Genomic DNA, 71,922 nt, shown 5'->3' on the forward strand with positions numbered 1-71,922 from the left:
TCTTATGAAACCTAATGGTGAGAGTGGTGATGCTTTTGTAAAAGAGGACTTTTCAAATTAGAAAAAGAATGAGTGATTACAAACACATGTTGGAAATCATGATAGTGCTCATAATCAAACTCGAAAAAAATGGGAAGCATTCGTGAAGCAAAAGTAACATATTGAAGTTGTTTTTCAAAAGCATGACCAAGCTAAAAGAGATTACCAAACTCACTTAACAGCAACAATTGAGTGCATTAGGTTCTTATTGCGACAAGGATTAACTTTTCGTGGTGATGATGAATTGCACAATTCAAACAATCAAGAAAAATTTTTGGAGCTTCTTGACTTTCTTGCTCAACATAATATAAAGATTGATTGTATTTTCAAAAATGCTCATGAGAATCTTAAACTAGTAGCACCTAAGATTCAAAAAGATATCATTAGAGCTGCTGCAAGTGAAACTACTAAAATTATTATTGATAATCTTGGAGATGATGTATTTGTTGTTTTAGTTGATGAAACTCGAGACATTTCTATTAAAGAGCAAGCGGTTGTTTATCAAGTGGTAGATAGACAACTTCAAGTTGAATTATTTCCGAGTTACTTCTTTGTATAGCTTGTTTGAATCCAAGTGACTCATTTTTTGCATTTGATAAGAAGAAGTTGATTCGTCTAATTGAATTTTATCCATATGAATTCTCTTCTACTCAACTTTTGGCACTTGATAGTCAACTTGAAAATTTTATACTGAATAGGCGTCTTGATAATGAATTCTCTAATATAAATGAAATCAGTGGACTATCTCAAAAATAAGTTGAGACAAAAAATTATATTATTTATCCATTGATATTTTTTCTGTTGAAATTAGCTTTGATTCTATCTGTGGCAACGATATCAGTTGAAAGAACATTTTCTGCTATGAATATCATAAAGAGTCGACTTCGTAATCGAATGAGAGATGAGTGGTTGAATGATTGTTTGGTTACATATATAAAAAGAGAGACATTCAATCAAGTTGATAATAAAATAATTATTTTAATATTTTCAAAATATAAAAACAAGAAGAAAAATACATTCAAGATTTGAAGAGAAGAAAGTTAGTGATTAATGTAATATTTAATTTTTTTTGTATTCGAATAATTAATGTGCACTTTTATTTATTTTTTTAAATTTGGATTAATATATCTTTTGATTGTAATGTGTATTATTTTTGCTTTTTAATATAAATTTTTTGGATCCATCATTGCACAAAACAGAAGAATTATTTTACGAGTTTACTAGATCGAAAATTTTTCATTTTTGGTGTTAAAAAAAATTATAGATCCAAATCCAATGTCACATTTAGTAAAGATTTATGATACATGTATAGGATGTACTCAATGTGTCCGAGCCTACCCCACCGACACCGTGGTTCGTAGCCATGTGCTCTAATCCTCTGAGCTACAGGCTCCATCCCGTCTTCACTGGATCTATTTTTCGGAGTACCCTAAAACTAAAAAAAGGGAACCTTCCCTCGGTTATTGATAGAGTGAATAGATCTGCCATTTCTTGAGATCTCTTTTCTGATTCAAAATTATGGTGTAACGTGTATCCCCATGTTCCTTCAGAAGTTATGATATAACTAGTTTTTAGATAAATAATTAAGAGTAGAAATGTACGTACAATTGTACAAATATGCGTAAGAGCTCTTAGATTATTCAGCTTTTATTGATTTGATATTTTAAAACAAAAAATAAATATAATGATACTTTCTCTTAATTATATTTTTTTATCTCTTGCCAATACAGAATATCCTAGTACATAAATAAATGTTTTAAATGACAATACTTTAATACACAATACTTTAAATAGTAGCAGAATCTTTTATTCTTAAATAATTAAATATAAAACATATAAATACAAAAATATGAGTATTCTTTATTCAATAAGATTAATTATTATGTAAAAAATTTTTATGATATTAAAAATCATATTAAAATAAAATTTTAAACTGTAACATAAAAATATAAAATAATTAAAATTTTATTTTATATTATTTGACAAATAATTAGATTATTATATTCAAAATTTATTAATTAATTAATTTTGTTAAAGATATTATTATATAAAATAATTTTTCGTCAAAATATTTCGAAAATATAATTTATTTAAAATATTATATATAATACATGAAAATATTAACTTTTTTTTCAAATTTTTTTTTAGAAAAACGAAATAAAAATAATATAATTCTAAATACATGCCTATCACATTATATATTTACTTATATTAGTAAGACCTAAACTAATCAAACTTACGTAATTAAAAATATAAAACATATAAATATAAAAAATAAATATTTTTTATTTATTAAAATTAACATTTAAAGTTTCATATATATAATATTTAAAATTATATATTTATTATTTCCAAGTATTTTTTTATTATTTTAGTTAAATTTTTTATTCTCTAACTCGACCAAATTTATATATATAGGTGAATTATATCCAACTCCCTCTAAAACAACATGTAAATTAGCCTCTATGACGTGACATATTTTAATTAGATGTTTAATTTTAATTTGAGTTAATTTAACTCAATAAGAGTTAACATCTTAACTAAAGTAGGACCATTTTATAATAAAATATTTTTTTAAATGGATAATTATATAATTTTTGTAAATATTAAAAAATAAATTTATATTCTTTTACCAAATCATTATTACTTAAATTCGTTCCATCCTTCTATTAAAAAATACTTTTTTTATTGAGTGAAGTATATTTCCTCCCTTCTACTGTTCCTTCATCACTCAAAACGCGTTGAAGGCACACTATAATTCAAATAAGGACGGAGAGTAAAGATGCAAGTATCCTTTGAATATCTAATGCAACAGATCTTGTGTACGATCCAATGATCCATAATCATTCCAAAGAACGGTTTTGATCTAATTGATATAGTCCAATTTAAATTCTAATAGATGGATGGATCAAATGCATATCTAATTCAAGCATCATTTTAATATATGCAATAATTATCATAACCCTAAATCATAGATTAATGCATCTTGATAATCAAGAATTATATGTCATACGAAATTACGTGAACTAAAGAGCAAAAAACAACTACAAAATAGCAGCACGACTAAATACACTATCTTCAACTAATCGCAGATCCACTACAAATTGAAATCAATATAAAAGAGCAATCAGAGAGAGAAATCACGAGGTTACAGAGAGAAAAAATTCTATTTTTAAGTATTTTATCAAATTATATATTTATTCTTTTAAATAATTTTTTAATTATAAAATAGTTTAATCATAGTTAACATAACCAATTAAAAAGTAACATGTCATAAAGAGTAATTTACATGTTAAAATATAAAGAATAGAGTATAATTTAGTGTACAAATGTCATAATATTTTCAAAATATTTTTATTTTTTTTGGTATTTATATGTTTTCTATTTTTAATTACGTAAGCTTAATTAGTTTAGGTCTTACTAATATAAGTAAATATATAATATTAGGCATGTTTTTATAATTATATTATTTATTTTTTTAAAAAAAAAATTAAAAAAATAAAAAGTTAATATTTTTATGTATTATATATAATATTTTAAATAAATTATATATTTAAAATATTTTGATGAAAAATTATATTATATAATAATATCTTTAATAAAATTAGTTAGTTAATAAATTTTAAATATAATAATCTAATTATTTGTCAATTAATATAAAATAAAATTCTAATTATTTTATATTTTTGTGTTACAGTTTAAAATTTTATTTTAATATAATTTTTTAATATCATAAAAAATTCTTACATAATAATTAATCTTATTAAATAAAGAATACTCATATTTTTGTATTTATATGTTCTATGTTTAATTATTTAGGAATAAAAAAATTTGTTAATATTTAAAATATTGTGTATTAAAGTATTGCCATTTAAAACATTTATTTATGTACTAAAATATTCTGTATTTATTAGAGTCCATCAATGCTCTTCTTTTATATTAGCCTTTGATTTTCATCTAATCAAATCTAATGGTTTATATAAATATAGCGCATCCAATAAACACATAATTGTTGTGTTCGTTTTAGACATACCCACAAAATTATACTCATCAATTTTTTATTTCCTTCTTTAAATATATGCAAAACAACAGCAACAATAATATTATTGTTATTGTTGTTATTGATTAAAAAAATTGAAAATCAACAAAAATCAAAAATATATTTTTCTAATCATTTTTTTATCATATACATAAATAAATAGTTGTTAATATTTAGTTTTCAAACATAAAAATAATAACTTCAAACTAATCATTCCAAAAAAATTTAGTTTGGGAGAAAATTATAATAAAATTCTACTTACATTACTAGCATGTGAATTTTGTTCAAGTTATTATTTTCCCGAACTTGTTTATTTTTGTTAGTTTTGGTTTGTAGTAATATTATATTGTTGTTACTTTCTATGATAGCTTTTATGGTTTTGTTTATTTTGTGGTCGGATCTGTAAACTATTTAATTTTGCTTAAAAAAAAAAAGAAAAAGAAAGACGCTGATTGCATTATACAAATGACATTATGTAAAGTGATTTTATTGTGAAGAAAAAAGGAAATATATAGTTTTGATTTTTGTTTGTTTTCAAATTTTTAATCATTTATTATTATTATTATTATTATTATTATTTTTTTTTTTTTTTTTTTTTTTTTAAAAATAAGAATTGGAGATGTTTTCAAAGGAAGAGATTATCATGAAGGGAGTAATATTATCGATATGAAAATGGTATTTTTCACTCCCTATATATATAATTGAATGGTAATTTTTTTCTTGAATTAAGAGGATGTAGGTTCAGAGTACATTTCTTTTTATGGACTCTTCTTGTTTAAGTGACTAATAAAATAAAATTTCTTTTGACTGATAAAATATTTTCTTAGAAATTGAGATTTTAAACATCTCACCCCTCAGGTAAGATTGAATCCATCCCTTCTTAGTAGGGGTGTCCGCAGATCGGATCGAATCGGATATGGTCAAAAATTCGATCCGATTCGCATTAAAATCATCGGATCGGATCGGATCTAATATTCGCAGCTTTTAAGGTTGGATCCGATCAGATCCGATTGGATATCGGATATATCCGCAAAACATAAAAATATTTTTAAAAGCTTATTTTTATTAAAAAAATGTCAATAAATTTTATTTTTTCTATTCTTTTAAATATGTTTATTCTTAAAATAATATTTAACATACTTTTTTAAAATAATAAATTAAAATAATATAACATATATGATAATTATTAATTGAAATAAAACATAAAAAGAATATTTACTTATTTATTTTTTTAATTTTGCGGATACGCGGATATGCGGATACCAACACAAAATCCGCAATCCGATCCGATTAGTGTGCGGATCCGACCGATCCGATCGGAAAACTTTGCGGATCAGATCCATATCCGCAATTTTCAGATTGAATTCAAATAAACACCGCGGATATGCGGATCGAATCCGATCCATGGACACCCTTACTTCCCATGGAAGAGTCTGAGATTGCTTATTATTATCTCAGTACATTTATTAACGGCACCTGCACCAGAAATAATTGAGGATCTTAATTTTGGGTGTTGAGGTAAACAATGCAACTACACACTAACACCCAAACTTTGCTAGAATGGAATCCAAACCATTACTGGGTCTAATATTTCTAACTTGACTAAATATACGCAAAAAATCAATCATATGCATAAAAGATTAATTACTAAATTAGTCACTTATATAAAATATAAATTAAAATATAAAATATATATTAAAAATAAATTAAATAATATATATTTATAAAAAACACACACTAATTTAATCGTTGATTTTTAGCATACACAAGTTTTGAATATTTTGAAATTATTATTGAATATCTTCTGGTAAGATTTAACTATTTAAGTGTTAAGTAACATATAACTAGCAATAACAAAACCCTCTAAGCTCCAGTCTTCCATTATTCTCTTACATATGCATATTGAACTCTGCATTCTCTTACATAGACTCTAGAATTTCAAACACTATAACACGAGAAATGCACATTGAACTCTGCAGTGTAATTTCCTTGATGTATATGTAAGCTCAAATCCATGCATTATATTGTCATGTCTCTGATACTATATTCCTTTTGTATTATACCAACGTAAATCATCTATTGTACCTTTGACCAAGTCTTTATTACATGTATTATTACAACTCATAATATATACAATCTTGTAAGCTACTAAAGCGAAAAGGACCTATTCATCAAGAGCATTGTCTACTACACGAACAGGAACAATTGGAATCGAGTCCCACCATTCCCTTAAGCGTCTGTTCCCTGTTCCAGGAGACGACGACGGTGACGGCAGCAACTTAACTCTCTTCAACGTTGTGGCAAAGGTTTGCAGAATGATTCCCATTAGGAAGTACTTAAATGGAATCACTGCCAGTAAGAATGCCAAACCACTCATTGCTACCATCACTACATTTGCATGCTGCCAATAAGAACCAACAAATGCGCCATACACAATTTATCTATAACCAAAAAGTTTTGGTACAAATATTAAAGAGCCAAAAAATATTAAAGTACGTACCTTATCTGCCTTGTAAATAAGTATTGACCATATCTTTAGCATTGCTATATTAGCTATCTGCATGATCTCATGAACAGTATACAATCCATGCTGGGCTGAGACAATGCTCTCCACCGTGGACTGATCCGAAGCCATACTTGTTCTACTTATTACTATCTCTTTGCGCTTCTCGCATATCCTGTTTTTTCTTGCCTCAAGCATCTTTACTATCACCCATATCAAGAAACACGCGATTGCCTTACCAACCCACTCCCTGCAAGGTCTACATCATGTTAAATCCTTTCTGTATGCGAAAAGAAAAAGGTGGCATCTTCACGTGAAGATGATAGTTAAGATGTGGACATGTTCTATGTTAAGTACTTTAGTCAAACATATCAAAGCATCGAATAATTCTCATATATAATTTTTACATGAATACATTTTTACGTAAGTAGGCACCAAAGAAAAAATGTTATGGGTACTTATTGCGTATGAGATACCCTGCGACTCATGTCTCATCTAATAATGAATGAAGTATAAATCGACACTGTCCTATATAGAGTATTTACACATGGTCAAGGAAAATATTTAAGTACCTAACATTTTGAAGGGTATACAAGCAAAGATGCATAAGAGTGAAGAACAAGGGTGAGAAAACTTACATATAAGTGATTATGAGAGATAGAACAAGAACAGCAACAGTATTTATTGGCCTTTCCCAAGCGAAGATTCCTTGAACCCATGGGACTACATGTTTGAGTGGTTTTAATAGTTCCTATAAAATAAAATTAAATCAGAGTAAACAATGCTTTCAACTCCAAAACATATATGTATAGTTGAGGATGCTTACTGTAAGAACCATAACACTGTCGATGACACCATCATCCTTTAATTCTTCAGTCGTAGCTTTCGCGATGAGAACTTCCTTTTCTTCCTCCCTTGATTGTTTGATAGCTGTCTTCAAGGAAGGACTATCTTCTAAAGCACTGGAGCTACTTTCAACTTCTTGACTTGGCTTATCTACTATTTCATCAGAAGGTATGGACCTATACATGTTCATAATTCTAAGGATTGAGCTTGCGCTACATGAGTGTCCGCTATTGACCTTCTCGAGGCTATCCGCGAATTCTTCGAGAACATAATCTCCCTTTGGCAGCTCGTGATATAAGGAGAATATTAGGAACTTCGTTGGGACAGGTGGTGATATTCTTAGCATTTCTCTGGCTGCATGAAGCCTTATGATTCCCAATATTGTCCTTGCATGAATCTCCCATGCTTGGATTGGACCATTGATATTGTACTTCGATAAAAACTGGTGGAGAAACATTATTTCCCTTATCAGTGCTAGCCAATGTTCGCGCCTCGTGGAACTTGTGAGTTCTGGAAACTCTAGTACAATCTCCTCTGATCTAGAAAATTCAGAAGAAATTTCTTCATATCAATGACATAAGTGAAGATTAGTTATGTGTACATATCAACTTCGACACACTATGCCGACTCGCAACCCATCCAAAGGTGGACAAGATGCCAGATGACAATGTCTCATGCATAATATGTAAGCATTTTCCTTTTCAACAAGAATATCTCCAAAGGATTATGTTGATGCACTTACAAATCAGATGATTCATAGATTATGGCCTTGTCAAAAAGTTGAGCTCCCCAGGGACCTGTGGCAGCTGGTTTTACACTCTGCTCGACATCCTTGGAGAGGTCCATTTTTATAGCATCTTCGTAATTTATTATTCCCGAGGCCTCGAAGTAAAGAGCATAGTTGGTCAGAGTTAGCCTACCTGTCAATTAAAATCAAAGCAACATGAACGGATTAATTTACTAAGATTTCCGTTTTAATATTGGAATGAATAGTCAGATAAACCAAACTGCAGACCAGGCCAACTTGTCGTCCCAATGTGGCGAACGACTCTCTGGGAGCTTGCTGTTCCTTCGACATGTAATATGTATTCGTCATCGGCCAGTTCCACACCATTTGGCTTTGTCTGATTCTGCAAATGCTGTATGCACCTGAGGAATCGGGAATCCCAGACAATAAGTATGTTTTCAAAACTCCAAATATCTTTACAAATCAATAGACTACAACTATCAAATCATTTATATGTCCACTAGAAACTTCTATGCCAAATGTTCATATACTATATATACCAAGGTAGTCACCTACTTGTCCATATTTTTTAAGAATATATCGTATGCCGGATGGTGTAGTCGGAGGCCTGTTGGTGCTGTTAGAGTTTCAAAAGTAAACCTTCCATTTGCAACATCTGCTACTAAAGGAAATTGTGATCCCATCCACACAAATGCATCTTCTCCAACATTGGCCTCATTAGTAACCTGGAAAAGAAAATGCATCAAGTACACTCAGAAACCTATAATCATAAATGTTCCTATGTACTAAACAAATCTGCTCCATGTTCTAAACAGAATATTCAACTGACTATTGCATCAAGAAGACGAGCTTCTCATGGCTGGAATTCAACCTCACAATTGAAACAACAAAGAAAGGAAGTAAAAAACATCTATGTTCTGTAGTACCATGAAAAATGAGAAGGAAACACTCTTACAAGTAGAGGCATGATGTCTGAATAAAAAAGAGGGATATCTTCCTGTTCTTGAGTGGCTTTTCGAGCTATCCTTTCTTCGTGCTCCTTTGCTACAGATTCCTGAAAACCTCAAAATGCTAACATTATCCTCTAAACTGATTAAATTACAGGGGATGGCAAAAAGCAAAACTATAGTTCACATCTCATATATATAATAGGGGACAAAGCTGAAATTGAGATCAAGCCAGACCATATCTTTGTTTAGACCATTTTTTTAATCACAAGATCATAGGCTAATGTTGCATGACATGATTTCAAACTATGCAGTTACTAAAAGCAAGCTTACTTTGATTACCATGCAAAATTTCATTTATCATATATTCATATTTCTCTGCATTACAAAATATTTAGGAACAAAACTAAATGCCAAAGGCTCATTAGAACTTCAATTTTAAATGTTTTAGAGAGACTCTTTGATCAACATTGAAGATGAAGCTATAACTTATCATCTCAAACCAGCACGAATGCTTTGCTGCCATAAGTTCAAAAAGGGGAAAATTTGATTTCCCCAGTAAAGTACTTCCTTTGAGATGCGAAGTAATGGAACTAATAGAAAATAACTTATATCTTCATGAATGTGATGAAAGAAAGATCAATGTCAAGTAAATTCCACCAATAGGCAAATTTTGTCAAGTTAGAGAAACTAAGATTGAATTTCAGCATTCGAAATTGTTTTTCATAAAGAAAACTAAGATGCAAGCTAATCTTCAAGAAATCATCACCAAATATTCAAATTGACATATTCACCAAAGTCCTAATTTGAATAAAATGCATTCATGTTTCAAAACTTAGTATAGTATAAATTAACCCCAATTCAAATAACTGTAAATTTAGAAATGTACGAGTAAGACAATAATTTGCATGTATACCGTGCCGTCTTCATCATAGTATCTAGGTCTCTCCCAAGCAAGCATCATATCATAGGTCAACCTGCTAAATGAGCCATCGTTGATCTTTTCCTGTATGCTATCCTGGCACATTTTTTGACATAGAGTCTTGCTACTGCAAAATTCCACTAATTTTTTGCAGTAGTCTCCCTCATCTGGGTTCCATCCTGATTCAAATTCTTCCACCAATCCCTCTACTGGAATTTCCAGTTTCCTAATTAAAAACAACAATAGCAGTAACTAAATATTATACAATGTCATCCAATTACAAATAGTGTATCAAAATTAGATTAACATTCATTAAATATAAGTAAAATCTGATTTTGATACCGTGTAAAACAGTTTTGCATTATGTTATTAACTACGAAAAACAGTTTTGCATTAAATATAAGTAAAATTTGATTTTAATATTATACATTCATTATGTTTTGATTTTAAATTAACTACGTAAATGATTATCCAAATTCATATAACTATACAATTGGATGATAGTGTTAGTGCATAACAATTAAAACTCCAATTATATTATTAAGCAAAAATTGGAATTTGGTCAAATAATCGAACATTTCAGTGATGTAATGTCACATCCATTTATCAATCTTCAATGGGCAAATATTAAATTGGATACAAATAGTATCATTTCCCCGAAGAAGAAATTGATAAAAATTCATATATAGATAAAGATGACAAACAAAGTAATATTCCACATGTGTGGCCGTGTCATTTCATCAACAAATTCTTGTAAACAATTCCTCGAATGCAAGTGTATGTGTAGCATTTTTCAATGATATGATATATGAAGTTGAATTTTGATAACAAATGTATTGGCAAGGAAGAATATATTACTGTGCACATCTCTTAAGAACATCCTTTGCAATGGAAGACAGATACTCTAGCTTTGTAGCCATAACATCTACGTATCTATATGACGCCGTTTCTTCTTCTTCTTCTCCTCCTCCTCCTTCTTGTTGTTGATGCGGTTCGTTCTTTTTTCTATATAACTCTTATCAGTAGCATGTTGTATGTATGGATTATGGAAGCACCGAAATTCACAATCAAGATTGATATCGGTTTTTTTAAAAAAAATATATTTAGAAGGGTTTGACACGTGTGACCACTATGAGGCGCCACGTCATAACTCCCATGCAATGTTAAGCATCATGCTAACTCCTCCGTCTACTACATTTTTTGATAGTATAATAATCTGATCCATTTCTCTCTCGTGCAAGGTTCTGAAAACCGAACCGGTCATCAAACCGTTCTCGTTACTGATTCATAGGTTCAACCGGTTCAACCGTGGTTGAACCGAAAAAACCGTTTTATAATAAAATAATAATTAAAATATAAATAAATACATTAAAACATAATTATAGTTTAATATAAACTTTAAAATATCATCCAAAATAAAACCAAAATATGATCTCATTCAAATACAAACTCAAGTCAAATAACAAAAACAACCAACTAAACATAAAATGCCAACATCCAAGTTTGTCATCAATCATATTTATTCATATTCACAATTTTATCACATTCATTTATATTCATAATCCCTTGCCTTATTAAACAGCACAAAAATTGAATTCAGTTAACCATTTATCCACTTGAAATGAAAATGGCAAATAAAACACCTGCTCTGAGAACATCAGCAACAGCATCCTCTGCTGATTTTGCATACTTCTGATATTCATGTGGCCACTACATGTTACTATTTAATATTAGGAAGGGTACTAGTTATGCCCAATAGAATTACTTAGTCTTTTAAGAATATAGATAAGAGACTTTTATCAATGTATTAAAGCTTAAAGGAATTAATGAATTGATATTGAACTTGGTTCAATTTGGAGTTTCTCTCCCTAATTCATAGAAGGAGTTCTAACATTGGTGCTCTCGCTGAGAGGTTTCTTCCATTTTTCATGGGAAAACAAATAACTCAACAATCTGAAAATACATTTCCAATATTCAATGGGAAAGATGGTTATGGATGGACACCTGAGGAGCAGAGATTCATAGAGGTGGAAAGAGGTTTGAAAGGGAAAGCTCTAAGATGGTTTCAGTTATGGAAGGCGCTCAATCCATTTGCCAGTTTGGAAACATTCGAAATTGCTGCTGGAAAATTGAGTGGGAAGAGATTAAAGCTAGACTAAGGCAACAACGGCAACCAAATCTCAGCTATCAACAGAACAAGACTCGCAGCAACATCAACAGAAATTCAAGAAAAAAGAGAGGCCAAAATCGATGCAAATTCAGATTCAACAAGCAATTTAGCTACAAATCCAACAACAGATCACAAATTCAACTTCACAAGATCAGTTCACAAATCAACAAATCCAGAATATGAAATTGACGAAGAAGAAGAATCAGATTTCAATTTGAATTTCAACCACAACAACAATAAGAAGAATTAAACAGAAATTGCAGATCAAGCACGAATTCAAAATTCAAATCCAGAAATTCAATAAAAAATAACTCTAAATCCAGAAATAGAGACAATTGCAAAGAAAGTAGCAGATCGCAACAATAGTGGGGAAATCAGAACAACAAACCCTAGCAGCGGCGGTCTCTCTCGCAGCTTCGGTCTCTCTCGCTTCCTTCCTCACGTGACAGCGACGACGATGGCTTTGCGCAGCTCCAACAAACCCTAGCAGCGGCGGTGATGGATTGGCAGCGATGGAGGCACGGCGGCGACGTATCAGAGGCTCCCTCCTCCCCTGCGGTGGCTGCGATTTTCGAAGGCTGACTTCGTGGCTGCGCGCGAATAGAGCTAGCTGACGTTAGCACAACGGAAGTTGTGACGGCGGCGGTGGCTCGACGGAAGTTGCGCCGGAAGCTCGAGGTGAGTCAGACTGGAGACGTGAGAGGTGAGAGTGGAGGCTGAGGCTCGAGAGGAGAGGAGTGGGTGACTAGGGTTCTCTTTTGGTTTTGGCCCTTTCAGCATGCAAAACGCAGCGTTTTGCCTAAATTTAAAAAACCGGCCGGATTCCGGTTCGGTTCGACCGACCGGTTTCCGGCCGGTTCGGCGGTTCAATTCCAGTTTTTAAAATTGGCGGTTTACTATCTGTTCGAATCGTATTTAACAGCGGTTTCCGGTTCGACCGGTTTGACCGGTCGATCGAACCGGTTTTCAGAACATTATTTGAAACAAAATAAAACTTACGGATATTTTTAAAACTTTTGTTAAACTTTAAAAACAAAAAGTATACTTTACCATAAATTTAATATTAATTTTTTAAGTTTTTTTATTAAATAATTTTTTATATATATAAATTAATTTATTTTAATTTTACATGGATCTAAATCTAGTTGCATATAATTTTATATCTTTTGTCGCCTAAATTTTTTTACTATATACCCGAAAGAAGTCCAAATTATTAAAGACTAAAATTTCTTACTATATTTTCTGAAATTGACATTTTCTTTGGATTTATTCTGACTTAACAGGCTATCTATATTAACCAACTGAGGTACTGTTAAGATTGATGTTTATTTTTCACTAATAATCGAATTTTTTTCGCCGCTTTCTTTTTTAAAATGTTAAATTTTAAAATTATAATACTTCAATTTTGGTTTTTAAATTACATATTATGACATAAATATTATAATGATGATATTAAAGAAGTTTTTAGCGTAAAATTGTGAGAAATGTATTAACATACTTAAAAAAATTTTTAACCAGTTGCGTGATATCCATGAGTTTCCTTCTCATTGTTTCCACCCAATAAAGGCGTTCTTGTATTTCCACCATATGAATAATTTATAGTATATCTTAGTGGCTATATTGAACGGAACAACAAAGTTCCGCTTCCCTACAAAAAATACTAAAACCGCTTCCTATTTTATAATATAGTGAATTCACCATGTGAATTGTTGATCTATCCTATAATAATTAACAATTAAGTATCACTGTAAATGAGCAATGCAGAATCCGAATACATATCGTTAACTAAGCTTAAATATCAATTTAATATTAAGTAGTACATTGTTTATTTTACTTTATCGTTGGGAAATAATTTCCCTTGCTGGTTAGGTGAAATTCGATTAAACAAAATTCTTATAGATCATATAATTCTTTGTCGAGAAAAAAAATGAATTAATAATTTTCTTGTTGTAAAATAAATAAGGAAGAAGTAATAAATAAAAGTATAAATAGAAAACAATATTATTAGTATTTACCAATACTATTATATTACTATAAAGATAATATATTAATATTATATTAATAGTATATGAAGAAAGAAAATAAAGAAATGCTTTATATAAGAAAGAGAGAGAGGAAGTATTTGCTTTTTCTTGCTAAGTGTATATTTCTTTTACCTCGTTCATGCTTTTATAGGCAAACAAATACAACTTTCTACATTTCATTAATCATAGTTGTCAAAATCGGACCGGACCGACCGGTTCGACCGAAAAATCGGTGAACCGAACCTCACATCGGTCTGGTCCAAATTTAGGATCGTTCAAGGCAAAGAATCGGTACGAACCGGTCAAATCCGAAATGAACCAGTGAGAATCGGTCAAATCCGGTGAAAACCAGACCGGACCGAACCGCGTGGGTGGCAGTTGAAGGGAAGTGCAGAGTAAGATCACTTCCGATCATCAAACCGCTCGAGCTACTGGTTCATCGGTTTAAAAGTTCAACTGGTTCAACCGTTGTTCAACTGAAATAACTGAATTATAATAAAATAACATCAAATTATAAATAAATATACAAAAATATAAATATATTCTGATATAAATCTTATATAAATATACAAAAATATAAATATATTCTGATATAAATCTTATATATATACAAATTAAAAGTATAATTCCAATTAAAATCTCATAATCACATTTAAATACAACACGAGTCAAATATAAAAAACCAAATATTAAAGGTCAAAACTTATATAAGTATAAAATTTATATTATATGAAATTTAAGATAGTCACAAGAAACAAAAAAAAAATTCATTGAATTAACCAAATCAATAATAAATATTTGATCATCTACTTATCTAGTTAATTGAGTTTATTCGGTTAATTCAATTCATCTATTTCTTCATTAAAAAAAAGATGACAAATTTATTTCTTCTCTAACAAAAGATTGATCATAATGAACAAATAGAAACTCTAATTTCAACAAAATTTTCAACATAATTTTCAGCTAATCACAATTTTAGCAAAATTTCAACACAATTTTAACAAAGATTAACAATCTTTTTCCAAAAATTAACTAAAAAAAAACCAGCAGTTAACTAATCATTCAATGATTCAATCAACACCAAAAATACAGAATATAGAGTACAGAATATAGAGTACAGAACAGTACTGGAGCATAGCTAATCATTCAATGATTCAAGTTATGGAAGGAAAAACTCTAAGATGGTTCAATCATCGCTAACAACCAGATAAGCTTTCAATCTTGCCAGAATCAAGCAATAATTCAGCAATCATCAACCACAATTTCAGATCTAAAACCAGTAACAGTAGAAATTATTGAAATGCACCATTCAATGCAACAAAAACCTATGCAGGATGCACTGTACAACAAAAGTATAGTTCAGGAGTTGTATATGGAAAAATAAGATAGTAAATCAAAAATAAAATTTTTTCACCATATCACCATATTTAAAAACTCATATATCTACCTTAAACTAAGACAAATAAATTAATCTCAGAATTAAGCCAGTCATAATGCAGCATAATTTGTAAAACTTAATGACACACAAAAGATAAATAAAAGATAAATAAAAATTCGGTGTTTATATTTATGAATTATGACTACTTGTCCTTGTCCCGATGCAATGCAATGCAGTACCATGACCCATCACCCACAAACCCAACCAAAAAAATATTAAAATGACATCACCGGAATCAAAGAATTTTTATTTCATGCATTGTACTGAGGTCCTTCATTTTATCTTAAATAGAGTATAATTTGAAGTCAAGTTTAATGTACATGTAGAATTTTTTTTCGAGACAAATACGGTTAATTAACAACAACGCCGTTAATTAACAACAACGCCGTGAGGTAGGAGCCAAAAGAATATTTGTACAATGTGCATAATAAAAGTTTAGGGAGTATTAGAGATATAACCATTAGTGTTACATTTTCCTATCAATTGAAGCTTTTGAGATGAATGGTATCATGACATGGTATTAGAACTCTAGATCCGAAAAGTTAAGAATTTGATTCTTAGTAAACCCCAAAATCAATTTAAGTTTTTGGGAAGATGTTTATTATTCCTAGTACTTGGATGGTCATTCTAGATAGTATAGGAGATGTTTATTTTGTAACTCAATAATCCATTATACACATTGTACAAATAGTTCATTGACTCCCTATCAGGACTCTTTCTAAATTTCACTACACCCCATCTGAAAAGGAGTCTTTTAACTCCGATAAAGAATTCAATTTTCTCACCTTAGTTCTTTGTGACTCTGTGACATCTGAATTTTACACTGAAACCCTGAGGCCAATGATCCCCAGTTAATTTAAGTAACTAAATACCTAACTCCTGCTCATTAAATAAAGTTATGAATTTAAACTTTTTAACTCTCAAATAGTAAATAGATAAAATAAAACATAAAACTCAATGCAAATTGTACCAAGTTAAAGACGTGCCTCGTGGTCCGTGTGGGTGTATTTCGGTATAGGTCCATATCATTTTAGTTTGAGCTGACCATCCTTGCGTATGAAAAACTATGAATCACAATCATAATGTAACACTGAGAAAATAAAAATGGGTAAGTAAATAGGTATATAGCCATTAGCCAATTTAACAATTCAAAACAACGTAGGAAGCCGGAACAATAGCAAGAAGAGACTATTCTAAAATATCATCATCATCAACACCATCATAGTCATCATCATCAACCTCCTCTTTACAAGGAAAACTTTTTTCTGCAGATTCAACCTAATCAAGTATCTGAAAAACTACCGACGAAATTAAAATTATATTGTTTTTTATTGGGGAGGGAAGGGTAGGGGGAGAAGAAAAAAATAGTAGAATGAGGATGGGTTTTCTTCCTTGTTATGGGTGAATTGATGGACGATGCTCTTTGCACTTGTCTTATCATTGTCTTGTGTGTGTATGAAAACAAAGTTTAGATCTTGAAGAGGAGGCCACCATGGGTGGCAAAGAAGGGAGCAAAGACAAGGGACTCAGCGGCCATAAGTTTGATGAGAATGTTGAGTGAGGGTCCAGATATGTGCTTCAGTGAGTCCCCAATAGTGTCTCCAATCACAGCTGCCTTGTGACAATCTGACCCCTTTGGCCCAAGGCTTCTCGCATGCTCAGATGCACCAGCCTATGACATCCAAATAATTCATTTACACATTAGACCATACTCATTAAACCTTTCACATCAATTTATATATATAGCCCAACTCCACAGTAAACTCCTTTACTTCTTGGCATGTGCCAGTCAGGGACTAGAGAAATGCCTCCAGTAAAAAGGAGAACCCAGAAGATTGTTGATAGAGCCAAAGTAAAACAATCGGTTACTTGAATATTGAGCATGCAATAAAATATGTACACTAAACTAAAATATTACTTGTACACCAGACACCAAAGATTACACCAAAAGGTGTTTCTACTCCAAAGAAGATACCGACAATGAGGGGTGTAAGCATGACAAGGGTGCCGGGCGGGATCATTTCTTTAATGGAAGCATTGGTGGAGATCTTAACGCATGTGGCGTAGTCAGGCTTGGCAGTTCCCTCCATCAGGCCAGGAATGGTATTGAATTGCCTGCGCACTTCCTCAACCATCTTTAGTGCATCACTTCCCACACTCTTCATGGTCATGGAAGAAAACCAATATGGAAGCATTGCACCAACAAGCAAACCAATGAAAACCTTTGGAGTCAACATATCAATAGTTGTGATAGCAGCACGGCTCACAAAGGCACCAAAGAGAGCCAGAGGCACAAGCGCAGCAGAACCAATTGCAAATCCCTGAAAAAGAATAACAAATTGTCACGCACCTATCTGGAAATGTGGTGTTTCCATAAAATCAAGATATCAGACTGTCAAAAAATCCAAACCTTTCCAATAGCAGCAGTTGTGTTCCAGCGGCTTCAAGGGCATCTGTTCTCTCCCTAATTCTGTGGCTCATGCCAGCCATCTCAGCAATACCTCCAGCATTGTCACTAATTGGACCTTAAGCATCAATGGCCAATCCAGTGGCTATGGTACTCAGCATCCCAAGTGCTGCAACAGCAATACCATACATGGCAGCAAAGCTGAAGCTAACAAAAATACTAGCGGCAATAGCAAAAATTGGGATAATGACAGACTTGTATCCCAAGGCAAGCCCAAAGATAACATCAGTGGTAGCACCAGTCCTGCAGGAATCTGCAATATCTTGCACAGGGCTGCAAAAGCAGGTAGGGAAAAAATAAGGTAACATCTAAAAATGAGAACATGTGAAAGTGCAAAATATATCCTAAAACTGCTTACCTATATGCATTGCTGGTATTGTACTCGGTTACAAATCCAATAATAATCCCTGCCCAAAGACCAACAGCAACACATAAAAATAGTTGCCTGCAAACAGAAAGCAATTTCATTAGTTCCAAATAGGCAATGTACCATTCATTATTTTGCTAATGGAGAATTGTAAAACATACCAGTTCTTGACATCTTTCTGGATTCCAAAATTGAAGATAGTGAAAGAAGATGGTAGTGCAATCCAACTAACAATTGCAATCCCAATGGTCATTAAAGCAGTGGAAATATTAAAGCAGTGGAAATAATGAGTTGTTTTTTCAATGCCGGCTCAATTTCCTTCACAGCCTTTATCTCAAAAGAGTCAGTTGCAAATAAGGTGGTAAGTAAACAGACTATGATACCCACAGAGCTGACAATGAGAGGGTACATCATAGCAATCAACTCATGGTTCACCCCAAAAGAGGAGATGGAAGCAACAACAAGGGAAGCACAGTATGACTCAGCATATGAACCGAAGAGATCAGATCCCATATCAGCAATATCCCCAACATTATCACCCACATTATCCGCAATCACCTGGTTACAACATGATTGACTCAGAGTCGGATATACAGGAAAATTATTGAAAATACCTTAAAAATAAAATCTAGCTCAGGGAGATCTCTCTTACAGTAGGATTTCTTGGGTCATCCTCGGGAATGTTCCTTTCAACCTTGCCAACAAGATCAGCACCAACATCAGCAGCCTTAGTGTAGATACCTCCACCAACTCTGCCTAAGAGAGCCATAGAAGACCCACGAAGACCATAACCAGTTATGGCCTCAAAAAGACCTTCCCAGTCATCGCCATAGTAGACCTTGAAAACGTTGATAGCAATGTAAAGAACCAATAGACCATTTGCAACAAGGAGAAATCCCATAATTGCACCAGATCTAAATGCAGTGATGAAAGCCTTTCCAACACCCTTCCTCACCTCCAAAGTGGTTCTCGCATTTGCATAAGTAGCGATTTTCATTCCAAGGAAACCGGAGACTAGCGACGTGATGCCACCGAGCAAGAATGAAATAGTGCTGAAAAGGGCAGTGGCTAGAGCTGGTTTACACATCTTGGTTTCATCATAGGTGCAAGGCTGGTGGCTTCTGTTGAATCCTTACATAGAGCCAAGGAAGAGGAATATCAAGATGGCAAAAGCCACCATGAAGATTCCCACATGCTTGTACTCAGTGAAAAGGAAAGAGGTTGCTCCTGTTGATGATCAACAATAAATATATTAACATAAGAAGAAATACACAACAATAGTTAGAAAAATATCCCGTAAATGTGAATTGAAGATTTAAAAAAAAAAAATATGCAGAGATGTATAAAACTCCAAGCAACAGCTGAAACTAGGATTAGGTCTAGTAGTATTAAACTGAAACAAACCGAAGGCTAAAAGGTTTTTGTGAAGATATAGCCAATGGAGAGAAAATTACATATAAACCATGTTCAAACGGCAATAAGGAATTAAGAGTACGAAAATGTTAAAACTGTTTCACGGATGACAGAGAAAATATGTACTCTAAGCTGATCAATAAACACATACTGCTCATATCGAGATCAAATCTAGTTTACATATATGGAATGTTAAAATGGACTATTTTGTGACAGTCATATTTTCTTTTCTTGAGCTATGGACTACCTCCGTTTGATTTTCCAGACCTGGTTAATGTCCTTTATCAATCTGTCAATCATTCTATATATATATCATCTGATTTAGGGTGTGACTGATCAAATGCTGTAAATTCATGCACTTCCTCTTCTACCTCAATCGAACTAGCTCCAGAAGGCTTTTGGCTTCCTGTGTTCTTCATTTGCCACTTTACACTAGCAACATTCACCCAATCCCCTGCTTGAGCATAAATGTTTGACAAAAGGTTGAAATTTCCAGGATCCAATGGTGCCAACTCAAACAAGTGTTCGCACACAGCGTTTGCAAGATCTACATCATTATGCATTCGACAAGCCCCCAAAAGAGTTCCCAAGACTATTTCATTTGGCTCCATAGGCATGTTGCGCACAAGCTGAAAAGCTTCCTCCAGGTGTCCCCCTCGACCAAGAAGATCAATCATACAACCATAGTGCTCAACTTGAGGAACAATCCCATGCACTTTCTCCATTCAATAGAAGTAATATGCCCTCATTGACAAGGCCTGCATGGGTGCAAGCACATAAAAGGCCAATGAACGTATATTTGTCCGGTTCAAAACCCTCATGTACCATCCTAGTGAAAAGCTCAAGTGCTTTCTCACCACATTCATGCATGTCTAACCCTTGAATTATGGAATTCCAAGGCACCAAATCTTTCTTTTCAATCCTACTAAAGACACCAAGGGCAACATCCACACAACCACACTTCGCATACATATCGATGAATGCGTTCAACACCTTAGTGCTACATCAAAACCTCCGCCTCTCAACAGAAGCATGAATTCTTTTCCCTAACACGGCCATTCCAGACTCGGCACATGCAGTCAAAATACTTATCAGAATCCCATCATCAACCCTCATCCCAACTCCCTCCATCTTATCATACAACTTTATTGCCTCATTAACAAGCCCCTTCTCAGCATCCCAGATATCATAGTGGTCCAAATCACCAAGTTCTTCCCAGGACACTTATCAAACAACATCCTTGATATATTCATATCCCCAACTCTACAGTAGCCCCAAACCATCGTCGCCCATGACACGACATTCCTCTCAGGTATTCCCTCAAACATCTCAAGCACCTTCCCCATCTCCTCAGCCTTAGCATACCCATCCAACATGATGTTCCAACTAACTACATCCCTCTCAGGCGTTTCATCAAACACCTTGCAGGCTTTCTCAAACTCACCACCTCTCACCAACCCACCAATCACAGAGTTCCAAGACACCACATCCCGTTCCTCCATCTCCAAAAACAACCAAATTGCGGCATAAATTCTAGCACCCCCACATTTACAATACAAATCTATCAACGAGTTCGGCACAAATATATCACTCCCAAAAAACCCAAACTTCACCACATGTGCGTGGATCATCTGCATCATCCAAAACTGTTATAACCATCAAAAGCTTTCAACAGACACGTGTATGTGAAGCTATCTGAAAAACATCGTTCCTTTATATCTGGAAGAAGGTTTCAAATGCGACGGAAGGGTGAGCCTTGTTTTGGGCCTGAGCTCTGAGAGAGTGTTGTAGAGGTGGGCGTTAATGAGCTTGCTTTTTTTCTCTAAATAATTCATGTTGAATTAAAAACTAAAAAAAAACTCAATTTTTGGAATGAAATATTACTTTTAGACCAAAAGTTTTGTCTTTTTAATAGATTATTAGGTTAAAATTTGACGTATTTAAATCGGAATGTGTCAATGGGGCAGGGCGAGAGGCGGTGATGTCTCCCTACTCCTCATCCCTGCTTTTAAATTTACTTCCTGTCCCCGTTTTCATTTTTCGTTGTGGAGGAATATCGCTCCCTATTCCAATTTTTCATAGGGCCTCATTCTCTGCGAAGACTCCATTCTCATCTTTTTTATAGTTTTGACTAATTATTAATTTCTATACGAATAGAGTTAAAAGTATTCATCCTATACAAAAATAACAAGATTTTATACAAAAAGTTTAAACGACAAGATGGTGACTTTCAAAATGACGCTATGAGTGACACCATGGCGAGCCAGAACACAGAGCAATAGACGAGATGGGGGACGCGACAGCAGATAGGAGAATGGATATGACGACAGAGTTGTGGAAATGAACGCCATGAATATAGAGAACAACGCGGTGAGGGTGATAGAATGGTGAGCGGTGACAATGCGGTGAGACGAGAGAGTGGCGAGGGAGTAGCTGCAGAAATGTTGGATGGAGTATGGACGACGCTAGGGATCTATAAATTAAAAAAAAATGTTATGCAAATGAGGATTAGAAATTTTGAGTTTCTCTCTCTATATATATATGTATATATGACATGTGAAATGACTAAAAAACATATATGAGAAATAAACTATTAAGGACAATTAACTAAATTTATGAATTTCGGAGATGGACGGGGATGGCACGGGGATCCCTGCTCGGGTCCCCGCGCCTGCCTCGGGAGAATTTTGTCCCCCGTTTCCATCCCCGCGGAAAAAGTCCCTACAGTCGGATCTCCATTTGGAGCAGTCCCAGTAGGGATCTCCGCGTCTCGGGGAGTTTTGTCATCCCTATATTTAAGGTAATAACAACCTAGGTTTTGAAAAATTGACTTTTCGAATTTTATAAGTTGAAAATTCGCAAAAATCGAGTGACACAGTTAGATTCTATTTGATGAGCAAGAATCGAATACATAGAAAAAAATAATAATATGTTATTATTTAGTATAAGATTAAATTACACAGTTGATTCATATATTTTTATTGAAATTGCAAATTAGACTCTACACTTTAAAAGTTTGTAATTGGGTCACTAAACAAAATTAAATTTTGTAATTTAGTCCCCACCGTTCAAATAACGTTTGATTTAACCGAATATTCGCTAGCATATTCGCTATTTTAAACATGTGAGTTGCACGTATTTGACAGTAGGGACCAATTTGCAATTTTAGTGAAAGTATAGGGACCAACTATGTAACTTAACCATTTAAAAATGACAAAAAACTTCCTGGGCTATCTAAACCCACCCAACCCTCCCCAACTCTCTCACTATCTGTTTCTCACTTTTCAAAACAGCACCCTATCCCCATCGCTCTTTGTTTTTCACCTCGATTCACTATCGCCGTGTCTCTAGCCTTCGTTGCCGCATTGGATCCACTGTGTCTGTGCTCATGAGTCGCGTCTCACCACCTTCCTCTATCTCGCCTCCCTCTCACCTCTGTTATTCGGATGGACTCGTGTCGTTGCTACCTCCTCTCTTCCCATCCTTCTGTTATTGCTTACTGGATTATAATATGTTGTTCTCTTGCTATTTTATATGATTATGGTAAATTGGATTGCTGTTTTTATGCTGATTTGTTACTGTTTTCTTCTTAGGCATTGGATTGTGATACTTTGAGCATGTTTGGAATTATAATTATTCTCTTGTTATCGATGTTCAGTATTGGAATTAGAAAAAAAGAAAAAATCACTGGATGAAAGGGATAATAGAAGAAGGGGATGCGGGCAGGTTAACGGTGATAATGGAGGAGGAGGAAGATAAGAAGAAGGATGGCCCGCGAAGGATAGGGGCTCGACGGCGATGGTGATAAGGGGCAGTTGATGGTGGTTCGACAATGATGTTCTAGAAAGAATAGCTGAAACGCGAAGAAGAGAGGAGGAAGAAAAGGGAGAAGAAGAAGACAAAGACATTATGGTAAATGTACTTTTTTTTTTTTACGGTAAACGTTATTGGAGACCTAATTACAAAATTATACTTTATACAGGGACCTAATTATAAATTTTTTAAAATGTAAAGACCAATTTACAATTTCACTAAAAATATAAGGACCAACTATATAATTTAACCTTAGTATAAGAATTGAATCCAAAATTCAACTGGTAAAAATTAATATCAATACTCTCTGATTAATTTAACTATATTAGAGTAATCTAAAAATATTTTACAATAGTTATAATCATAATATTAGTGTCATATATATTGGTAATTTTAATATTCGATCTGATAAAATAAAAATATGGGATTAAAAATGTATAATTTTGATAATTATTGCCAAAACTTACTTTGTAACTAAATTTCTTCTTTATTTATCCCTCAAAGCCACATCCGTCTCTTTCTCTCTCTCCCACCTCTTACTTTATTTTCTTCCCAAAATTAAGACAATTCTAGAGAAAAAAAGCAAGGAAATCTCCATGAAAGCAAGCTTTTAAGCTCGGTCATGGAAGGAAAAAAACCTCTAATCAAAATTTCAAACTGATAAAAGTCTTTTTCTTGCTTTTTTCTTCGTTTTCGTATAAATTCCTTTGAAATAAATTGAAGTAAAATTCTAATTTTCACTCTTCTAAGATTCGACCTTTTGATGTTCATGAAAAAACTTCATGTTTTTTTTTTATGTTTTTCTTTAGAAAACCCTAGAAGTCTCAAAGAGCAAGAACCATCATTCTCAAGATTGAAAGGTGAAAAAAATTTCCCATTTTCTCATTAAATAGGTTCAGCCATGCTGCACTAATAAAGGAGATAATCATGTTTGATTCTATTCTCTTTATAAATAATATTTTAGGTATCTCAAGAAGTTAAAAGTCACAAGCCTCAAGTTCAAAGGGTGAGTAACACGGCTTAGGATTCGGTGGTTCCAGAACCTTTGGACCATTTAATGGTCTCATTAGAAAACATGTTTTTAGAATTTTTTTAACAATTATTACATAGTTCTTGAACTAATTTTAATTACAAATTAACTCCATATATCTTATTTAATTATAAAAACTGTTTTTTATTTTATAAATTATTATTTTATCAATTATCTATTATATTTATTAATAATCAAATACAAAAACAACAACCAATTATATTCTCTATTAATCATAATAAAGCTTTTGGCCATTCCAATCGATTAAAATATTAAATTTGATCTCGTGACGTTCGTCCATGGCTTCCAAATCGTGTTTCCTTGAAATTCAATCGATTGGTTTATCAAAACAATCGATTGAATTGTAACTCAATCGATTGAATTATAGTGTATCACAAAACAATCGATTGAAAGTTGTAAGGTAGAATGGTTTTCACTTAAACCAATCGATTGTTTATACTTTTCAATCGAATGAATGCCCAAAAAACAATCGATTGTTTTTGTTACTCAATCGATTGGATTCACAAAAACAACATGAATTTGCCAAATACAATCGATTGGAAAGTGATGACATTGAAGTTTTAGCCAAATTCAATCATTGGTAATGTAATCCAATCGATTGGAAGGTGATGAAGTTGAATTTTTTGCCAACTTCAATCGATTGGTAATGCTACCCAATCGATTGAAATGTGTCCTGCGCCTATTTCAATCTTGTTATCTTTTTAGAAATTATCTTATTATTCATCTATCTTATCTTTAAAATTCTATCTTCAATTTTTGCTGTTTTATTTTGATGTAGATAAACTAATCTTATCTTTTCCTTAGTATTAACATTATAAATTGGTGAATAATCCATCACTAATTATTCAATCCCACCATTGAAATCGTGTATCATTTTCTTTGATTATAAAAAATTTAATTATTTTTCTTTGGAACATCCATCTACTCAATATCCATTTTTTTAATTTTTTATCCGTCTATTTAATATCCACTATTTCTTCATCGTTAATCACTGTTGCAGTAATCAGCAAAGGTCCAATCAAGTTTTTCATTGTAGTGTTCAAAAAATAAACTATTGTTTTTATTACAAAATCGAGGCCAGTGAATAGAATCTCTAATTTTGTAATTATTCGTTTTGATACTTTATTCGTGAAATTGATTGTGTAAGGAAAAAATATTTTTTTATCTTTTATTAATTCATAAAAATTGAGAAATACTAAAAAATAAATAGATATTATTATTTTTTATTATTAATTAATTAGCTAGTAATCAGGGATGGACCTAGAGGGGGGCAAGTAGTGGCCTGGACACCCCAAAATTTTAAGAAACTATACTTATCTATAACAATTTATATTAGGAATACAGAGGGTTTGGTGTCGAATATTTTTTTCCTATTTTACCCCTATGTTTATAATCTAAAACAACATACTCAATCACGTACTCACGTTCTGTAAATTTTACATTAACCCATGACAGAACGATGTAACTGCTCGTTAAGATATTCTTATTGGATGTAAATTATTGTTACAAATATTTTTATTACGATATGTTTTAAATGAATAAAAGTAGAATAGTTCAATAAGGATTAATTTAAAAAAAAATAAATTTACACTAATAAATTTTCTCTTCAAATTATTAACGTACTTTTCTAATATACTCTAAGTACCTACACAATATATAATATCAATTAGCGTTCAAATTTAAGTTCCAATATTGTTATTAACGAGAGAGGTTTATTAATTTTTAAAAAAATTTACACACAATAAGTTTTGTATCAATATATCATGATTCATTTTAAAAATAATATTTATTCATCTAAGTTATAGAGTGTCTTGAAAAATTATATTTAAATAATTTTTTTATTTTTTAACTATTTTATATTTTTAGATTGAAAACTTTGTATTTTTTTATTCAAGCTTTATTTTTATATTTTATTTTAATTGTCTTATTCAAAACTATTAATATGAATTTTTATTTTGTAAGATAAATAAAAAGATGAAATTTTTTTAATAAATTAAATTATTGAAAAACTTACTTGTTATAAAAGAAGTTAAGTATATTTCTTGATTATAAGAATACATATAATTCACTTTTGAATGTAATAAAATAAATATAAATTTTATTCAATTTTTTTAAAATTTACATTAATTATTAAAATTATAACATAATGAATGTACTCCTATACAAATTTATTCTTATTTTTGTGTTTTATTTTAATTTTGTTAAACAAAAAAGTTTAAATATTATTTACTTTTAATTGAGTAGCATTACCAATCGATTGAAGTTGGCAAAAAATTCAACTTCATCACCTTCCAATCGATTGGATTACATTACCAATCGATTGAATTTGGCTAAAACTTCAATGCCATCACTTTTCAATCGATTGTATTTGGCAAATTCATGTTGTTTTCGTGAATTCAATGATTGATTAACAAAAACAATCGATTGTTTTTGGGCATTCATTCGATTGGAAAGTATAAACAATCGATTGGTTTAAGTAAAAACCATTCTATCTTACAATTTTCAATCGATTGTTTTGTGATACACTGTAATTCAATCGATTGAATTTCAAGGAAACATGATTTGGAAGCTATGGACGAACGTCATGAGATCAAATTTAATATTTTAATCGATTGGAATGGTCAAAAGCTTTATTAGGATCAATAGAGGATATAATTGGTTGTTGTTTTTGTATTTGATTATTAATAAATATAATAGATAATTGATAAAATAATAATTTATAAAATAAAAAATAGTTTTTATAATTAAATAAAATATATGGGGTTAATTTGTAATTAAAATTAGTTCAAGGACTATGTAGCAATTGTTGAAAAAACTCTAAAAACATGTTCTCTAATGGGACCATTAAGTGGTCCAAAGATTCTGGAACCACCGAATTCTGAGCCAAGTAACACTCTCCCTTTTCCTCTTATAATAATTTGGTCTTAATAGGCTTCCATGTCTTAAAAGATTATTTCGATTAAAGTTTAGGAAGAAAGGAGTTAAATACCAAAGTGGTCCCTGAGATTCACAAAATGCACCGATTTAGTCCCTGAGTTCCCAATTGCACAAATTTAGTCCTCCAGATTAAAAAAAATGCATCAAGTTGGTCCCCTGCATATTTTTCGGCCAGATTCCTTACCGCCGGGAGTGACGTGGCGAATGAGTGCCATGCTGGAGTGTCCAACGGTTGGATGATGTGGCAAATAAAACTTGATGCACCAATGTTGTCCCTGATTCCTTTTTTAAACCCTAACTCCGAATTGGCACAGCACATCTTCGTCTTCTTCTTCTTCCTCTTCTTATTCTTCTTCTTCTTCTTCTTCTTCTTCCCTGTTCATTCTCGTACCCATTGCTTTGCTGGTTGGAGGATGGTTGGACGTGCAGATGAAGGAGAGGGAAGTTCTTTGCGATCATGCACAAGGAGGCCAAGTCAGAGTAGAGGCACGCGAGTACCAGAGCGGTGTGGGTGTGGGAAATGTCCTGTGCTGCGATGGTCTGGAACGGAAACCCACCCAAATAAGCCCTTCTTTGGATGCCCGAATTACAACGTGAGTGTTTCATGAAGATTTGTTGCTGACTAATTTGATGGTAACAATCAAATTTCATGTTCACAGAGTAGTGGAAGAAAATGGTGTGGCTTCTTTCGATGGACAGACATTGGAGAAGATGATAAAGGAAATTTGGAAGATACTGCTGCATACAACAATGAAGAAGTGAGCGTTAGTCTTGCTTTGAGGATTGGCAATTTGGAGGCTGAGTTAAGGACCCAGAAATATATGATACAAATGTTAGGATTGTTATTTTTTTCTATGTTAGTTGTTGTTTTAGGTGTGATGTTAAAAATGTAAGAACTTGTTTCACCTGTGATGAGAAAAGTGTAAGAACTGTGTTTGGAAGCATCTGTTAATGAATGTATGGGAAATGTTTAATTTATTGGTGTGTTATTTGTAGATAGATTTTACAAAAAAAGAAACCAAACTGAATGAACATAAGATGTAAATTGATAATAGTAGCTTTGTAGATTATAAACAAGACATTGTCAATGTAACATAGTTGTAGTTGTCCACATAAGGATAAACAGACTGAAACAGCTACCTTCAAGCATAAACTCTGTTAAATTATCTACTACCAGAAAATCAAAATAAACCATACAGTCTACATAAGAGCCATTCCCTAAGAGAGGTAACAAAAAATCCAAAATATCAACCAATGCCCAAATCCCATATATATTGTTAAAGCAGCTGCTACAACATCCCAATCAAGGGTTTTTCTTCCTTGGTGCCTTGAACTGAGGTGTTGGAACCATCTTCATGAACCTTTCCAACCTTGAAGCTGTGGCTGCAGTTGCTCCTTGCATGGGATCGACAGAAGAAGTTACTGGTTGTGGTGTGGTCTTCCGTTTAGTTGGTAACTTAGGTGGCCTTGTTGCTGGTGGTGGTGGTGCCTGCTTGAAGTGTAATAAGTTAAATGAGTTACTGTGAAAAGGGGAGTTAAATATAGGATTATGAACAACAAATCATTTGGGACATTTTATACCTCATCTTGTGTTCTACCATAGCTTGGTTGGGATAATTCAACCTCTTCAGCTTGCGGTCCAGACACTGGGGGTGGAATGTCAGCTGCCGATGTTGCCGGATTGATACTGTTGGTTGCTTCAGGTGCAGGTGTACTCCCAGTAGCAGTAGCTTTGTCCTTTGAAGTTGCCACAGCTGCTGCTGCTGCCGCAAGAGCAGCAGCAAGCTCATCAGCTCTCTTTTGTTTGCATCCCCTCTTGGTGTGGCCCTTTACACCACAATATGTGCATGTGAATGGCTTGAGCTGTCTCTTTAGGGTAACAGTCTACTTAGCTTTCTTGTTTACACTAGGACCCTCATCAGCGTCATTTCTTCTTTTGGTTGTGAGCTTTCCTGGTTTCCGTTTGATGTTAGGAGCCTGGGGCTTACTATATCAGATAAGTCTGCCACAATTGCATCATCATCTTGCATAATAGTGTCTTTATACAACTTTTCCTTTCCCTTGGCCATGGCTGAGGCCTTCTGAACCTTCTTGACCTCTTTCCTAATTGGTTGTTTAAGCAATTCATCATCACTACTAGAGCTGGCCTCCTGGATAGGGACATAAGACTCATCCTCTGAACTCCTTTCATCACTGCTGGATCTGTTTCCAGTTAAATCCACATGAAAAGTTTGCTTCCCTTTGTTAGCACTCCACTGTCCCCTTGCCTGAGATCTTGTGATTCTTTTAGGTGGGTTAAATTTGGGCTTGGTTTTGGAAGTAATATTGGGCTTGGGCTTTGGTTGAGTCTTCTTGGGCTTCTGGTTCTGTTTGGGTTTTGGATTCTGATTGACCGTTGGGGTTGTATTGGATTTTGTAGTGGGTTTTGGGTTGGATATATGATGGAGTTTGGGGTTCTCATGATCAGCCATGGACTTGGTGTCATCATGCATAGGTTTTCTGATGGGAGTGTTAGCAGGAACTGGGATTGCAGTTGGACTGTTTGGAATGGGGATTGGGGTAGGAGGTTCTGGGTCAGGATCAGCTTTATCATGTGGCATTTCATTTAAGGTTTCCTCAAGGGTGTTCTTCTTGTTTAACTCACCACCAGGCTCCTCTTGTTGAATATAATCCAGACACAGCACATCTTCTTTCCCCTCCAACAGTTCGGGTGTCGAAACTCCATGTTCGAAATAAACATCTACTAGGCCATCATTCATCTGTGCATGGAAGCACATCTCCCTTAATTCATCATCAGTGGTTAGAGCTCTCAATCCAACCTCCAAGCTCCTCTCCGGAACCAGCCACCAACACTCAATTACCTTGTCATATCCCAACTCCTTGAAATAGTTCCTGATGAAGAAGACATCAAGTCTATCCTCATCTAAATCACCTAAGCAAGCTTTATTGTCAGGTGAGTAAACCAACTTTCCATCAGCATTCTTCTTAAACGTTCCACCATGATGGAACATTATATCCAGCAACTTCTCCATCTGTATTGGAAAAAAAAATATACAACATTTTTACTAAAATATAGAATCCACAATCAACAACAGATCATATGCCAAAATCCCTAACTAACAACTACTTCAGTCACCATGCCATTATAGAAATTTCATATTTTTGGTTTGAAAATAGAGCATTCCGATTACCCCTACCCGCACCACCCAATGCAAAAACCCTATCCACTAACATAACATCCATGGTTTCCCATCAATCTACACCAAATTCCCAAGTAAAATCCATAATGTACGATACCTTACCACTACGTAGAACAGAAAAATACTATGTAATATTCTGCATGCCTACCTCTGTCACAGGAGATTTCAGGCAGAATCTTTGCTCCTTCCTTCACCGATCTTCAGCCAACGATGAAGAAGTTCCACTGAACTCCAGATTGTTTCACTTCGAAAAGTCACGCCAGGAGTCTAGAATGCCAGGGTTTGATGGTTTCAGTTCGCAGGAGATGAAGAAGACGAAGTGATCTTTGAATATTGGGGGAGGGGGTTTGAAAGTTTTGTAGATGCTGAGTTGAAACGGTGTCGTCTATTAGTGGGTTTAGCGCCAAAACCCAATACGACGTCGTTTTCGTTCATCCAGTGTGGCACTCATTCGCCATGTCACTCCCGGCGGTAAGGAATCTGGCCGGAAAATATGCGGGGGACCAACTTGATGTATTTTTTTCAATCTGGAGGACTAAATTTGTGCAATTGGGAACTCAGGGACTAAATCGGTGCATTTTGTGAATCTCAGGGACCACTTTGGTGTTTAACTCGGAAGAAAGCGGTACAAAAAGCTCCTAAAGAGAGCAGTTAACAAGCCTGGAGTTAAGGTAAGAGTTAGATTAATCTAAAAGATATTATATGTATTTTGATGTTTGATTGATGATCTTAGTTGATGATTGATAAAATTGAGCACTTAAAATGAATATTCGATGATGTTTAAATGTCATTGAAATGCTTGTATATGAATATAAGTTTGAAAATATTATGGCCAAAACTATATACTAAGATAAAGCCTTATACTTGAGATTGTTTAAAAGCCTTTCTAAAGATGAGAATGAAAGATTGAAGTATAGAAAAGAAAAACTTTGAAATAATGCAAAAAGAAAATTATAAGGAAAAACACCAAATGATTTAAAGTGGAGAAGAAAAGAAAAAGAATTTAAAAGAAGGAATTAAGGGGTTTGAAAAGAAAACCTTAGGAAGAAAAGGTTAAAAATGTTCAAGTGAAAAGCATCAAAGGGTAAAATGGAATGAAAAATACGAATAAAGAGGGTTTTAAGGGTAAGAAGATCATTTTTAAAAGATTTCGAACAAAAATATAATTAAAAAGAGGTGTGAGGGTAATATGGTCATTTAATAAAGATTATAGGATAAAATAGTAAATAGAGGCATAAAAAGCAAAATGGTCTTTTAATAAAATACTAAAGGTAAAACGATGTTTTGGGTTGGGCAAAATAGAAATTTTAAAAAAATTTAAAAATATAATGATCATTTTGAAAAGAGTTACGGATATGTAATTTTAGAAAAGGTCAAGTCTATAATGGTAATTATGTAAAAATTTAAAGGCAAAATGATAATTTGGACAATGAAGAATAAAATGGTTATTTCCTAAAAGATTGAAGTTAGAATGATAATTGAAAAGTTAAGGGACATGAATGTCATTTTAATAAAAGATGAAGGTAGGATAATAATTTTTTATTAAGGGATATCAAAGTCATTTACTAAAAGATGGTGAAAAGAATAATAATCTAAAAAAAAGGGACTTAAAGAAAAATATCTTAAAAAATAAGACCAAAAAAATTTCTAAGAAAAAAGACAGAATAAAACAGAATAAAACAGACTAAAAATAGAATGAGAAAGACTTAGACTAAATGAGACAAATTATAAGATTGAGTACTTATTAATAAACCTTTTTAAAAGCTTTATAACAAAATGATAATGAATAAATGTCTCAGGCTTGATGAATGATTAAATGTTTGCCTGGCAAGGTCGATAGTTCTGTCCCGCTTGTTTAGTGTAAGAATTGTATGAATGTGGAAGTTGTGGTTTTATCCTACCCACGGACTATTTAAATGTTAGGACGCCCGCCAATTGTTGATCACTATTTCTCATTGTGCATATATTATGATGTTAAGCTTTGCGACGACTGATGCGTGAGCATTTTCCCTATCTTTTCCTAGTGAATTTGCATTTAATTTGTTGAGTTTAATAAATAATTAATTATCTTTTAGCCAATATAGATGCTACTTTGAGTCTTTTGCAATTTTGTTTATTTTAGGTAGCATTTGGCTGGATTTGATGGAGTTTCTGCAGCACAAGAACAAAAGGAGATGGCAGCGAGGAGCGACGTGTACGCGTGACTGACGCGTGCGCGTGATTTGGAGCTTTCCATGGCGATGTGTGCGCGTGACTGATGCGTACGCGTGATTTGAAGATTTGCTCAGCGACGCGTATGCGTGACTGACGCGTGCGCGTGACTGACGCGTATGCGTGACATACGCCACGTGCAGAAAACGCAGAAAAAAATGCTGGGGGTGATTTCTGGGCTGTTTTGACTTAGTTTTCCGCCCAGAAAACACATGTTAGAAGCTGCAGAATGGACAAAACGAGTGGTCCCCACCCATCAACTGGAGACTTGTTAATTAATTCTAATTTAAATTCAAATATTATTTTTAGGAAAAGATATTATTTTTAGTTTTAGAAGATAGATTTTAAATATATTAGGATTAGATATAAAAGGATATGCAACATTGAACTTTTAAGAGAATTCAATCTCGGACAACTTACCTGAATCCTTATTTTTTTCTCTGAGTCATGAGCAACTAAACCTCCATTGTTAAGGTTAGGAGCTCTGTCTATTTGTATGGACTGATTTTATTGCTTTTTCTATTTTAATTCATGTATGGATTTATAATATAATAATTGTTTTTGCTCTTTATCTTATGAATTTGGGTGGAACGGAAGTATGATCCTCTTTCTATTTGAGTTCTTGTAAAACTTGGAAAAGCTCTTTACTTGAACAACAGCTTGAAAACATATTCTCCTAAATTTTAATTATCTGGATTTAACGGGATACGTGACATATCATCATTTTATTTTTAGGTAATTAGAGTTTTTGTGGCATATAAACTGGAATTTGATCATGCAGCTTTGAATTGGAATTAATTGACCAAGGAATTGGCAGTTAATGAATTTTAGAGGAGACTAGAAAGGTCTAAGGAATTAGGGTCTAGTCACATATAGTTTGCCATAAATTAAATCCTACATGATTAAAATAATTAGTAAGAAAAGTTAATCCGGAAGAATAGATAACTCTAAAACCTTAACTATTTTCTCCATCTTTTCTTCCCAATTTATTTACTTGCCTTCCTTCAATATTCTTTATATTGTTTAATGTCTTTTATATTGCCTAAACATTACTTTCTATTTGCCTGACTAAGTCTATCACTCAATTATTGTTGCTTGATCCATCAATTCTCGTGGGATCGACCCTCACTCACCTGAGGTATTACTTGGTACGACCCGGTACACTTGCCGGTTAGTTTGTGGGTTATAAATTACCGCACCAACGACTGCCGGTTGTCATGGACTGATGATATTCTTAACCATTCAACCATATACTTGGATTGACACAATTGGGAAGCCATAACTGAGACTTGTTCCCAGGTAATATCAGCTTGCGGGTAGTGAACCAACATATGAACTCATGATTTGCGTACGACAGACATGCATCATGATTGTATATAGCATATTCTTTGTAATTTTGTATCGTGCTTAGTTTTCTACTATTGTGCTCTGTGACTTGTGTGTATTTGTGATTTGTGACTTGTTTATGATTGTTTGCTATTACTAACTAACTGTTATGAGATTGACTATAATACTAAACATAAATGGAAACTATAAGAAATTATAAGAAACGGTAAGGAATAATGAAAAGGGGAATTAAGACTGAATTAGATTGAAAAAGACTAAAACGATCATAGTATAAATGAAAGCTAAGACCTATAACTTAGGGTTCGTTGAAATAATAACACATATGATTACTCCTACACTAAAGCCTTTCCCTAGGATCGATAAGCAAATCATTTTCCTCCGTTAGTACCATGCTGAGAATCGTAGGTTCTCACCTTCTTCCTTTCACTGTTTTTAAAAGTGGTGCCGACTATGACGCTCGTTGAAGAGATAATGTTGCCTTTCTATTGCAATCTAGACTTGGAGTACGCTTTGTATTTTGAGAACATCTATGTTATATGAAACCATGGAGTCTAAGCTGTTTTTTTCTTTTTATGTTAGTATTTTCTTGAGATGTAAGATTTTACTAGCCTGAGTGTTAGACTAGAGACTTTTTGAATAGGTTAGAACTCTAGGTGTCATATGTCTATAAGACTGTATTTATTTTTGAGAACAGAATAGAATAAGACACTGAAAACAAGACACAAGAGACAGAGATAGAAAATTTTATGTTATATTCTATTTGGTAATAAACTATAAGAAATTATAAAAATTCAATTTATTCTAATTTTTTTTTATTAAAAAAATTTGAGAAAAAATATAATTATAAAAAATTAACAAGAATCATAAAAAAAAAGTTATGTTTTTTATTAGTGTCTTTGTGTCTTTCTTCAAAATATACTAATTTAGTATTTTTAGACACAATATTTTTATCTATATCTCACCTATCAAATATAATTTTATATCTTTATATTCATATTTCAGTATTTTATCTTTATAAATAAACACAGCCTAGGAGTCTATACTATATACATATAATGTAATATAATAAAGGAATCTAAGTATGAGTTCCTACTTCTTACACTTGTATGACTGATGTTCTTTTAATTTACTCTTTTGATATATATATGAAACTCTTGCGGTATTATCTATTATGTGCTATATTGGTTTTTATACCTTGTTACGTATATTGAATACATTACTAGTCTTTATCTGTTGTACACGTTTACGAATTAGTGCGACAAGCTCAATAATATATAAATTAAATAAAAATTTAGTATTGGTTATAATGTGTTGAAAGTTGGTCATTATATTTAAATTAAATCGTTAAAATTTAGGTTAGTTTAGTAGTTAACTTATTAGTTCGCTTAAATAAAAGTTAAAAATTTAAAATTTTATTTTGTACATGTAATAATTTATTGGCCAGCAATAAATTTTTAAATGAAACTCTAATATGTGACAAAGATGTCCTCTATTGAATTGAGAGATACCATTGATAATTAAAAAAAAATAAATTGTTAAAAAAGTTGTTAAAAATATTTAGAAATGAGAAAATGAATTAGAAAAATTCAAATGGCCTAAATAACCAACTTATTTAGTTGTTTATTTCATAGTCATTTATTTCACAATTAACTAGATTGGACTAGTTAAATATCTCATTTTTACAAATGTATTTTAGAAAAAAATCCACTTATTTAAAATATTAATCCGGCGAATTCGACGTATTTGACCTATAGTCACTTGATAACAGGAGAGAAGTGGCAACTAGCAACATGCACCACACGCCAAATTTTACAAAAAAATGAGAACTAATGTAACTAATAGATAAAGAAGGGTATATGTGTAATTTTGACAACAAAATATAATATTTCAGATTAGGCATATAAATAAATAAATGCACAACATAGTTATATAGGTCTATATAGATAGTAAAGAATATGTGATTTTTAATATAGCTGCATAGACTCTTTGAATATGTGATTTTGTAAGTTTTATATATGCTATAAGCTTGAAGGTTGGATTTTAATTTTAGTCAAACAATCAGTGTTGAACATGACTTAAATTTCCATAAAAAGTGCATAAAATAATTTCACTTAATTAATAATTGAGATATTACGAATTTAGTTTTATGTATTAACCGAATGAAAAAAAAAAGTTACAATATAAGTAGATGCTTATATTATTTACGTTTCTTTTTTACTATTTGTTGTCTTTTGAACATTTGAATTGTCAGATTAAATACATAATGGACACCAAAGAATATATAATGATCTAATAACACATCGGTGAACATTTGTGTAAATTTATTTTATTAATAATTAACAATTAGGACAAAGCTTTAAAAAAAAAAACCTCAACACAATCAAACAGAGTAAAAATGAAGTAAAACAAAAACAAAGTAATATAATAAAAAAATAAATCTATAAATTATTTGTAAGAGCAAAAGTTTCGTAACAAGCAACCCTTAACTCCTATATTACCATAAACGCTATGGACTATAGAGAATCCTTTCTTTGTTACTCATCATTTCTAGCAAAAGATCTAGGTATCACCTTTTTTTTTTAATCTCTTTTCGAAACTTTAAAACATTATTTGGATATAAGATGGAAAATAAAAAATAAAAAAATAAAAAAACAAAATTTTTTTATTTGAATAAAAAAATTACAACTGAATAAAATTATATTAATATTTTTATTTATATTATATATAAATTATAATTTATTAATATATTTAAGTCATTTTTTTAAAGAGAAAAAGTTATTCAAATTAACTTTTCAAAATTTTAATATATTATTTTTATGAATAAAAAATAATTTTTTTTAAAATTATCATTCCCCATTATTTTTTAAATGCCATAAACAAAAAAATGTTCTCTATTTTTCAAATAAATACAAATAAATAATTTTATAAAAGAATAATAAAACTACTTATAGATTATATTATTAATTTCTTTAATTATATTTAAGGAACAAGTGTTAAAAGGTAAATATATAATTTATATTTACCTTTATATATATATATATATATATATATATATATTTACTTCATTCTCTATTAATTTAGTAAGTCCGACATTACTTTATTTTCTTTTTTATTTAATTTCTCTTCTCATTTAAATAAAAAATAATTAATTTTTTATTTATTTATTTTTCTATATTTTTTTCTTTTAAATTTCTTTGATCCAAACCGTCCGTAAAAAATAATCTCTTTCCTATTTAACCAAACATTTTAAATCACTACATAAAATTATTATGTTATCCACCTCTTACGAACTTCGTTATGCATCGGTGGTGGTACCTATCATTCAAAGTACTCTTTTATAATTCCTGACAAATAATTTTACATTGATTATATTTATAAATTGAATTCCAAAATTATCAATCAAAAAAGATTTTTTAACAATAGAGCCAAAGCTTATTTGTATATATTTTTTTAAAATTAGTTAACTAAATATACAAATACCTATAAAAAAAATGTTTATTAACAATAGAGGCAATTTCCTACTTCAGTAAACTTTTTTTCACATCAATTAACTATATATACAAAAAATATTTCTCATATGATGATAATAATAAATATAACAAAATATACATCCATGGCACGAACATCATCATCATGACCATGATGATGGTTATCATGATGGTAGGTAGACATAGTGCATGTGCATAAGAAGGGCACAAGATGGAAGAACTAGATTTGACTTCCATATTTTTTTTTGGAGAGAGAGAGAGAATAGAAGAAGAAAAGAGAAAGAGAAAGAGAGAGAGAAAGAAAGAATGAAGGGAGAAAATTCAATCCGATCGAATACAATCTTGACGTCCGCAATGACTCTCCCATTCTCTCTCTACACTTTCTCTCTCTAAAAAAAAAAACCCACACAGGCAAACAAAAAACAAGCAGCAAGCAACAACATCAAAACAAGAGCTACATCAAAACAGCACCAACAGGGTTTTCCCCTTTTTTTTTTTCTTTTTTTCTTCTTTTTAGTAAAAAAAGAAAGAAAAACACAGAGAGAAGAAAGCCCCCATCTTATGATGCAGCTTCTGTTGCTCACACCTTGATAACAAAAAAGAAGATAAAGAAACCCTAGAAGCCTTTAGCTTAACAGATGTTGCAGAGCGAATTCGGAACCCCGACTTCAAAGTTCGAAACTTTTTGCTCGTTGATCAGTTCCCAGTTGCTGTTTCGTCCTTGATTTTTTGGCTTTTTGGCTCTTCAATTAATTTTTTCAACTCACGGTGAGTCACGGCAAGTCTTAACAGCTTTGACGTTTGACCATTAGTTTTTTTTTCTTTCTTTTTTTTTCTTTTTACCTTTCAATTGTGACACTCATTTACCTCATTTGTGGCTCTGGATCGTTGATTTGTCTAGCTATGGCTCGATCGACTTCTCTCAGCTGCTATTTTTGTTGTCTACTGTGTTTTTACTTCGATAAAGTTGCTGTGTTATGCTTTCTCATCTTCACTCTCTCTCTCTCTCTCTCTCTCTTCTTTTCTTAATTGAGCTTAAACTTGTTAGTTTTTTTTTTTTTTTGGGTTTGAAGTGATATCTTGAATCGTTTGTTTTGGGGTTTTGTTGTTTTTGCCATGAGATGCTAGCTTTAATTTGATAGATTCTATTGTAAATTGAAATGTTGGTTGGTTTATTGGCTGTTATTTTGAGAACTGGTTGATGGGTTTGGATCTGAGAAGTCATGTGTTATACAGAGATTCATGCGAAAGCCGTTTGAAGATTGCTCATTTAAGGGAGGTAGCGCAATTGTAATGTTCAGAATCAAAGATTGTTTCTTGGTTTTGGTTTTGGTTTTCTTTGGTGTGTTTGGTAAAACTGAATACCACATGCTTCTGTTGGATCACGGTGAAGACTCTAAAGCTTTTGGCCTTGGACTTTGGGTTGAAATATTATCTGGGTTCAGGGTTATACCCAGTTTCTCACAAGCTGTTGTGTAATTAATAGTTTGTTAAGAAAAACTCATGTTTCATATGACTTAGTTGTTCTGCTTAGGTGATTGCTTTTGAAGACCATCATAGCGAACGATGGGACCTCCAGGACCACCCACTCAAATTGGTAGTGCTCAGTCTGTGACGCCTTCTCTTTTGAGATCGAATTCTGGAATGTTAGGGGCTCAAGGGGGCCCCATGCCTTCGCAGACTTCTTTCCCTTCTCTTGTGTCGCCACGCACTCAGTTCAACAACATGAACATTCTAGGAAACATGTCTAATGTAACTTCCATGCTGAATCAATCTTTCCCCAACGGAGTTCCAAATCCTGGGATCTCGGGTCCTGGAAGTAGCCAGCGAGGAGTTGTTGATACTGGAGCCGAAACAGATCCGCTGTCAAGTGTTGGCAATGGAATGAGCTTCAGTAATTCCGCATCCTCGTTCGTACAGTCAAATATGGTGAATGCTGCTTCTTCTGTTCAAGGTCAAGGTCAACAATTTTCAAATCCATCTAATAACCAGCTGTTGCCAGATCAGCAGCATTCACAACAGATGGAACCTCAGAATTTCCAACATGGTCAGCAGCCAATGCAGCAGTTCTCTGCTCCTCTGAATACGCAGCAGCAACAGCAGCAGCAGCATTTTCAATCAATGAGAGGAGGGGTAGGTGGTATGGGACCGGTAAAGTTGGAGCCGCAGGTAAGCAATGACCAACTTGGTCAGCAGCAACAGCAGCAAATACAATCGTTGAGGAATCTTGCTCCAGTGAAATTGGAACCACAGCAAATTCAATCAACTCGAACACTAGCCCAAGTGAAAATGGAGCCCCAGCATTCTGATCAACCATTATTTTTGCATCACCAGCAACAACAACAGCAGCAACAACAACAGCAACAACAACTACAACAGCAGCAGCTCCTCCACATGTCAAGACAATCCTCTCAGGCTGCTGCTGCTCAGATGAATCTTCTGCACCAGCAGAGGCTTTTGCAATTTCAACACCAGCAGCAGCAACAACTCTTGAAAGCAATGCCTCAACAACGGCCTCAACTGCCACAGCAGTTTCAACAGCAGAATATGCCCATAAGGTCCCCTGTGAAACCAGGATATGAACCCGGAATGTGTGCTAGGCGGCTTACACATTACATGTATCAGCAACAGCATAGACCTGAAGTAAGGATTAATCTATTTGTGGTTTTTATTCTATATGTCTTCTCTAGGAATGAAAAAATATTTTTTATGATGAAGAGGAAATGTTACAGAGAGAAAAGAGGATAAGAATTAAGGAAATAATGAAAGGAAAAAGAGAAATTCAATGTAACACATGCCATATCTGTTTGTCAAATTCCATAGAAAAATCCATGAGCTTTGATTTATATCTTTTGCCTTATTAAGACATATTTGTCTCTGATCTTTTGTAGGATAACAATATTGAGTTCTGGAGGAAGTTTGTTGCTGAGTATTTTGCTCCTAATGCCAAGAAGAAGTGGTGTCTTTCTATGTATGGAAGTGGCAGACAAACGACTGGAGTTTTCCCTCAGGTCTGTTGCTAGATAAAACCTTATTTATAACCCATTCTAGTTCCTGGATTCATATAAGTGGTAATGGACTTTTTAGTGGTGCATGTGAACCATAATAAGTTTTGGCATGTTGAATTTGTTGTGATTGCATATCCTTATATCTCTGCACTCAAGTAAGTGTTGCTTTAAATATTTTTCATGAAAATTTCTGGGATTCAAGGAGTCAGTTGTAGCATTTTAATGAATACTATGCATTCTTTATAGCTAAGTGATGGATTCTCCAAACGTTTTCAGGATGTCTGGCACTGTGAAATATGTAATCGCAAACCTGGTCGTGGGTTCGGTAAGATCTTTTATGTTATTTCTTCAATATTCCATGTACAGTCTATTTCTGTCTCACAACATTTGAATGTCAGCATCTTTAAGATTTTGTCAAATATGTGTCTGCACTAGTTTTTTTTTCTGAGTGGTTTAGTTTTTTTAATGTGTTTTCAGAAGCAACTGTTGAGGTTCTTCCTAGGCTTTTCAAAATAAAGTATGAAAGTGGCACTTTGGAAGAGCTGCTTTATGTTGACATGCCCCGTGAATATCATAATTCATCTGGGCAGATTGTTCTAGATTATGCAAAAGCAATACAGGAAAGTGTTTTTGAGCAACTTCGTGTTGTTCGTGATGGTCAACTTCGAATAGTTTTCTCCCCAGACCTGAAGGTATATGTAGAAGAATAACTTTCAGATCACAACTGAAAAATGCTTGCTTAGTGTTGTCTTTGTTGACATTATCCTTATATGAGGAAAAGTTTAATTTACATTCTTTTCTTTATTTTCTTTTTGCAGATATGCTCTTGGGAATTTTGTGCTAGGCGCCATGAAGAACTCATTCCTAGAAGATTGTTAATACCTCAGGTTGCTCATTAGTTACACAATGATAGACCTTTGTAATTATAAGGAGATACAGATTCTCTGTTTATGTAAAATTTTAAATGCACTAAGGGACTTGGCTGATTGACTCCTAATCTTTTCATGTGATTGTAGCAAGTTTCGACATTGTTATTTTATGTGTTGCTATTCATATTTTGCCCACATAGGAGTGCATTTTTGTAGTGCTAAACTTATCATTGTAAAGGTTTAAAGTGGGACATGCTGATGTATTTAAATGGCATGCATCGCGGTTATTTGTACTCATGTTTATTTTATTTTTATTATTATATATAGGTTAGTCAGCTTGGAGCGGTTGCTCAAAAGTACCAGGCCTTTACACAAAATGCTACACCAAATGTCTCGGCTCCAGAGTTGCAAAACAACTGCAATATGTGAGTCCATTTTACCATTTATTCTTGTCAATTTACGAGCCTTTTGTTAATTATAGGATTATGTATTTTATGATCAAACCTGTGAAATTCTTGCTGATACTACCGTTCTTTGAAACTTACATATTGTGCTTGGCCACAATTTTCTTTTGTCAAGCCCATGGAATCAGCCCTGGCTTATTTGTCTTCTGTGTATGGCTTTCATGTGAACATTTTGCCATGCTCATCTCCTATAGTAATGTGTTGAGTACAATTTGTTCTGTACTAATTTATGCCCCTCATTTTGGTAGTTGATCCCCTTGTACAGTTGTATATAATAAACAAGTTGTATTGGAAGCTGTGATCTACTCATTTCATTCTTATTGAAAAATAATTCTCCTGCATTATTCGTAAAGTGCTGGGATAAGGTGGCATTGTTAGGAATAATGGTGCATTTCGTGTTTTATACCCACCATTTCCTGTTTCCCGATTTCTCTTTCTCCTTTTTTGTTGTCTTGTGTGTGTGTGCATTTTTTTCTTATTCTTATTATTCTGTTTTATTTTATTTTATTGGGTCGGCTGTGCCATAGTTTAGCTTTAGCTAGTGAGTTCCATTGATCACCTTGTGGTTTAAATTAGATTTGCCATTTTACCTTAAGCTTCTGCTTATCTTTTTCTAAGTATGTTCACATGCTTCTTTTCCAGGTTTGTTGCATCCGCCCGTCAATTGGCTAAAGCCTTGGAAGTTCCATTAGTAAATGATTTAGGATATACAAAGAGATATGTGCGCTGCCTACAGGTATTTATCCATTTCCAATCATTACTCACCTTACTTTTCCAGTAAATAATGTTTTAAACAATGTTTCAGATGGTGCACTTTTGGTCCTTTTTCTGAATTAGTATCAATCTTTTACAACCTTATTTATGTTTGCAGATATCAGAAGTGGTAAATAGTATGAAGGACTTGATAGATTACAGCAGAGAAACAGGGACTGGACCCATGGGTAAGTTTATATGCATTTTACTAGTTCATTGCTCTCTTGTATGTGCTGATATTATCCGTATCAGTCAAGTTATACCATTGAGAATCTTAGTGCATTTACTTCATACTTCTCCTTTTAAATAAGTTTAAAGTTGTTTTAATGCTACAGATTGCAAAAAAGGTATGCACATTAAATGGAATCAATTATAGCATAGTTATTAAATTTGGATTGGACCGCATTGGCTGGTTCAACAAAAAAATCAACCAGTTCAGATTGATATTTGGACCGCTCTTACAATTGAACAATTTTATTTTGGCTCATCCATTGGAATTGAACTCGGGTTTCCTGGAAAATGATAAGCCGGTACACCACTAGGCCAACTTGTTCCTTGATATACATTCTTTTTTGTAAATATATTACATAGATAAAATTAAATTATACTTTTATATATTAATTAATTAATTTTGGTGTAAGGAGTTCAATCAGTGAACCACGACTTGAACCACTGGCGACCTTGTGCCTTGACTAGGTCACTAGGTCAATTGTCGGGTCGGTTTTTATAACTATGAATTATAGACACGATTACCTTTGATTTAAGAAAGATGGGACTTGAAGATAAATAAACTTAAAAGGCTAGTTGACAATCTGGTTAAAATTGTTGTTGGAGACTCGAGTTGGTGTGTAATGTAGCATCTGTCTTTAGGTCCTCTAGTTATAATGGAGGGATTTTATGGAGAATTACTTGAGTTGCAAACAAGTGAATGCTTTGTTAAGTTACGGGAGATGTAATTAAGTCTTGTTGAGCATGCAAGGGCAGATATGGACATATGGTGCATATGATCCATCCAACTAATTTATCCCTAGTTATAGTGATTGGAATCTGGTCTGTTATTGGGTGCTTCAGAGTTCAGACTGTTACAACAAGATATTGAAAGAAATCGATTGTAGGCAATTAGAGCTGATAATGCCTCCACTAAAGATGATTTATGTGCTAAAGCCAAACCATTAGGCTATTATAATTTGGAACTGTTGTTTGGGAGGAATGATGTGCAGCTTTTTGTCACCTTTTATCTTCCTTTATACCTCCTCTTTTTGTGGGGGGTCAAGGATGCTCGCAGGGAAAAAAAAACTAACATTGAAAGACGTGAAGTTGATCATTGTAATTGTAGGGTTTGAGGTCAAGAGTTGAGACTGATGGTTGTTAAATAAAATTCTTTAAGGGAGCAAAGATGTTCTATACTGTGACACTGTGTTATGTGTCCCAACACCCAAGTATCATACCGTTTTTATTGAACATGATATTTGTTATGTTGGCAACTTTGTTCTCTCCAACTGTTTTATTGAGATGGCTGCTATATGATAATGTAACGTTTCTTTTTCCTTTCGTCCCAGAGAGCTTAGCCAAATTCCCTCGGAGAACAAGTGGATCATCTGGAATTCATAATCAAGGACAACAACATGAAGATAGATTACAGCAGCAACCGGAACAGCAACAGCAAATGGTGGCCCATAACTCAAATGGTGATCAAAACTCGGTGCAAGCTGGTGCCATGCAAATCGCTTCCAGCAATGGTATGGTCAGTGTAAATAACACTGCCAACTCTGCATCTGCATCGACCACCACAAGCACCATTGTTGGACTTCTCCACCAGAACTCAATGAATTCTAGACAACAAAGTTCAATGAACAATTCAGGCAGTCCCTATGGAAGCAGTTCTGTTCAGATTCCATCCCCAGGTTCCTCGAGCACTGTTCCACCGGCCCAGCCTAACTCATCGCCTTTCCAATCACCTACACCATCTTCCTCCAATATTCCCCCACAAACATCTCACCCCACCACCTTAACGTCCGCCAATCACATAGGCGCAACAAACTCATCGGGTAACATGTCCTTACAACATCAGCAATCACCTCTCTCTGGTGAGGCAGACCCGAGTGATGCTCAGAGCTCCGTACAGAAAATAATACATGAGATGATGATGTCCTCCCAGATGAATGGCACAGGTGGAATGGTAGGTGTTGGTTCTCTTGGGAATGACGTGAAGAACGTAAATGGTATTCTGCCGGTGAATACCAATACGGGGCTCAATGGTGGCAATGGCATGGTAAGCAATGGTGCGATGAACAGTAATTCCGGCGTTGGGATTGGTAGTTACGGCACAATGGGTATCGGTCAATCCGGTATGCCTAATGGAATGAGAGCTGCTATGGGAAATAATTCTGTCATGAATGGAAGAGGAGGAATGGCCTCAATCGCGAGGGATCAAGCCATGAACCATCAGCAGGATTTGTCAAATCAACTACTTAGCGGTCTAGGAGCAGTAAATAGTTTTAATAATCTTCAATTTGATTGGAAACCATCTCCATAAAAGAGCCTCTTTGTAGATGGTGAGTGGGATGTTGTGGTTCTTTCTTCGAAGCTGCTTCCCAGTGCAAGCAATGGTAGATTGCCTTCGGCCGTCGAACGATAATACAGCAGAATTGCTATTGGGGTAGTGATAGCCTGATAGGGCGTAGGCCACTCTGCCAGTATATGATTTTATAATATAAGAAATGGAAATATTTGTTGGCTGGTTGTGTGGCTGATGGGGCTGGTTTTTCTTGTGAATTCAAGTGTAACCTTTTTTTTTTTCTTTTTATATTTTAAATTTTTGTCTTGATGGCTTTTTCCCCAGACTCATCTTTGATTCACGCCCTAGCACGAGGAAGGTCACAAAATTTTGGGCTACAAAATGCATCTGGTTGTTGGGAGAACAGAGTTCCTCTGCAGAAGATGATGATTAAGGAAGTTTAACATCTACAATATTGAATTAATGATTTATCCAATGTAGCCTTTGCAAAAATGTGGAGAGAATATATATATATTATTTAAAGTGTTCAATCCATATATGGAAACACTGCCCTTAACCTATATATATATACAGAGAGTAGCGTCTAGGACAAGAAAAAAGAATGGTATTAGACAAATGAACAAGTAGAAAATTTCTCCAATTTCATGCCATTATTCTATTGTGATCGAGTAAATGATCAATATGGTATTTCAAATTGCAAGTGTATTTTATTTTAACCCTTGAAAATTTGAAAGCATTAATTTAGTATTTGACTAATCAACTATTAGTCAACTTTGACTGTATTGTTGACATTTTATAGTTGATTGGTCATGAATTAAGTTGACTAAGAGAATGTGATACTAAAATAAAAGACGAAATTGAATTTAGTCGATTTTGTGTATAATCAAATGTCAACATATTTATCAAGTGTTGCTGACAAAGTGGACTTGGGGACTGCACCAATGACGCTCTCTTTCTTCTCTCCATTCTTGAAGAAGAGAACAGTAGGAATGCTTCTGATGCCGTACTGTGTGGCTATGTTGGGACAGTCATCGGTGTTAATCTTGTAGCATGCTATCTTGCCAGCATATTCTTTTGCCAGCTCATCAATGATGGGTGCTATCATCCTGCATGGACCACACCATGGTGCCCAAAACTCTACCAGCACTGGTGTTTCACTTCCTATCACAAGTTTGTTCCAGCTTGAGTCTGTCACTACTTGCACTGCCAAATTCATCATCATAAACAACTTTCTTATTCTAACTGCTCATAACAAAATCTTGATACAACTTTCTTATTCCTCAATGAATCTGAACTTTAGCAAAGTCTATATACGGTCAAAGTCAATTCAAAATATCTGATTTAGCGTGTATATTAATATTATTAGTAAAATTTTAAATGTTTTTCTTTAATAAATATAACAAAAAGCTTATATGTAATACTTTTTAGATTTTTTTAATTAATAAGCATTAACATTTCTTTTAGGATACATACTAACTAAAGTCATTTAATAATAACAAAACAATAATATTAGGTGACCAGCAAATATTATCATTTTGGGTTAGCATTTAGTCTGTAATAGTTTGCACTCATATTTGCAAATATTTGTACACAAAAAATATATAATTTGTATTTATATTTAGGGTTTATACATATGAGTCAATACAATTTACACCCACATATTTTAGAAGAGAAACTCTTGGAGGTAACAATCTTTAGTATTTTTGGTCATTATTTGGTCGGCACAAATATTAAATTATTTTTAACAATTAAATTTTATTAATTTATAAACTATATATGATTTTTGTGTGCAAAATATCTATAAATATGACTACAAATTATTACTAGTTGAAAATGATAATATTTATTGATCATGTAGTATTATTCAGTTTAAAATTTATACATATAAATTAATAAAATTTATTTATAGAAGATAATTTAGCATTTATACTAGCCAAAATTATTAAAAATTGCTTGCCCCTAAAGTTTCTGATAATGAAATATTACTTTTTTTTTTTCTGGATTTTCACTCTACTAAATAGACTTCTAAGATAATTACGAGTAATATGGAGACTAAAAGGTATAACTATATGCACTTATGGCTTCTAGTCATAATTTGTTATTGTGTGAAGGAAAATTCAAACATGAAAAAGCGTACAAGAAAGCAAGTAAGGCTAACAAAGGGTTGTGTGAATGGTAATTACCTTCATTTACCTTTTCACGAGCATTGCAAACAAAAGAGGATTTTCTAGAGGTACCAGCAGTTGAGTAAAGAGATGGATTTGAATTTGATACTGTTGAATGTAGCATGGACTTGTTAAATCCTCTGTAAGATGAAAAAACAAGTTTCTTCCTTGAAGACAATGGAGAAAGACATTGAATTCTTGCTGTTCCTACTGTGGTACTTAATCTTAAACAGTTCTCCAAGGCCATGATGCTGATAATTCTTCTTCTTTTTGTGTGTTTTCCTTTGGAGGCAGGTATATTATATTATATAATAACTTTGGTTATATATTATTTATTTTTATTTATATCAGTTCCAGTGTTTGTGGATTTTGTGGATATGCTAGTTTTGTTGATTTTTTTTTTTTTTGTCGTCCACGGTATCCCTCAATTCGACAGGTCAAGGACTAATTCGTTATGAATTTGAGCTCCATTTAAGAGTCTGTCGTTGGCCAATAGGTTGCTGCATGCACAAGGTAGAATTCGAACTACCGACATTTACTTAAGTGGACGAGTGAGCTGACTACTCAACCAATCCAAGTTAGTTAAATTTATTTTGTTTTTGATGGTGTAGTATTGTATATCTGTTAGTGGATAATTGCAACGTGATTGTGAGGATCTGAAAAGGCTCAAATTCATGTGGATGTTGTTTAATTTTATGTCTTCACAAAACCTCAACTTTTATCTCACTATAAAGCATCCAAACATACTTTAATGACAGATTGAAACAGTAGTAAGAATTTCTAACGAGTGGTGAGAATTAATACGGGACGATTTATTATTCCTTTCCATTAGCGTGGGACTTTAATTCACCTCTGCTTTGTTATTTTAAGACACAAGAGTAAATATGTTTATGAATAAACGAATTAATTTTGTATGTATGAAAAATAAAAAAAAATTATTATTTTTTTTTATCAAAATTCAGAATATTGAGAATATCTATTCGTAAATAAAAATTAACGTGTAATGTTTTTATTATATGGAGATAATTTTTCGAGTGTAAAACTAATTTCATTTCTTTATAAGTAAGTTTATCATTGTTTTGAAATTCATGGAAAAAATAATAAATTTATTTTTTAAAAAAAATGTTTACTTGTAAATAAATATTATTTTATATAAATTAATGGATAGATTTAATTTTTATATAGCATCAATATAAAGATGAAGATATTTATCTATCGTGCCAATAAAATAATTGTTTTTTATATTTACTAATAAAAATTACGATTTAAAAGAATGAATTTAATTGAATTATTATACAAAATATCTTATATGTATCAAAATTACTTAATATTTTTTATAAAAGATATTATATGTATGCATGTATGAATACATATGTTTGATTTATTTTTATATGTATTTTATATTCGAATATAAATTTTATATTAGTACTGATATTGGGGTATATTTAATATAATTATTTTTTAAATATATTAAATTATTTAAAAAAATCCAACCAGTGCTGAATGTACTAATATAAAAATACTTAGGATAATTATTTATGTGAATACTCCAATAAAAAATTTATAATTGTCATTATATAAAAATATTTTATTTTAATTATTGAATAATAAATTTTAGGATTTAATTTTCATATACTATAAAAATATTACATTTGTTTAAAAAATGCTAAAATAAATAAATCACAATTTTAAATCAAGATCATTATGAGAATATGCTTTTGACATTTTTATTGGAGTAATTACTAATTATTTATTGGTTTAGAAGAAAAACTAATTATTGATTATAATTAAAATGTAATTTGACCCTATGAGAATCTAGAACTACTATTGTCAAGAGACATAATTACGCGTTGCACAGAAATCAATCATCAAATTCTGCAAAGAGATGCTTTATTTCACGAGGAAAAGCTTCTTTAAATTTGTATGTCACACTCCAAAGTGCTAATCCAATATGCAAATTGCAAAGTCCAGGACCTAAGTTAGGATTAGAATCGGCCAACCCACATTTAGGGTTTACCTTCCAATTCCACATTAATTAATCACCAAGCATAACTTTATGACTAACCAACATCCATTAAGCGTGTAGCATCATTTGTTCATTGTAATGTTCATGACCGAATACATTACCACCCATGTATGTAATTATGTATGTACATGTATTACTAATAATAATACTTTATGACTGTTGACCCAAAAAGAAGTCATTATGACTAGAGGAATGATCAGGGAGCTAATTTTTTTTCTATATTGCAAATTATTTTGTGTATTCCTGTATTTTATGTTATACACAAATATTATTGGCCCCTCTCAATTCAGACCAACCTATTTCATAGTTGGAATTTTTAAAAATTTGCAAAACTAGAAAATGGATAATTCGATTAGTGGGGAAATTTTTTTTTGATTGCTAAAAACTTAAATCATAATGAGAGGATTCAATTTTTTTTTTTAAAAAGGATAAACAATACAAATCAGTGGATACGATATATATACATGATTTTTAAATGGAGCTCAAATTTGTCACGAATTAGTCCTTAACTTGTCGAATTAAAAAATATTGTAGACAATAAAAAAAAAAAAATTAAAACTCTAATTTTTTATTGGGAAATATAAGAATACACAAAATAAAAAGTGCTGGCCTAACCTTTCTCTTTTTTATTTTCGTAGCAGTGAATTACACACATACCCAGGCAATATTGAAAATAATAAGTGATTGGGGTACTCACATTTTGAGTGTGCATAGGCTGACTCACTAAAAAGCTATATGATGAATGATTATTTTCAATTTATGTATGTATGCATGTATAAAAGGATTGGAGCTTTTCATATTTTCCTTTGTTTTTCATGATTTGGCATAAAAAGTTGACAAGATCCCATAGACCGTTTGTTATAGCTTGGCCGTGCCCCGTGCCCAACAATTTTGGGACTCTTGTGTTGATGATGAAGAATAATGGACCAAGTGGGTATGGTGGTACTGAGCTATTTAATTTATGTACCATTGGAGTTTAGAGTCTTGAGATGCATGGCGATCTTTATTTCTATCTCACTTGTGGCAGTAAATGAGTGGATTCTTTGATTTATTTTTATTTTTATATTTATTTATTTATTTGGTAGCAAAAAGTTTAGCTACATTTAACATGGACAAACTTTTCAGAATCCGAACATGTTTTTAGATTTTTTATATCATTCAATTTGTGTGAAGCAGATATTTGCAAACACTACTAATTCAAATACACATAACATTATTGAAAGATCTACCGTTGGACAATTAAGCTGATTACTTGACTAAAATAAAAACTTCGTCAAATGATTGTGACGGTTCAGCAAAACAAGCCATCTGAATGCTGATATGGTCCACTCAACTTTTCCCTAAGGCCTACTCCAAAATTAATAGCAACTTAATTTATGAAATGTAAAGAAAAAGGGACCGATAGAGAGCCAATTACCTAAACATATAATGTGTACAATGGATTAAATCTTTGGTCAATGAATAAAATGAGTATCATCCATACTATCCAGAATAACCATCTGGATACCAAGAATAATAAACATCTCATGATCTAGAACTCTAATACCATATCATAAACCTGCTCATCCCAAAAGCGTAACCTGACAAGACAATGTAACACTAATGATTATATTTCTAATACTTTCTAAACCTCCATTGTACACATTCTACACTTAGATCATTGACTCTCTATACTTTCTCGGGAAAGTCTAGGGGCCAGCAATTCTATTGAATTTTGGCCAGCATGTAACCAGCAGAGAAAGGTGAGCCATTGGATGAAATCTCACACCAATCTCACACCATCAAATCATCATTGATGGCTAATTGATAGCTAATAATCGAAAAATTGCGACCCCTAGCGTTGCTCTACTTTCTCAAAGAAAAATATGTACGTTAAAACTTAAAAAAGAAAACAAAAATTGACTAGCCTATCGTCGCACGCAATCAAAATATATGAACTATTTAATTATTCAAGAACTACAAAAGAAGGTTGTTAACTATTGTTCCAGCGACAAATCTTTAAATAGAATTTAAATCTACAATAAATTAATTCTTAATCTGTTGGGCTAAAAAATAATTTGGACAACAAAAAAAATTATATATAGAGAAATTATATACTTATCCTTACCTCTTGTTAGGGCAGCCTAAAGCAGACAAATCAGCAGTTGGATTCGAAGAACCTTATCTTTTTAATAAATGAACTTTAATAAGAAACGATTATTAGGAGTAGCATGAATCAAACATGGCAACATGCATTATTGAATTGAATAGATTTCTTGATGTGTGACATAAGCCCAACAAAAATTTTGTTTCCACGTGCTTGTTTCTCTCGTAACACTCATTTAGATTGTATATGTCCATTAATTAATTTTTTATTTTTTCGTTTTAAAAAAATAACACTATATAACTATGCTTATGACGCATTATTCAAGCTTCCATTCATTAAAACTATAACACTGGACCTAGATGAAGAACTTGTAAAATAATCATGGAATATCATACAAGATTACGCGAGGTGCAGTACTAAAAGAAAAACTGAAGTGCATTATTATTGTTATTTGTTTATATATATTGTAGCAATGATGAATAACCCAACCAGAGGAAACTTTTTCGTTTTTGAAGAGTCGTCGAATTCCAAATTTCTTAAGAACCAAGATATTTATTATCCCTTTTAACTAATTCAAAATTTTTTGACTACCCAGTTATTCTCGAATTAAAACAAAAATCTCTTCTTTTTGGTGTCAATGAATATCTTATATTTGCCTTTCATATTAGTTCCAAGTTCCAAGTTCCAAGTTCCAACTCCCAAGTCCCAAAGGTTGCATTCAAATCCTTTGACTTTCTCGAATATTCCTTGGACTTTTGATTATTTCAAGCCGATAGTTTTGGTAAAGGGCCCATAGTTTCAATTAAGAGTGATGTGTTATGATGGATCAGGCCAATATTTCCAAAGCTAAGAAACCCCCCACTAAAAAAAAAAAAAAAATCATGCAAAGCTAACTTGAATAAGCAAATTAAAATATGAATTTGTAAGCTTAATAATATGTATGTTTATATGGTAATAATGTTGTAAAAAATAAAAGTTTGTGGAGATATTTGAAAAACTCTTGGGACAAACAATTTTTAGTATTTTTAACCGTCATTTGACCAGCACAAATATTAATTGTCTTTAATAAGTAAATTTTATTAATTTACGTATGCAAATTCTGAAAAATATGAGTATAAACTATATTGATTCAAGTGTGTAAACTCTAATAAATATAAGTACAAATTATATAATTTTTGTACGCAAAATGCTTGTAAATATGGGTATAAATTTATGCTAATCAAATACCGACAAAAAATAATAATATCTGCTGACCATATAACATTGCTCTATGTATTTTGTTGCAACCATGCTACATATACATAAATAATCAACTATCAAATTATCATCCATATTGGAAAAGTTAAACAACACATTTATATACAAATATTTTGTGATTTGAGTTGGTGACTGTTTTTTTGGTGCATGAAGCATTTTTGATTTTGTTATGTTTGAATTTCATAGTCTCATAGGACTAAGTAGCACATGATGCGGTGACAGAAAGAGATAGCATCCATTATTTCAAATCAAGATGATTTCGTTGGTAACAATAAATTCTGCAGTTTCTACCAAGTTTGTATCTTCTTTTTTGTTTTTATTTTGATGGGACAACTAAGGCTAACTAAAAGGAACCATATGATGCTTTAATTGTCTGTTTCCTCATATTGTTTTTGTTTCTTTTAACATATTGCAGTTGTTGTTCAATCTCTTGTGATTCTGCAGACCAAGACCAATGATGTTTACATAGCAAAATGATATAGTTCGTTATTAGATTAAAGATTGTGCGTTAGTTTACAATGTCCAGAACCAGAACCAACCAAATACTAGGACACAAGAAAAATAGTACCTATGACTAAAATATAAGCAAGCAAACAAATACAACAACAATAATAATAAATATGACTACCAATAACTCAACTCAGTCTTCCCCTAATAACATTTATTATCATGATTCTTAGTTACCTCCATGCTGAAGCAACAATCAAGTTCTTGTCTTCCCAACCAAAATGAAGAGCACCCTTCTCCTCCTTCACATTGTACTTGTCATAATAATGCATCTTATTCATTTTCCTTATCTCATCACTCACATTTTTGCTCATTGGTGTTGAAGTGAACCCAGCCATTGTCATCCTAGCCCTCCATTTCCCGGCAACCTCGTACCGTTCTATCCTGTCCTCGCCTTCGCATGCCACGATGTTCACAATGTCCCTCGCCAGGCATTGGCGTTCCACATTCATCCTGTCCTGACTATCTCTTGGAAGAGTAACATCAAGCGACTCGAACACAGCCGAGTAGTAATTGTAGGCCTCAACAAATCGTGGCAAGAAAGGAGTAGTGTTAGTGTTCACATCTTGCTCCACAACCGTGACAAGCTTCGGATTCAGGCTCTTCACAAGGCGAAGGAGCTGATCACGCTCGTTAACAGTCGAAACGCTCTCATCAGGCATGTGATGAAGCTGGAATGCAAAGTTTACCACGAGTGCTTCGCCCGGACGACAATTAAGCATTGATGGAGTGACAAGGGAAGTCCTTGATGGCACTGCTTGAAACTCGAATGGTAAGCCGAGTGCTTCGGCTAGTTTTTCAAGTCTTTGTCCTATGATCTGTAGGCCTCCAACAGATCTTTGAACAGATTCTGGATCATCAACCCCAGTCAATCTAACATGGACAGGCTTCCTTGATCTTGAAGCAAGAATTTGTATTAGATTTATGTACTGACTCCCTTGATTTATGTCAAAATCTATTATATGAACCTTTCTTGCATCTTTAACTGCCTCTGTAATTGCATTGTTTGCGGCGACAAATCCGAATTTAAAGCATGGACAGACCTCAAAGAGTATCTGCATTGCTGCTAGACGGTCTGAAGAAGGAGCTTCCTTGCATTTCAGTGCTTTGTAAATGCATTTCCCGGATTCAGCCAAGCGAGCTGCAAGACCCTCCACCATATAGGCTGCAATTCTTTGGGAAGGCTCTCCCTGAATCGATACCTTTTGGCGTAGATCATTGATCATAGACGATGCTGCTTCTTGATTCCCCTCCGAAAGCGCAACCGCACAATCAAGGAGCATTTGCCTAGGAGTTTGAGGAATTGCTGACATTTCTTTGTTGCTGCTGATGCTGCTACTAAGACTTGAATCCGAAGACGAAGTCTCCTTCGGAGAGTCTTGGAGCAGCATATTCTGAATGGAATCAGCCCATTCAGAAATATCCTGCTCGATTTCCATGTTTTGAGAAGTCCCAAACATGTCCTCTTCCTCCTCCTCCTCCTCACCATCACTTTGACCGAGCAATCTTCTCTCCAGTGCCTTAAGCCTTGATCTCATTAGTCCTTGATCATCCAGGTTGCCAATTTCTGAAAAACCTGACCCCAATTCAGGCACAAAAGAGGTACCAAAAGTGTTGTTAGCAACCAAAGAAGCTCCTGAACTGGATCTGAACTGGTATGAAGAGGCATCATCAATGTGAATTGGACTATAGATTCCAGAACTACACGGTTCTATCAGCTCTTCTGAAGGCGATTCGTGGAAGTACTTTTCGTAACTCTCGCTCGAGTAAGTATCTGTCATGTGCATGTTTCTATGCTTGTCAGCATCAAAGATTTGGGATGATAATCCTGGTCTAACATCAGTTTCCTTTAGCGAGTATAGCTTCGCGCTTTTATACGGTGTAGGAGCAAGCTCTGCTGATCTAACTAATGACATGGTTCCCCCTTTTAATTCAGATCATATAGAATTTCAGCCTGTATTCAAAGCATCAAAGATATTAGCCAGGAAAATTGCTACAAATTCTGAAACAGATTAAACTACCAAGCTAAATTCCCTTACTCACCTTGAAAACTAGTAATCTTGTTGAACTTGCTAGGATTAGAGTACCCTGACAGGGGAGAAAAACAGAATTAGAAGACAATTTCAATTGGAACCATGAATCCATATCAATAACATAGTAGATACACTTGTGAATTTTGTAGTTTTTGTGTCAGATAATTTCTTTGGATCAGCAGGGTTGATGATTCTCATGTTTCAATTCACTAAAGGTTATATGTGATGGTATAAGTTAAACCACAAATCCATACACTTCTTAAATAAATGGTCCAGATTATGCAGAAACCTCACAGTTTATGCAAGTATCATTTTCAATCTAAACATATGAACAAAACTGATCTGAGATTCTCATAAACAGTCTTCTTTCTTATAAGTTTAACAAATATGATAGTTTAGTATCCTCATAACCCAAGGTTGCAACTCAAAACTAATTCTTTGCTTGAAATTCCAATTGAATAGACGAGTAGATAGATCAAAGTACAGTAACAGAAAAAACTTGAACAAAAAACTCCCCTTTGGAAGAACCAAAGACATGCACAAGTTAAAATTTCATTAAAAGCAGATCATCTAGATTCTGGAGGTAGAAATTAAAGAGACAATAAGTCAATAACCAAAGGCAGAAGAAAGTTTACCTGATATAATCACAAACCAGGAAGAAGCAGACACACCAAAGCAGATAAAGATGAACCTTGTGATTTATGAATGTTTCTAGATGAAGAAAATAAAAAATAAAAAAAGGGCTTAGCTTAGGTATTTTGACCAATTCCAAAGAAAAAATATAGCCACACCAAATGGCATAACTACTGCTTTCAGCTTGGTGACTGTTCTCTATATATAAAAGAAAAAAAATTTATTGGAATTAGAGTTCAAGGTTGGTAGAAAAGCAACGAATAAGATAACAACTAAACCACTCCAATATTAACAATAGAGAACTTTGAGAAATTGAAGTGCACAAGTATAGATAAGGAAGAACAAGAAAGAATGAAGAAAAAATTGACAAGATTATATAATATAATATAATATTATATAATATAATATAATATAATATAAAACTCTCTGAATGATTGAAGAAAAGAAATTAGCAGTCAGATATGAAGAATGGTTTAGGTCTTAGGAACTAAGTTTTTAAAGAATGATAATGATGATGATAATATGAACATATTGATATTCCAATTCCAAAAAGACCCTAGGGATTTGGTTAAAAGTAAATAGAAGAAAAGGTAATGATGATAAAATAATCTAAGCTTCTGGAACCCAGAAAATGTTACTGGTTATACAATTGAACAACTCACCAAAGATTTATTAAACCCCACACATCCAAATTAACGAAACTACTTAGCATTCACCGTAACATTTTCTTTTTGTACCTTTTTCTTATATGTTTATACCAACTTCAAACAATTTCGTTTATTATTACCATTATTATACTAATGTGTCATTGTTAACTTTGTACCTCAAGAGAGGTTTGTGTATGTCTTTAATTTCAATGCTGTGTTTCATCTTTCAATCATGACCGTTGGATTGAGGCATTAGTTGACTATTTTGGTGGCAATTGTGTCTTTCTCTATTAAAAATATATTTCCTTAGTAATTATCATACATAATAATATTTGGACTTGCTTAGTCCGTGTCCACTTGTAAAGATGATATGAATATAAATTATTGATATTGATATCTGAATAGGGAGCGTAGAAGAGAAAAAAGAAAAGAAAAAAAAACCGGTGCAAAATGACGCGGTTTCTGACATCATGAAATTGTCACTGTTCTTTCATTAGACTTAAGCGTGTTAGACAGCAGATAAATCCTCACTGATGTTTTAATAATGATTTCTTTCATTATAATAGGTTTCCTTAGAATTTGCATTATAATGATAAAAATTGATTACATTCACTAATGATTAAGGTGTATTTGATTTATGTTTTTATTTTTTATTTTTAAAATTGTATAAAAAATAAAAATAAAAAAATTTTGTTTCCTGTTGAGATAACTTATATTTCATGTAATTAGTAATTACAAAAAGAAAAGACCACTATCTAAGGTTTTCATTATTTTTCTACTAGAATTTAAATTAAAAAAGAAAAGAAAAGAAAGAGTAGTTGAGCCGAAAGTCAAAACAAGTTTCGCAGGTCTTCTATTTTTGGTTCAGACTTGTAATGGAAATTGGTAGTGGTTGGGAGGACAAAGCTAAAGCCGCGTGAGACTAGTAAGATCTTCAAAAGGGAAGGGGCTGGGTAGTGGAACACAAGACCCACATTGTCTAATGGCATTTCCCTCCAAACTGCAATACAATCCTTCTCTTTCTTCCTCTCCTCCTTCTCTCTTTCTTTTCATCCCATATGGATTTGGATTATTGTATACATTGCAAGACAAATTTTTTGGTGTCTATAATTTTGGTGTCAAAATTATTTTATGATAAGTTTTAAATATTAAAAAATATTAAAATTTTATTAAAGTTGTTAGTAGTTGAAAGTTAAGTCAGTAATAGTAGTTAGTAGTTAGTAGTTAGTAGATGAATATATATAAGGTTAATTGAAAGTATCTTTATAAATAGCATGATTTTTATATCATATAAAACATAATTTTAATACAACAACTTCATATAATATTATCTTTTTTTATTCCCAGAAATTCAACATGGTATCAGAGCTCTATATCCGAAAAATCAAAAGTTCGATTCTTGGTGAAAAAAAAATGAAAAAGATAGCAAATCAAGCAAACCCAAAAGAGAGGCTCTACTGGAGGGGAAATGTTAGATATATAACCATTAGTGCTACCTTCTCCTATCAGCTTAAACTTTTGGGATGAGTGGTTTTATGACATCGTATCAGAGCCAGGTTTCAATCATGGGACCTGTGGGTTATGGGCCACAACGCTTCTGCTTTTTTTTTTTGAGTTCAACAGGTCAAAAATCACTGGCATCCACCATCAAACGCGTCTTCTTCGTTTGCGTCACCGCATCGCACGCATCGTTTCTTCTGCGTCACTTCGCTGCACGCGTCTTCTTCCTCTGCGTCATCGCATCGCATGCATCATTTCTTCTGCGTCGCACACCGCTCACAGAAGCTTGTTCCTCCCCTCTGTCATGACCGAATTGCGGCCCACGCCGCACCGCTCTTTTTCTTTGTCTTCTCTGCGTCTGGCGCCACACGCCTCTTCTTCCGTCTCGCGCCACACGCCTCTTCGCCAACCTTTTCATCGAAACTTATTTAAAGTTGGGAATTCTTGACATGTTCCATCCACCAACTTGTGGGGGGCATATTTAAATATTATTAGAGTTGTTAGTAGTTGGGAGTTAAGTAAGTAATAGCTAGTAGTTAGTAGATGGATATTTATGAGGTTAGTTGAAGGTATCTTTATAAATAGCATGACTTCTATATCATGTAAAACACAACTTTAATACAACAACTTCATATAATATTATCTTGTTTTATTCCGCTCTTCTCCCAAGAAATTAACAAAAAATTATTTATTTTTATATTTTTAAATTTAAATATTAACTTTTATGTTTTATTTCTTTTAAGTAAATTAGGTAATTATATATAAGCACTAATCATCAAAATCAACATATCAATAAGCTTGAAACTAATCAATTTAGGTTGATCGAGTAGTCAACCTATTCATATGCTTAAGTAAGTGTTGAAAATTTGAATTCTGCATTATACATGTAGCAACCCATTCATATTTGAATCTTCTACTTTTGGTAATAGATTATTAGTATGTAACTACTAGCCTACTATTAGTATTAAAAAAATTTTACGTACATATTAAAAATAACTATTAAATTAATTATTATAATATTTGTATATATATAATTTAATTTATTTTTAATATTTATTTTATATTTTAATAGGTATTATTTTATCATTTTATATATTAAAAAAATTAATTAACATGTATTTTAAATAGATATTTGCCAAATCTATTAAAGAAATTACTTCTTTAGTTACTTATAACTACATAAAGTTTTTAATCAACATTTATTTATTAAGGAAAATTTTATTTTGTGCACTAATCTTAGATACTCTTCTTTTTTTGTGTAAAACTTTTTAAGTTAAAAATTTTAGATAAAGAAAAATTGAAAATGAAATAAAAGAATAAAAGTCTTACTTGACATAAAATTTAACTATTCATATTTTCAACATAGAATTAAATATTTATAAAACAACAGTCATTTATTCGTACTAGTAAGAATTTAGTGTAGTGGTAAAGTGAAGAAAGACATCAATTCCAATTTGAAGAAGTTAACCTCTTAATTGCTTTATAGTACGTATTTGAAGTTAAAATACTTTAAAGACAACAACGTAACAATTATTAAATTATATGAACTTAATTTTCCTAGCATAAATAATCAATCACTTAAGAGTAGTAATTTAATCTTTAATTTTTCTAATACCAAAGCTAAAAAAAAAAAACACTTGATTACATATTCCTTAATTTAGTATAAAACTTAATTCTTTCCATGATATAATAATACATGACATGATTAAATATTTGTATAATAATGTATTTTCTACTCTCTACTCATCAATCATGATTATATTGATAACCACTTGACAGAATAAATGCATAGAACTAATCCAAATTCTATCTTCTACTACGTCTAGTTAGGGGAGGACAAGTGCATCCAATAGTTTTGTCAATTTGTGACCTATGGTGTGAAATGAATCAAGTGTGTCATCCATCATAAAATGGTAATAATAAGAAGGAATAATGATGCAGTTGAAATCGCATGAAGCATCCAAGTATTAATATCCACGCTAGTTTTATTTTCTTAACATGAAGTCCTAATCATCTTGGCCCCCACCTTATCCAAATTGGCCAAATCAAGAAGGTTGGATTCCGTATAAGCAAGTAATTTTTATATAGTTTAGTTTGTATTTTTCCCTTCCAAAATTGTTTAATGTTCGAGATTAAAAATTTACCTATGTCATTATCATCTTCTTTGCCTTCCTAATCTGATATAATTGTCAAAATTGAATTAAATTATTAATTTTTACTGATTTTAATTGATTTTTGTCGGATTTCATTAATTTTTATCGAATCTAAATTTTAAATGATTTTGAAATTAAATTGGACTAATTGAGATTTTAATTTACTAGTTTTTCAATCGAATTGAACAATTTAGTCCGATTTTAATAATTATGTTATCTGTTTTCTTGATTAATTATACTGAACTATTTAATTATATATATTAGATGAATTAATTTTCACATACAAATTTTTTTACTATACAAGTTATACAAATTTTGAAAATTTCTAATCCCTAAAACGCGTCTTTTATGGCACGTATATTTCACGCGCCTCCTTAACAGATTTTTCAATGAATCAACACGCGAATATATAACTTCCTTTTTCGAAAGGATTTCGTTTCCTTTTTTGAATTCCTTATGCGTTTTTTTGTCTTCTCTCTTCGATTTCTTTCGTGCGTTTCTCTCTCCCTTCTCTTTCGCTGTTTACGTAAGTTTCTCTTTCTATTTTCTTTCTTCATTTTTCTCGTTTTCCATTATTTCTGAAATCAAGCAAGCTCTGAAATCGTTTTGAAAATAATGGATGATTCAACTTCAGATTATTAGCTGAACCAGAACGAAGTGGATTTTGAATTTGAATTCAATGAAGTTTCTGAGGTGTGGTTTAATTCCAGTTAATAATTGAATCTGAATTTGAATCCAGTTAGTAGTTTATGATTGTGTAGCTGAATAATGCGTGAACCTTGTCTGTGAAATTTGCTGTTTATTGTTCCTTGTTGAATTGAATCTAATGTACTAGTTCTGATGAATTTTCTGTATTTTATATCAAGGGTGTAAATCAAGAATATTTGGGTGTATTTCAGGAAAATTTGGGTGTATTTACAGTTTATGACTTTTCATCTCACTGAGGGTGAATTGTCTTATTATTTTAGTTGAATTGTTTTAGTTTCTATTTATTGATGATTCATGAATCTGATTTTTGTTATTTTTTATGATGGTTTTATAGTTGTATTTGTATTCTATAGTTTATGCTTGTTTTAATATGGTGTATCAATTTTAGTATTTGAATTATAGCGTGTAAAATATAACTAAGTTATAACGGATAGATCATCTTTAATTTCCTATTCTAGCTGAAAGCCGATCTTCAGAAATTTTATCTTACGAAAATTTTAGTATTTGAATTATAGTGAATTTATAGCGTGTAATCGAATTATAAAATACAACTAAGTTATAATGAGTAGATCATCTCCCCATTTTAGCTGAAAATCGATCCTCGAAAATTTAATGCCTATTTCCTCAACAACAACTTTAACGTAGACATAAAAGTTTCTATAATTAGTTAAAGACCTAAAAAAAATATGGAGGTCACTTACCTAATTGATATAGAAAAAATCGAATATGGAAGTTGGCATATTTTTGACATGGTGGACATGTCTTTACGAATTCTGTGGCTTCTTTTTGTAGAGTTACCAATAAAATTCTGCCCGAAGTACTTTTTTGGTAAGCGCCTGTGCCTCGAGATGATTGCCACATATGCCACTGTGTACTTCTTCTAAAACTTCCTTTGTGTTGGAAGTTAGTACATATTTTAACAATGGTATTGAGATCCCTCTTTTGTATAGAGTATTGTTTATGATAGTGAAGTATTGTGCCTCCCGTTTCAACCTCTTTGCCTCCTTTTCATCTTTGGGGAGCGTTTCTGTTTTGAGGTAGTTAATTATGAGAGTCATCCATCCCTGATCCTGACCTGTTATAGCTAGGACTTTTTCTTTTTCCGAGATTGACGGGTTTGGTAGCATTTCTTGGACGAGGCTTCTATTGTTGCCCTCTGGTTTGGTGCTGGCAAGTTTTGAGAGTGCATCGGCTCGGGCGTTTTGTTCTCGAGGTATGTGGTGGACTTCATATTCCCCGAGTTGTCCGAGTTGTTCCCTGGTTTTATCCAAGTACTTTTTCATGGTGGGATCCTTGGCTTGATAGTTTCCTATTATTTGTAAGGTGACTACCTGTAAGTCGCTGAAGATGATAAGCTTTTAAGCTCCAACCTCCTTAGCCAGCTTCAAACCAGCTAGTAGTGTCTCATATTCAGCCTGGTTATTTGAAGCAGGGAACCCGAATTTAAGGGAAAGTTCGATTTGGGTTCCCTGATCGCTTTCTATTATCACGCCTGCGCCACTTCCGATTTTGTTTGAGGAACCGTCTACGTAGAGATTCCATTTTGTAGGGATTTCTGGGGTGTCTGTAAACTCTGCAATAAAGTCGACCAGATACTGTGATTTGATGGCTATCCGAGCTTCATACTGAAGGTCAAATTCGGACAACTCGACTACCCATTGCAAGATTCTTCCTGCTAAGTCTATTTTTTGTAAAATTCCTTTTATGGGCTGGTTGGTCTGAACCCAGATGGTATGGGCTTGGAAATATGGGCGAAGTCGTCTAGATGTTAGTATGAGAGTATAGGCAAATTTTTCTATTTTTTGGTAGTTCAGTTCGGATTCTTGTAATGCTTTGCTGATGAAGTACACAGGCTGTTGTCCACTATCGTCTTCTCGGACTAGTGCTGAGGCTACTGCCCAACTTCCTACTGCGAGATATAATATAAGTGGTTCTCCTTTCCGAGGCCGAGCTAGGATAGGTTGCTGTCCCAGGAATCTTTTGAAATCTTGGAAGGCCTACTCGCACTCCGTTGTCCATTCAAACCTCTTTCCCTTTCTTAGAGTGGCATAGAAGGCGGGAGATCTTATTGCTGATCCAGCTAAAATCTGGACAAGGCTGCCAACCTTCCATTGAGTTGTTGTACTTCCTTGACACAAGTCGGGCTCTTCATGTCGAGTATGGCCCGGCATTTATCCGGATTTGCCTCGATTCCTCTTTGTGTGAGCATAAAACCCAAGAACTTGCCAGCTTCTACTACAAAGGTGTATTTTGCAGGATTAAGCCGCATGTCGTGCCTTCTGATTGTGTTGAATACTTGGGTGAGGTCGGACAGCAGCGTCTTTTCACTTTGTGTCTTTATTAACATGTCGTCCACATATACTTCCATGATTTTTCCGATGTGATCCGTGAAGATCTTATTCATTAATCTCTGATAGGTAGCTCCTACGTTTTTTAGTCCAAAAGGCATGACGATGTAGCAGTAGTTTGCTTTTGTGGTTAAGAATGAAGTTTTTTCTTGGTCGGGCGGATACATCGGGATTTGATTGTATCCCGAATATGCGTCCATAAACGAGAGGTATTTATACCTAGAGGAGGCATCTACCAGAGCGTCGATACTTGCGAGTGGATAAGGATCTTTTGGGCAGGCTTTGTTGAGATCAGTGTAGTCGGTGCACATCTGCCACTTCTCATTCGATTTTTTCACCAAGACAATGCTGGCTAGCTATAGTGGGTACGTGACTTCTCTTATGAATCCTGCCTCCAGTAGGGCTTGTACCAGCTCTTTCACAGCTTGAGATCATTCTGGCCTGAGCTTTCTATATTTCTGTTGTACTGGCTGAGATCCTGGGTAGACTACTAGCTTGTGGCACATTAACTTGGGGTCTATGCCTGGCATGTCTGCAGCCTTCCATGCAAAGAGGTCGACGTTATCTCGCAAGAACTGTACGAGTGATTCTTTTATGTCTCTTTTTAGGATTGTACCGATATTGGTTGTTTGGTCTGGGATATCTCCGATCTGGACTTTTTCTACTTTATCTTTGGGTTGTGGGCGGAGTTCTTCCCGCCTCTGAGCTCCACCGAGTTCGATGGTGTGGAATTCTTCTCCTCTTCCTCTGAGGCTTAAGCTCTCGTTGTAGCAGTGGCGCGCCGTCTTCTGGTATGCTTTTATTGTAGCTATTCCTTCTGCAGTTTGGAACTTCATGCATAGATGTGGAGTCGAGACTACTGCGCCGAGCTGATTTAATATTGTCTGACCTATTAAGGCATTGTAGGCAGAGCTTACGTCGACCACAATGTAGTCTATTTTGAGTGTTCTTGACTGGTTTCCTTTTTCAAAGGTCGTGTATAGTGAGACGTATCCAAGTGGTTGAACTAGGGTGTCTCCTAGTCTGAATAGGCTGTTCAGATATACTCTGAGTTCTTTTTCTTCTAGGCTGAGTTTGTCGAAGACAGTTTTAAATAATATGTCGGCGGAGCTTCCTTGGTCTATCAGTGTGCGGTGGAGATTTGTGTTTGCCAATACGATAGTGATGACCATAGGATCGTCGTGTCTTGGGATGATGCCATATGCATCCTCTTTGGTAAAGGTAATTGTGGGGATGTTGGGTGTTTCCTCTCTTTCCTTAACATGATATACTTCTTTGAGATATCTTTTGCGAGATGATTTGGAGATTTTGCCTCCCACAAATCCTCTGTGTATCATGTGGATGTGTCTCTCGGGTGTACAGGGTGATCGTTCTTCCTGTCCGACATCTTCACCCCTTCTTCTTTTTCTGGGATCGTCTGCTCGGCTTGACAAATACCGATCTAACCTTCCTTCTCTTACCAATTTCTCTATGATATTTTTTAAGTCGAAACATTCGTTGGTGGAATGTCCGTAGATTCGATGATATTCACAATATTCTGCCCGATTTCCTCCTCCTTTTTTGCTTTTGAGTGGTCGAGCTGGGGGTATCTTTTCAGTATGGCATACTTCTCTTTAGACATCCACAAGGGATACCCGAAGAGAGGGTATAATTGTGGTATTTTTTATCTTTTTTCCATGTCGATCTCTTTTTTTCTTGGATTCTTTGTCCTTATCTTGGGAGGAATAGGAGAATCCGAATTTTGAGGTCTCTCCTAGTCGAGCATTTTTCTCCATGTTGATATACTTCTCGGCTCGTTCTTGTACCTCACTTAGAGATGTGGGATGCTTCTTTGATATGGATTGGCTAAAAGTCCCTTCTCATAGGCCATTGATGAGGCCCATGATGGCCGCTTCTGTGGGTAGACTTTGTATGTCTAGACATGCCTCGTTGAATCTTTTCATGTAGCTGCGGAGACTTTCTCGATCTCATTGTTTGATTCCTAATATACTCGGGGCGTGCTTGGTTTTGTCTTTCTGGATAGAGAATCTGACTAGAAACTTCTAGGCTAGGTCGTCGAAGCTTGAGATAGACCTGGGGGTAGATTGTCGAACCAATTAATCACTGATTTTATTAAGGTGGTCGAGAAGGCTTTGCAGCGGACTGCGTCTGAGGCGTCAGTGAGGTACATTCGACTTCTGAAGTTACTGAGGTGGTGGCTGGGATCTGCTGTGCGATCGTATAAGGCCATATCCGGGAGTTTAAAGTCTTTTGGGATTTTGGTCTTCATAATCTCCTTGGTGAATGGATCTTGGTCCTTGTGGGAGCTGTCCTCGTGGGTGGAACGAGTCACTTTGGTTTTGAGATCGGCTTCGAATTTTAGGAGTTTGTCTTCCAATTCCCAGCGTCGCCTTATCTCCCTTTGTAGGTCCTTTCCAACTTCTCGCTGATGTTGGGCTTCTTTTTCGAGTTGTTTTAAACGATCTTGAAGCATCTCAATGGCTCCTGAGTTTGGTGAATTTTTGTCTTTGTTGGGTTGCGGGGTGTCTTTTGGTGTAGTGTCCATGTTTTTGTGTGGCGTTCTATCTTCTAGACCTGAATCATGGTTGTTGTCATGGTCGTCCGCCATGGTGATGGGATGACTTCCAGGTTCCCCGGCAACGACGCCAATGTTCCGAGGGTTACCTGAAACTGTAAGCCGATCTCGGATGAGATCTCCTGTACGGGTCGGAGCTGATGTGTCCGAGTTGCTGGGCTTGATGGTGGTCTGTTCATACCATGGGTCGAGCTGTCCGACCCGGGATGTTCTACCGACAAAGCGACCGACCTCCTTAGGTCAGGACAACTGACCTCTTCTCAAAGAGCTCGGCCAAACTAACAGGAAAGTCCAATAAATGGCCCAAACAGAGGAACACAACTCGAATCCAAGGGCAGCCCAAGCCTATAGAGATAAAGACGGTTCCCTTAAAGATAAGATGACCTCGTTCGAAGATAAAGATAAGATAAGATAACTAACTTATCTTATCCAAAGAAGGTCTCTACACCATTATAAATACACTGGAGCACCCAAGTATAACTCATACTCTGATTCTACTCAATACCTGCTTAATACCCTTGCTAACTTAAGCATCGGAGTCCCTTGCAAGTACCCCCCACCCTCCGGGGACGAAGGAATCAGCACCGCCACCAAGTCCAACAAGTCGGACACAGCAACTCCGACCATTACAGAAGATCTCATCCGAGATCGACCTATAGTTTCAGGTAACCCTCGGAACATTGGCGCCGTTGCTGGGGACCTTGAAAGTCATTCCATCACCATGGCAGACGACCATGACAACGACCACACCTCAGATCTAGAGGAAAGAACGTCGCATAAAAACGCGGACACCACACCAAGAGATACTTCCCAAATCAACAACAAGAAGAACTCCCCAAACGAAGGAGCCATGGATGCATTTCAAGACCGGTTAAAACAACTTGAAGAAGAAGCCCTACGTCAACGAGAGGCGAAAAAAGACCTACAAAGGGAAATAAGGCGACGCTGGGAATTAGAGAACAAACTCCTAAAAGTTGAAGCCGATGTCAAGACTAAAGCCAGCCGATCCACTCCCGAAGATAGCTCCCACAAGGAGCAAGACCCATTCACCAAGGAGATCATGAAGACGAAAATCCTGAAGGACTTTAAACTCCTAGACATGACCTTATACGACGGCACTACAGATCCCGGCCATCATCTCTGCAATTTCAGAAGCAGAATGTATCTTACCGACGCCTCAGATGCAGTTCGTTGTAAAGCCTTTCCAACTACTTTGACAAAAACAACAATTAGATGGTTCGACAACCTCCTTCCTAGGTCCATCTCAAGTTTCGACGACATGGCTAAGAAATTCCTGGCCAGATTCTCCATCCAAAAGGACAAAGATAAACATGCTCTGAGTTTACTGGGAATCAGACAAGGAGAACGGGAAACCCTGCGCAACTACATGGAAAGATTAAACAAGACATGCATGGACGTACAGAACCTACCAACGGAAGCCGCTATTATGGGCCTCATTAATGGCTTACGAGAAGGGCTCTTTAGTCAATCTATATCAAAGAAATATCCCACATCTCTCAACGAGGTGCAGGAATGAGCAGAAAAGTACATTAACATGGAAGAAAACTCCCGATTAGGAGAGACCTCAAAGGTCAGATTCACCCCCCGGGATAAAGACAAAGATTCCAAAAAGAAGGAAGATCGACATGGAGAGAAAATAAAAAAATACCACAATTACACCCCTCTTCGGGTATCTCTTGTGAATGTATACAGAGAGGTTTGCAACACAGAAAAAATACCACCAGCTCGGCCACTCAAAGGCAAAAAAGGAGGGGAAAATCGGGCAGAATATTGTGAATACCATCGGATCCGCGGGCACTCCACCAATGAGTGTTTTGACTTAAAAATGTCATAGAAAAGCTCGTACGAGACGGAAAGCTAGATCGGTATCTGGCCATTTATGATGATGAACAAAGAAAAAGAAGAAAAGCAGAAGATGTCGGACCAACCGCGCGATCATCTTGAACGCCAGAAAGACATGTCCACATGATACCCGGCGGATTTGCCGAGGGAGGAATCTCCAAATCATCTCGCAAAAGACATCTCAAAGACTTATATCATGTCATAGGAAAGGAGGAAGCACTCGACATCCCGGCGATCACTTTTACCAAGGAAGACGCGTCCAGTATCACATCAGGGCATGACGATCCCATGGTCATCACTATTATACTGGCAAACATAAATCTTCACCGTACATTGATAGACCATGGGAACTCCGCTGATATCTTATTCAAAACTGCTTTCGACAAACTCGGCTTGGAAGAAAAAGAACTCAGAGCATATCCGGACAGCTTGTTCGGGCTAGGAGATACCTCAGTTCAACTGATGGGATACATCTCGCCCCACACAACTTTCGTAAAAGGAAGTCAGTCAAGAACACTCAAAATAGATTACATCGTAGTCGATGTAAGTTCAGCCTACAATGCCCTAATAGGTCGGACAACGTTAAATTAGCTCGGCGCAATAGTCTCGACTCCGCATCTATGCATGAAGTTCCCAACTGCAGGAGGAATAGCTACGATAAAAGCAGATCAGAAGATGGCGTGCCGCTGTTACAACGAAAGTCTAAACCTCAGAGGCAAAGGAGAAGAATTCCACACAATTGAACTCGGTGGAGTTCAGAGACGAGAAGAGCTCCGCCCGCAACCTGAAGATGAAATAGAGAAAATCCAGATCGGGGATACCCCGGACCAAACGACCAATATCGACACACTCCTAAAAGGAGACATAAAAGAATCACTCATACAGTTTCTACGAGACAATGCCGACCTCTTTGCGTGGAAGGCCACAAACATGCTAGGCATAGATCCCAAGCTAATGTGCCACAAGCTAGCAATCTACCCAAGATCTCAGCCAGTACAACAAAGGCGTAGAAAGCTAGGACCAGAACGCTCTCAAGCTGTGGAAGAACAGGTACGAGCTCTACTGGAGGCAGGTTTCATAAGAGAAGTCAAATATCCGCTATGGCTTGCTAATGTCGTATTGGTAAAAAAGTCAAACGGAAAGTGGCGAATGTGCACTGACTATACCGATCCCAACAAAGCCTGCCCAAAAGATCCTTATCCACTCCCTAGCATCGACGCACTGGTAGATGCCTCCTCCGGATATAAATACCTCTCCTTTATGGATGCATACTCGGGATATAACCAAATCCCAATGTACCCACCTGACCAAGAAAAAACCTCATTTTTAACCCCAAAGGCAAATTATTGCTACATTGTCATGCCCTTCGGTGTTAAAAACGCGGGAGCCACTTACCAAAGATTAATGAACAAGGTTTTTTCGGATCACATCGAAAAGGTTATGGAAGTCTACGTGGACGACATGCTAGTAAAGGTGCAAAACAAAGAGATGTTATTATCCGACCTGACACAAATATTCAACATTATAAGACGACACGACATGCGACTCAATCCCGTAAAATGCACCTTCACAGTAGAAGCTGGTAAATTCTTGGGTTTTATGATCACACAGAGAGGAATCGAGGCAAACCCAGATAAGTGCAGGGCCATACTTGACATGAAAAGTCTGACTTGTGTCAAAGAGGTACAACAACTCAACGGAAGGTTGGCAGCCTTGTCCAGATTCCTGGCCGGATCAGCAATAAGATCTCTCCCCTTCTATGCCACTCTAAGGAAGGGAAAGGAGTTTGAATGGACACCAGAATGCGAGCAAGCCTTTCAAGACTTCAAAAGTTTCCTGGGACGGCCACCTATATTAACTCGGCCACGGGAAGGAGAACCACTCATATTGTACCTCGCGGTAGGAAATCGGGCAATAGCCTCAGCACTGGTCCGAGAAGACAATAGCGGGCAACAACCCATATACTTTATTAGAAAAGCATTACAAGGATCCGAGCTGAACTACAGAAAATAGAAAAGTTCGCTTACACTCTCATACTAACATCATGATGACTTCGCCCATACTTCCAGGCTCACACCATTAGAGTTCGGACCAACCAGCCCATAAAAGGGATCTTACAGAAAACAGACTTGGCAGGCAGAATCTTGCAATGGGCAGTCGAGTTGTCCGAATTTGATCTTCAATACGAAGCTCGGACGGCCATCAAATCTCAATATCTGGCTGACTTCATTGCAGAATTCACAGACACACCGGAAATCCCCACAGAATGGAATCTCTATGTGGATGGTTCCTCAAACAAAACGGGAAGTGGCGCGGGTGTAATAATTGAAAGCGACAAGGGAACCCAAATCGAACTCTCCCTCAAATTCGGGTTCCATGCCTCAAACAATCAAGCGGAATATGAGGCACTACTAGCTGGTTTGAAGCTGGCTAGGGAGGTTGGAGCTCAAAAACTTATCATCTTCAGCGACTCACAGGTAGTTACTTCACAAATAGCAGGAAACTACCAAGCCAAAGATCCCACTATGAAAAAGTACTTGGACAAAACCAAGGAACAGCTCGGACAATTCAGAGAATATGAGATTCGTCACATACCCGGAGAACAGAATGCCCGGGCCGATGCACTTTCAAAACTAGCCAGCACCAAACTAGGGGGCAACAATAGAAGCCTCATCCAAGAAATTCTACAGAATCCATCAATCTCAGAAGAAGAAAAAGTCCTAGCCATAACAGGTCGCGATCAGGGATGGATGACTCCCATAATTAACTACCTCAGAACGGAAGCTCTCCCCATAGATGAGAAAGAGGCAAAGAGGTTAAAACGGGAGGCACAATACTATACCAAAATAAATAATACTCTATACAAAAGAGGGATTTCAATACCATTATTAAAATGCGTGCCGACTTTTAACACAAAAGATGTCCTAGAAGAAGTACACAGTGGCATTTGTGGCAATCACCTCGGAGCACAGGCACTCGACAAAAAGGTACTTCGGGCAGGATTTTATTGGCCATCTCTACAAAAAGAAGCTGTAGAATTTGTAAAGACATGTTCATCATGTCAGAAACATGCCAACTTCCACATCGCCCCACCAGAGGAACACATCAGCGTGACCTCACCTTGGCCGTTCGCAAAATGGGGACTCGATCTTCTCGGACCTTTTCCTCAAGAATCGGGACAAGTCAAATTCCTCATATTGGGAATAGACTATTTCACAAAGTGGATTGAGGCAGAACCCCTAGCTAACGCCATTGCTCAAAGAAGTCGAAAATTCCTATATAGAAACATCGTTACAAGGTTTGGGGTTCCATACTCCATCACCACAGACAATGGTACTCAGTTCACAGATGCAAGCTTCAGAAAGCTAGCAGTCGACTTGAATATAAGACAACAATTCACCTCTGTTGAACATCCCCAAGCCAATGGACAAGCTGAAGCTACCAACAAAGTCATACTGGCTGGGCTGAAGTAGAGGTTACAGGATGCAAAGGGAGCCTGGGCCGAGGAGCTCCCACAGGTCTTATGGGCATATTGAACAACACCACATTCCACCACTAAGGAATCACCCTTCTGATTAGCATATGGAATGGAAGCAATGATCCCAGTAGAGATTGAAGCAAGGTCGCCTAGAGTGATCCACTATAGCGAAGAAGCTAACTTCCAACTGTAAAGGGAAAAGCTCGACCTACTTCCGGAAGTCTGAGAAAGAGCTCGGATAAGGGAAGAGGCATTAAAATGATGAATGGCTTCCAGATACAATCAAAAGGTAATACAGCGAGCCTTTGCTGAGGACGACCTCATTCTAATCCGAAACGACTTTGGAACAACTCGACCTGGA

At 34.3% G+C, this 71,922-nt stretch overlaps 5 protein-coding genes and 2 pseudogenes across 13 annotated transcripts; 1 reads left to right on the top strand and 6 right to left on the bottom strand.

Moving 5' to 3' along the window:
* Window positions 1–5,873: 5,873 nt before the first annotated feature.
* Window positions 5,874–12,977, bottom strand: LOC130944333 (uncharacterized). 4 transcript variants are annotated; one of them, XM_057872610.1, is made up of 11 exons: window positions 12,603–12,977; window positions 10,903–11,049; window positions 10,039–10,270; window positions 9,131–9,229; window positions 8,731–8,900; window positions 8,443–8,576; window positions 8,170–8,347; window positions 7,408–7,966; window positions 7,220–7,332; window positions 6,579–6,840; window positions 5,874–6,479 (listed from the first exon to the last, which is right to left on the bottom strand). In XM_057872610.1, exons 2-11 carry the CDS (start codon window positions 10,962–10,964, stop codon window positions 6,243–6,245), a joined length of 2,046 nt encoding a protein of 681 aa, XP_057728593.1. In that variant the 5' UTR covers window positions 10,965–11,049; window positions 12,603–12,977; the 3' UTR covers window positions 5,874–6,242. The 4 variants fall into 4 exon arrangements, with proteins under 4 accessions (XP_057728593.1, XP_057728595.1, XP_057728594.1 ...); XM_057872611.1 differs by having other exon boundaries at window positions 5,876–6,479; window positions 6,579–6,831; window positions 12,603–12,976; XM_057872613.1 differs by having other exon boundaries at window positions 6,238–6,466.
* A 4,167-nt stretch (window positions 12,978–17,144) lies between these two features.
* On the bottom strand, window positions 17,145–20,081 carry LOC130945374 (pyrophosphate-energized vacuolar membrane proton pump-like; annotated as a pseudogene).
* Window positions 20,082–20,219: 138 nt separating this feature from the next.
* On the bottom strand, window positions 20,220–21,758 carry LOC130945375 (pentatricopeptide repeat-containing protein At3g29230-like; annotated as a pseudogene).
* Window positions 21,759–29,027: 7,269 nt separating this feature from the next.
* LOC130945376 (pollen-specific leucine-rich repeat extensin-like protein 2) lies at window positions 29,028–30,756 on the bottom strand. Its single transcript, XM_057874101.1, has 3 exons — window positions 29,638–30,756; window positions 29,306–29,551; window positions 29,028–29,213 (listed from the first exon to the last, which is right to left on the bottom strand). The coding sequence occupies exons 1-3, from the start codon at window positions 30,754–30,756 to the stop codon at window positions 29,028–29,030; spliced, it is 1,551 nt and encodes a 516-aa protein (XP_057730084.1).
* A 7,459-nt stretch (window positions 30,757–38,215) lies between these two features.
* Window positions 38,216–46,112, top strand: LOC130944880 (transcriptional corepressor SEUSS). Of its 5 annotated transcripts, none has more exons than XM_057873459.1 (11): window positions 38,216–38,738; window positions 39,207–39,357; window positions 39,505–40,613; window positions 40,862–40,981; window positions 41,255–41,303; window positions 41,456–41,670; window positions 41,797–41,865; window positions 42,175–42,272; window positions 42,954–43,047; window positions 43,183–43,252; window positions 44,624–46,112. In XM_057873459.1, exons 3-11 carry the CDS (start codon window positions 39,537–39,539, stop codon window positions 45,598–45,600), a joined length of 2,769 nt encoding a protein of 922 aa, XP_057729442.1. In that variant the 5' UTR covers window positions 38,216–38,738; window positions 39,207–39,357; window positions 39,505–39,536; the 3' UTR covers window positions 45,601–46,112. The 5 variants fall into 5 exon arrangements, with proteins under 5 accessions (XP_057729442.1, XP_057729443.1, XP_057729440.1 ...); XM_057873460.1 differs by having other exon boundaries at window positions 39,207–39,249; XM_057873457.1 differs by having other exon boundaries at window positions 39,207–40,613.
* A 294-nt stretch (window positions 46,113–46,406) lies between these two features.
* Window positions 46,407–48,067, bottom strand: LOC130944881 (thioredoxin M-type, chloroplastic-like). Its single transcript, XM_057873462.1, has 2 exons — window positions 47,766–48,067; window positions 46,407–46,785 (listed from the first exon to the last, which is right to left on the bottom strand). The coding sequence occupies exons 1-2, from the start codon at window positions 47,992–47,994 to the stop codon at window positions 46,466–46,468; spliced, it is 549 nt and encodes a 182-aa protein (XP_057729445.1). The 5' UTR covers window positions 47,995–48,067; the 3' UTR covers window positions 46,407–46,465.
* Window positions 48,068–53,576: 5,509 nt separating this feature from the next.
* Window positions 53,577–57,050, bottom strand: LOC130943892 (scarecrow-like protein 1). Of its 2 annotated transcripts, XM_057871978.1 has the most exons (4): window positions 56,952–57,050; window positions 56,292–56,367; window positions 55,667–55,711; window positions 53,577–55,577 (listed from the first exon to the last, which is right to left on the bottom strand). In XM_057871978.1, the coding sequence occupies exon 4, from the start codon at window positions 55,537–55,539 to the stop codon at window positions 53,797–53,799; it is 1,743 nt and encodes a 580-aa protein (XP_057727961.1). In that variant the 5' UTR covers window positions 55,540–55,577; window positions 55,667–55,711; window positions 56,292–56,367; window positions 56,952–57,050; the 3' UTR covers window positions 53,577–53,796. The 2 variants fall into 2 exon arrangements, with proteins under 2 accessions (XP_057727961.1, XP_057727960.1); XM_057871977.1 differs by lacking the exon at window positions 56,952–57,050 and having other exon boundaries at window positions 56,292–56,714.
* Between the last annotated feature and the right edge of the window lie 14,872 nt (window positions 57,051–71,922).

This window comes from Arachis stenosperma, chromosome 8, assembly GCF_014773155.1.
Source record: "Arachis stenosperma cultivar V10309 chromosome 8, arast.V10309.gnm1.PFL2, whole genome shotgun sequence".
Classification (NCBI taxonomy): Eukaryota; Viridiplantae; Streptophyta; class Magnoliopsida; order Fabales; family Fabaceae; genus Arachis; species Arachis stenosperma.

Bases quoted from the DNA above. Each gene is read 5' to 3' on its own strand.
- LOC130943892 (XM_057871978.1), bottom strand. From the start codon at position 55,539: ATGTCATTAGTTAGATCAGCAGAGCTTGCTCCTACACCGTATAAAAGC.
- LOC130944333 (XM_057872610.1), bottom strand. From the start codon at position 10,964: ATGGCTACAAAGCTAGAGTATCTGTCTTCCATTGCAAAGGATGTTCTT. The intron at 8,901-9,130 runs GTAAGAGTGTTT...TTTCTTTTCCAG, and splicing joins CAGACATCATGCCTCTACTT to GTTACTAATGAGGCCAATGT. The intron at 7,967-8,169 runs GTAAGTGCATCA...TGAATTTTCTAG, and splicing joins ATCTATGAATCATCTGATTT to ATCAGAGGAGATTGTACTAG.
- LOC130944881 (XM_057873462.1), bottom strand. From the start codon at position 47,994: ATGGCCTTGGAGAACTGTTTAAGATTAAGTACCACAGTAGGAACAGCA. The intron at 46,786-47,765 runs GTAATTACCATT...TGAATTTGGCAG, and splicing joins TCGTGAAAAGGTAAATGAAG to TGCAAGTAGTGACAGACTCA.
- LOC130945376 (XM_057874101.1), bottom strand. From the start codon at position 30,756: ATGGAGAAGTTGCTGGATATAATGTTCCATCATGGTGGAACGTTTAAG. The intron at 29,552-29,637 runs GTCCTAGTGTAA...TGTGGTGTAAAG, and splicing joins AAGAAATGACGCTGATGAGG to GGCCACACCAAGAGGGGATG. The intron at 29,214-29,305 runs GTATAAAATGTC...CACTTCAAGCAG, and splicing joins ATGGTAGAACACAAGATGAG to GCACCACCACCACCAGCAAC.
- LOC130944880 (XM_057873457.1), top strand. From the start codon at position 39,537: ATGGGACCTCCAGGACCACCCACTCAAATTGGTAGTGCTCAGTCTGTG. The intron at 40,982-41,254 runs GTCTGTTGCTAG...AAACGTTTTCAG, and splicing joins CGACTGGAGTTTTCCCTCAG to GATGTCTGGCACTGTGAAAT. The intron at 41,304-41,455 runs GTAAGATCTTTT...ATGTGTTTTCAG, and splicing joins CAAACCTGGTCGTGGGTTCG to AAGCAACTGTTGAGGTTCTT.